This window comes from Bubalus bubalis, chromosome 16, assembly GCF_019923935.1.
Source record: "Bubalus bubalis isolate 160015118507 breed Murrah chromosome 16, NDDB_SH_1, whole genome shotgun sequence".
Taxonomy (NCBI): domain Eukaryota; kingdom Metazoa; phylum Chordata; class Mammalia; order Artiodactyla; family Bovidae; genus Bubalus; species Bubalus bubalis.
The window spans coordinates 5557659-5609368 of NC_059172.1; the positions used below are offsets into that span (position 1 = coordinate 5557659).

The 51710-nt window shown below is 37.3% G+C and overlaps 3 pseudogenes; all 3 read left to right on the top strand.

Annotated features, from left to right (window-relative positions):
• Window positions 1-12997: 12997 nt before the first annotated feature.
• Window positions 12998-13886, top strand: LOC102395117 (annotated as a pseudogene).
• Window positions 13887-28069: 14183 nt separating this feature from the next.
• Window positions 28070-29005, top strand: LOC112579420 (annotated as a pseudogene).
• Window positions 29006-37546: 8541 nt separating this feature from the next.
• On the top strand, window positions 37547-38489 carry LOC102395752 (annotated as a pseudogene).
• Window positions 38490-51710: the final 13221 nt, after the last annotated feature.

Here is a 51710-nt window from a genome sequence, read left to right on the forward strand (position 1 = left end):
CAGCAACAAAGGAATACAGCCCTGAGCTTCAAGATACAGGCTGCCCAAAGTCACCCCAAAACCACAGACATCTCATAACTCATTACTGGACATTTCATTACACTCCAGAGAGAAGAAATACAGCTCCATCCACCAGAACATCGACACAAGCTTCCCTAACCAGGAAACCTTGACAAGCCACCTGTACAAACCCACACACAGCAAGGAAACGCCACAATAAAGAGAACTCCACAAACTGCCAGAATACAGAAAGGACACCCCAAACTCAGCAATTGAAACAAGATGAAGAGACAGAGGAATACCCAGCAGATAAAGGAACAGGATAAATGCCCACCAAACCAAACAAAAGAGGAAGAGATAGGGAATCTACCTGATAAAGAATTCCGAATAATGATAGAGAAATTGATCCAAAATCTTGAAATTAAAATGGAATCACAGATAAATAGCCAGGAGCCAAGAATTGAGAAGATGCAAGAAAGGTTTAAAAAGGACTTAGAAGAAATAAAAAAGAGTCAATATATAATGAATAATGCAATGAGTGAAATTAAAAACACTCTGGAGGCAACAAATAGTAGAATAACAGAGGCAGAAGATAGGGTTAGTGAAATAGAAGATAGAATGGTAGAAATAAATGAATCAGAGAGGACAAAAGAAAAACGAATTAAAAGAAATGAGGACAATCTCAGAGACCTCCAGGACAATATTAAACCCTACAACATTCGAATCATAGGGGTCCCAGAAGAAGAAGACAAAAAGAAAGACCATGAGAAAATATTTGAGGAGATAATTGTTGAAAACTTCCCTAAAATGGGGAAGGAAATAATCACCCAAGTCCAAGAAACCCAGAGAGTCCCAAACAGGATAAATCCAAGGCGAAACACCCCAAGACACATATTAATCAAATTAACAAAGATCAAACACAAAGAACAAATATTAAAAGCAGCAAGAGGAAAAACAACAAATAACACACAAGGGAATACCCATAAGGATAACAGCTGATCTTTCAATACAAACTCTTCAGGCCAGGAGGGAATGGCAGACATACTTAAAATGATGAAAGAAAATAACCTACAGCCCAGATTACTGTACCCAGCAAGGATCTCATTCAAGTATGAAGGAGAAATCAAAAGCTTTTCAGACAAGCAAAAGCTGAAAGAATTCTGCACCACCAAACCAGCTCTCCAACAAATACTAAAGGATATTCTCTAGACAGGAAACACAAAAACGGTGTATAAATTCAAACCCAAAACAATAAAGTAAATAGCAATGGGATCATACTTATCAGTAATTACCTTAAACGTAGATGGGTTGAATGCCCCAACCAAAAGACAAAGACTGGCTGAATGGATACAAAAACAAGACCCCTACATATGTTGTCTACAAGAGACCCACCTCAAAACAGGGGACACATACAGACTGAAAGTGAAGGGCTGGAAAAAGATTTTCCATGCAAATAGGGACCAAAAGAAAGCAGGAGTAGCAATACTCATATCAGATAAAATAGACTTTAAAACAAAGGCTGTGAAAAGAGACAAAGATGGTCACTACATAATGATCAAAGGATCAATCCAAGAAGAAGATATAACAATTATAAATATATATGCACCCAACATGGGAGCACCGCAGTATGTAAGACAAATGCTAACAAGTATGAAAGGAGAAATTAACAATAACACAATAATAGTGGGAGACTTTAATACCCTACTCATACCTATGGCTAGATCAACTAAACAGAAAATTAACAAGGAAACACAAACTTTAAATGATACAATAGACCAGTTAGACCTAATTGATATCTATAGGACATTTCATCCCAAAACAATGAATTTCACCTTTTTCTCAAGCACACATGGAACCTTCTCCAGGATAGATCACATCCTGGGCCATAAAGCTAGCCTTGGTAAATTCAAAAAAATAGAAATCATTCCAAGCATCTTTTCTGACCACAATGCAGTAAGATTAGATCTCAATTACAGGAGAAAAACTAGTAAAAATTCCAACATATGGAGGCTGAACAACACGCTGCTGAATAACCAACAAATCACAGAAGAAATCAAAAAAGAAATCAAACTTTGCATAGAAACGAATGAAAATGAAAACACAACAACCCAAAACCTGTGGGACACTGTAAAAGCAGTCCTAAGGGGAAAGTTCATAGCAATACAGGAATACCTCAAGAAACAAGAAAAAAGTCAAATAAATAACCTAACTCTACACCTAAAGCAACTAGAAAAGGAAGAAATGAAGAACCCCAGGGTTAGTAGAAGGAAAGAAATCTTAAAACTTAGAGCAGAAATAAATGCAAAAGAAACAAAAGAGATTACAGCAAAAATCAACAAAACCAAAAGCTGGTTTTTTGAAAGGATAAATAAAATTGACAAACCATTAGCCAGACTCATCAAGAAACAAAGGGAGAAAAATCAAATCAATAAAATTAGAAATGAAAATGGAGAGATCACAACAGACAACACAGAAATACAAAGGATCATAAGAGAGTACTATCAACAATTTTATGCCAATAAAATGGACAACGTGGAAGAAATGGACGAATTCTTAGAAAAGTACAACTTTCCAAAACTCGACCAGGAAGAAATAGAACATCTTAACAGACCCACCACAAGCACGGAAATTGAAACTGTAATCAAAAAACTTCCAGCAAACAAAAGCCCAGGTCCAGACAGCTTCACAGCTGAATTCTACCAAAAATTTAGAGAAGAGCTAACACCTATCCTGCTCAAACTCTTCCAGAAAATTGCAGAGGATGGTAAACTTCCAAACTCATTCTATGAGGCCACCATCACCCTAATCCCAAAACCTGACAAAGATCCCACAAAAAAAGAAAACTACAGGCCAATATCACTAATGAACATAGACGCAAAAATCCTTAACAAAATTCTAGCAATCAGAATCCAACAACACATTAAAAAGATCATACACCATGACCAAGTGGGCTTTATCCCAGGGATGCAAGGTTTCTTCAATATCCGCAAATCAATCAATGTAATACACCACATTAACAAATTGAAAAATAAAAACCATATGATTATCTCAATAGATGCAGAGAAAGCCTTTGACAAAATTCAACATCCATTTATGATCAAAACTCTCCAGAAAGCAGGAATAGAAGGAACATACCTCAACATAATAAAAGCTATATATGACAAACCCACAGCAAACATTATCCTCTATGGTGAAAAATTGAAAGCATTTCCTCTAAAGTCAGGAACAAGACAAGGGTGCCCACTTTCACCATTACTATTCAACATAGTTTTGGAAGTTTTGGCCACAGCAATCAGAGCAGAAAAAGAAATAAAAGGAATCCAAATTGGAAAAGAAGAAGTAAAACTCTCACTGTTTGCAGATGACATGATCCTCTACATAGAATATCCTAAAGACTCCATCAGAAAATTACTAGAACTAATCAATGACTATAGTAAAGTTGCAGGATATAAAATCAACACACAGAAATCCCTTGCATTCCTATACACTAATAGTGAGAAAACAGAAAGAGAAATTAAGGAAACAATTCCATTCACCATTGCAACGGAAAGAATAAAATACATACTACCTAAAGAAACTAAAGACCTATATATGGAAAACTATAAAACACTGGTGAAAGAAATCAAAGAGGACACTAACAGAAGGAGAAATATACCATGTTCATGGATTGGAAGAATCAATATAGTGAAAATGAGTATACTACCCAAAGCAATCTATAGATTCAATGCAATCCCTATCAAGCTACCAACAGCATTCTTCACAGAGCTAGAACAAATAATTTCACAATTTGTATGGAAATACAAAAAACCTCAAATAGCCAAAGCGATCTTGAGAAAGAAGAATGGAACTGGAGGAATCAACCTACCTGACTTCAGGCTCTACTACAAAGCCACAGTTATCAAGACAGTATGGTACTGGCACAAAGACAGAAATATAGATCAATGGAACAAAATAGAAAGCCCAGAGATAAATCCACGTACATATGGACACCTTATCTTTGACAAAGGAGGCAAGAATATACAATGGATTAAAGACAATATCTTTAACAAGTGGTGCTGGGAAATCTGGTCAACCACTTGTAAAAGGATGAAACTAGAACACTGTCTAACACCATACACAAAAATAAACTCAAAATGGATTAAAGATCTAAACGTAAGACCAGAAACTATAAAACTCCTAGAGGAGAACATAGGCAAAACACTCTCTGACATACATCACAGCAAGATCCTCTATGACCCACCTCCCAGAATATTGGAAATAAAAGCAAAAATAAACAAATGGGACCTAATTAACCTTAAAAGCTTCTGCACATCAAAGGAAACTATTAGCAAGTTGAAAAGATAGCCTTCAGAATGGGAGAAGATAATAGCAAATGAAGCAACTGACAAATAACTAATCTCGAGAATATACAAGCAACTCCTACAGCTCAAGTCCAGAAAAATAAATGACCCAATCAAAAAATGGGCCAAAGAACTAAATAGACATTTCTCCAAAGAAGACATACAGATGGCTAACAAACACATGAAAGATGCTCAACATCACTCATTATCAGAGAAATGCAAATGAAAACCACTATGAGGTACCATTTCACACCAGTCAGAATGGCTGCGATCCAAAAGTCTACAAGTAATAAATGCTGGAGAGGGTGTGGAGAAAAGGGAACCCTCTTACACTGTTGGTGGGAATGCAAACTAGTACAGCCACTATGGAGAACAGTGTGGAGATTCCTTAAAAAACTGGAAATAGACCTGCCTGATGATCCAGCAATCCCACTGCTGGGCATACACACTGAGGAAACCAGAAGGGAAAGAGACACGTGTACCCCAATGTTCATCAGCAGCACTGTTTATAATAGCCAGGACATGGAAGCAACCTAGATGTCCATCAGCAGATGAATGGATAAGAAAGCTATGGTACATATACACAATGGAGTATTACTCAGCCATTAAAATGAATACATTTGAATCAGTTCTAATGAGGTGGATGAAACTGGAGCCTATTATACAGAGTGAAGTAAGCCAGAAAGAAAAACACCAATACAGTATACTAACACATATATATGGAATTTAGAAAGATGGTAACAATAACCCTGTATACGAGACAGCAAAAGAGACACTGATGTATAGAACAGTCTTATGGACTCTGTGGGAGAGGGAGAGGGTGGGAAGATTTGGGAGAATGGCATTGAAACTTGTGTAATATCATGTATGAAACGAGTTGCCAGTCCAGGTTCGATGCACAATACTGGATGCGTGGGGCTGGTGCACTGGGACGACCCAGAGGGATGGAATGGGGAGGGAGGAGGGAGGAGGGTTCAGGATGGGGAACACATGTATACCTGTGGCGGATTCATTTTGATATTTGGCAAAGCTAATACAATTATGTAAAGTTTAAAAATAAAATAAAATTAAAAAAAAAAATAATTTTCCACAGTTTGTTGTGATCCACAGTCAAAGGCTTTGGCACAGTCAATGAAGCAGAAGTAGATGTTCTTCTGTAATTCTCTTGCTTTTCCTATGATCCAATGGATGTTGGCAATTTGATCTCTGGTTCCTCTGCCTTTTCTAAATTCAGTTTGAACATCTGGAAGTTCTTGGTTCATGTAATGTTGAATCCTAGCTTGGAGAATTTTGAGCATTTCTTTGCTTGCATGTGAGATGAGTGCAATTGTGTGGTAGTTTGAACATTCTTTGGCACTGCCTTTCTTTGGTACTGGAATCAAAACTGACCTTTTCCAGTCCTGTGGCCACTGCTGAGTTTTGCAAATTTGCTGGCATATTGAGTGATCACACCATTTTGGTTATCTGGGTCATTAAGTGTTGGTTTTTTTTTTTTAATTTTTTAAACTTTTTTGGTTCTTCTGTGTATTCTTGCTAGCTCTTCTTAATATTTTCTGCTTCTGTTTGGTCCATAATATTTCTGTCCTTTATTGTGCCCATATTTGCATGAAATATTCCCTTGGTATCTGTAATTTTCTTGAAGAGATCTCTACTCTTTCCCATTCTATTGTTTTCCTCTATTTCTTTGCATTGATCACTTAGGAAGGCTCTCTTATCTGTCCTTACTATTCTCTGGAACTCTGCATTCAGACGCTATATCTTTCCTTTTCTCCTCTGTCTTTAGCTTCTCGTCTATTCTCAGCTATTTGTAAGGCCTCTTCAGACAACCATTTTGCCTTTTTGCATTTCTTTTTCTTGGGGATGGTTTTGATTACCACATACTGTACAGTGTTGAAAACCTTGGTCAATTCTTTTACATTAAAAAATCTACATTCTAGTCTGGTATCATTCTGTTTTCTAAGTAATATTCATGATAAGAATGATGTTTTTTTAGGAATATTCATATATATCTTTAATTCACTGTACTTATACCTCTGCATTTAATGTTGTATGGATGCTATTTTCAGTCTTAATGTGAAAGCAGACAAAGTAACATTCTGGAAATATATGACACATATAAATATATATAGATAGATATAGATGTATGCTTGTATATCTTTTTTAACTTTTTTTCAGTATGTGACATGGAAGTGAATTTGAGTGAACTCCGGGAGTTGGTGATGGACAGGGAGGCCTGGCATGCTGCGATTCATGGGGTCGCAAAGAGTCGGACATGACTGATCAACTGAACTGACTGTGTAATATATAATAATTTAAAAACTTTTATTTTTCTATAGAGAACCCTTTTATCCGAAGGAATAAATATTTATTTATTTATTTCATAAATATTTATGAAACTTCATTATGTAAAACCAATTTTAGTTACATCACAGTCCCTCGAGTTGCTCAGTTTCCTCATTGTGACTTCTGTTTCTCCTTGGCTAAATATACTGTCCATGTTACAAATAATTCAGTATATGTCAGTTTTAATGAAAATACAGTTGGGGAGGAAGAAAAATGTTACATTTTAAGTAAATATATATTACATATTTTAAGTTATATGGAAGAATAAAATACCTAGAGCAAAAGCTCACCGATGGTCCCAGTTGCAGTCATGGGGAGGGGTTATGGAGGGAGTAGGGGCACTGAAGGCTGTTTCCTGGGTAACACAGCCCTCAGTCTATTTACCATCATACACCCAAGAAGGAAGTCACACAAAAGTAATTTATATATGCATATGTAAGGAGAATCCAATTCAGGTAGCGTGCTTTTTCCACTAAGAAATTAAAAGCAAATGCACACAAAACTTCTATGTATTAGACATTTGAAGGGTATTTTCAGATAACATAAATGCAATTAAATGCTTAAATCTCATATATCTTCCCAACAACCTGGCAAGAAAGAGATTGAAATAACCTACCCTATTTGCCAGGGTACTTGTTTGCATTTACAAAAAGTATAGCTGTAACAGAGATTACATCAACCCATGTATGTTATATGGAATGTTTCCCTGTAAGAAAATTAAAAAAAAAAAAAAAAACAGCATGATATGGTACGTTAGAACTCCCTTATTTTTAAACCTCTGTTCAATATTGGTCAAATGTATTAATTTTATCATCTTGCACCCCCTGTAGACATAAGGGCTTTCAGAGAAATTTATTTTAACATAAAGGTTTCTAAATCTTTCCACACATAATTGCAATTTGGGTTTCATTTTTTATGAGGTAAAGTTTAGCATGTGTAGTATGTAATATTATGTGACTTTAATTTTGTAAATATAATGGTGTGATGGTCATTATACAAAAAGATGACAGAAAAGTTTACCTTCACCTATGAAACAGAACCTACAATTTATAAAATTTTTTAGACATATTTCCCTCATCTATATTTATATCAATCCATATCTATAGCCACACATCTACTAACTCTGGTCAGTCTTTGCCCTTTGGCATTTTGGGCTGTATAATTCCTTGTTGCTACGTCAAACACTTTGTGACCCGCAGATTATATCCACTGAATTTTCTTGGCAAGAATACTGGAGTGGGTTGCCATTTACTCCCCCAGGGTATCTTCCAACCCAGGGATTGAACGCATGTCTTCTGAGTCTCCTGCATTGCAAGCAGATTCTTTACTCACTAAGCCATTGGAGAAGCCCCCTTGTTGTTTTGGGGGCAGCCCTAATATATTAGGATAAATACCAGTCTCACTGGTTTCTAACTACCTCCAGTGCTGACAACCAAAATGCCTCAAAATATTGTTACATGTTCTTTTGGGGTTTAATCTTCACCAGTGAAAAACTACAGGTCTCTCTCTTTCTCCAGATGTATATTTACCTCTCTCTTTTTTTATTATTATTATTCTTTTTATCTTTTTTTTAAATTTTATTTTTAAACTTTACATAATTGTATTAGTTTTGCCAAATATCAAAATGAATCCGCCACAGGTATACATGTGTTCCCCATCCTGAACCCTCCTCCCTCCTCCCTCCCCATACCATCCCTCTGGGTCGTCCCAGTGCACCAGCCCCAAGCATCCAGTATCGTGCATCGAACCTGGACTTGCGACATGTTTCATACATGATTTTATACATGTTTCAATGCCATTCCCCCAAATCTTCCCACCCTCTCCCTCACCCACAGAGTCCATAAGATTGTTCTATACATCAGTGTCTCTTTTGCTGTCTCATACACAGGGTTATTGTTACCATCTTTCTAAATTCCATATATATGCATTAGTATACTGTATTGGTGTTTTTCTTTCTGGCTTCCTTCACTCTGTATAATAGGCTCCAGTTTCATCCACCTCATTAGAACTGATTCAAATGTATTCTTTTTAATGGCTGAGTAATATTCCATTGTGTATATGTACCACAGCTTTCTTATCCATTCATCCGCTGATGGACATCTAGGTTGCTTCCATGTCCTGGCTATTTAAACAGTGCTGCGATGAACATTGGGGTATATGTGTCTCTTTCCCTTCTGGTTTCCTCAGTGTGTATGCCCAGCAGTGGGATTGCTGGATCATAAGGCAGTTCTATTTCCAGTTTTTTTTTAAGGAATCTCCACACTGTTCTCCATAGTTGCTGTACTAGTTTGCATTCCCACCAACAGTGTAAGAGGGTTCCCTTTTCCCCACACCCTCCCCAGCATTTATTGCTTGTAGACCTATATATAGAAAACTATAATACACTGGTGAAAGAAATCAAAGAGGACACTAATAAATGGAGAAATATACCATGTTCATGGATTGGAAGAATCAATATAGTGAAAATGAGTATACTACCCAAAGCAATTTATAGATTCAATGCAATCCCTATCAAGCTACCAACGGTATTCTTCACAGAGCTAGAACAAATAATTTCACAATTTGTATAGAAATACAAAAAACTTCGAATAGCCAAAGCTATCTTGAGAAAGAAGAATGGAACTGGAGGAGTCAACCTACCTGATTTCAGGCTCTGCTACAAAGCCACAGTCATCAAGACAGTATGGTACTGGCACAAAGACAAATATAGATTAATGGAACAAAATAGAAAGCCCAGAGATAAATCCACGCACCTATGGACACCTTATCTTTGACAAAAGAGGCAAGAATATACAATGGATTAAAAACAATCTCTTTAACAAGTGGTGCTGGGAAAACTGGGCAACCACTTGTAAAAGAATGAAACTAGAACACTTTCTAACACCATACACAAAAATAAACTCAAAATGGATTAATGATCTAAATGTAAGGCCAGAAGCTATAAAACCCCTAGAGGAGAACATAGGCAAAACACTCTCCGACATACATCACAGCAGGATCCTCTATGACCCACCTCCCAGAATATTGGAAATAAAAGCAAAAATAAACAAATGGGACCTAATTAAACTTAAAAGCTTCTGCACAACAAAGGAAACTATTAGCAAGGTGAAAAGGCAGCCTTCAGAATGGGAGAAAATAATAGCAAATGAAGCAACTGACAAACAACTAATCTCAAGAATATACAAGCAACTCCTACAGCTCAAGTCCAGAAAAATAAATGACCCAATCAAAAAATGGACCAAAGAACTAAATAGACATTTCTCCAAAGAAGATATACAGATGGCTAACAAACACATGAAAAGATGCTCAACATCACTCATTATCAGAGAAATGCAAATGAAAACCACTATGAGGTACCATTTCACACCAGTCAGAATGGCTGTGATCCAAAAGTCTACAAGCAATAAATGCTGGAGAGGGTGTGGAGAAAAGGGAACCCTCTTTATGTATTTTTTACTGTAATGAATAAAGAAGAAGAAAAAATTCATATCATGGTATATGACAAATAATCATCAAATTATATTCAACAGTGCAATTTGCTGCTCAATAATAATGTGTAGATATAGTAAAACATGTGCACAAAATATGGCAATACTGCAAAATATATTGATCATGCAAGGCTTACATGAAGCACAGTAGTATCTGTGAATTGAGACAGAAAAATGAGAATGGGTGTTGCATGTGGTAGTGAAAATGTTGAATTCAACATTTCATTACATTGAAATGTAATGAAAACAAAGCAAATGAAAGAGAGTTCTGTAATTAAATGATGCTGATGCTGTATGGAATGAGAATGTAAAATAGAATTTTTTACATTCTCATTCCTATTTCCTCTGTGAGTGTTCCTGTGTAGACAGAGATAGAGACAGGACTCTTGAGTTTTTATGCCAGGCTGATTTGAGAGTCCATACCACAGATCATGGGAGAAGTGCTTGCTTTTCTCAAATGCCAAATTTTTAACAAAATATCACAGGGCATCACAGAACTCTAATTCCTCTCCCTAGAGTTTTAAAAAGAAAAAAACAAAAGGGAAACATGATCTTATCTAGACACATCATATTATTACGTTTAGTGCATTTAAACATTTTAAATAAGACAATGACTCAATACATCTCCATTATTCTATCCACTTAAGGAGATCACTGCGGAGCTACAGGAACACTGAAGGGCTTGTACTATGGATAAAATATATCTTAATCCAAATCCTTATGAGGTTGTATTAGGGTGAACCATAGGAACAGAATTAATACAAACCTAAGTATGGGCTGCTGCCTATGGGGTCTCACAGGGTTGGACTTGAATGAAGCAACTTAGCAGTAGCAGCAGCAAGTATGAGGAAAAGGAAAATGAAACGCACACAAATAAGTCTGACTAGGCTACTGGGAAACACAAATTGCTCAAGACTACTAATAGCCACATCTCCTCCCTTGTTTCTGCTAAGATTTCAAATGCTTCAGGGATGATCAAAAAATTGCTTGGCATCTCCTTAGGGAGAGTCTCAAAGGGCAGAAAAGAATCCATAAATTGTTCATAATATGTATTTTATGAAGCACACAAGAAAGCCAAGACAGAGTTTTCATTACAGGTAAACAGTATATTTTGTGTGGTGCCATATTTTACCAATATCTAGATTGTCTTATGATTTGCAATATAGCACTGATTCTTCACCCCTTGTAGGCATCAAGTTGGTCATGGTGGGGGCACTGAGGACTCTTACCTGGAAACACAATATCTATTCATCATCATACTCCTGAAAAAAATTTTAGTCACACAAACAGAATTTGTATGTACATGTGTAAAGGCAATCTGTTTTAGGTAACTTGCTGTCTCTATTAAATGAAAAATAACTATCAGGAAAATCCTATTTAGCTGACATACAAAGTATTTCCAGGTTCCATGAATATACTGAAAGATTTCATTCTTAATTATCTTCCCAGCAAACTTGCAAGAAATGGTTGATTTTGCTGATGGATATAAAGATATTAGGGGCTTCCCCTATGGCTCAGAGGTAAAAAAATCCACCCGGATTGCAGGAGACAAGGGTTCAGTCCCCTGGAGGAAGGCATGGAAACCCACTCCAGGATTCTTGCTTGGATAACCCTGTGGACAGAGAAGGCAGGTGGGCTAAGGTGCATGGGGTTGGGAAGAGTCAGACACAAACTCAAGTGACTGAGCAGGCATGCATACATAAAGAGATTAGGATAGCTTGTATTTGCCAAAGTACTACTTTGTATGTACCAAAAATGTACATATAACGGATTTACTGCCTATGCACACTTCTCAAAATGTTTCCTGATAAAAGAGCCAATTATGTTTAACATAATCTGACAGAATTTCTTTAACTTCAGATCTCTTTCCAATATTAGGCAAGTGTGTTCATCATTTCATCCTGTGCATTCAGTAGACATAAAGTCTTTCACATAAATATGTTTTAAAGTGAGGGCTTCTAAACATTCCCACCCATAAAGAAATTAAAGTGTATATCGTTTCTTTTTCTTTCTGTTTTTTATTTACCTTTGTATGGATCTACGGGTGTGTGTGCTAAGTTACTTCAGTTGTGTCTGACTCTTGGCTACCCTATGGACTGTAGCTATATGCACACACATGATCAGGGTTTGCCAATCTTGGTTCTCTGATATTTTGGGCTGTATAATCCTTATTCGGAGAAGGCAATGGCACCCCACTCCAGTACTCTTGCCTGGAAAATCCCATGGATGGAGGAGCCTGGTAGGCTGCAGTCCATGGGGTCACTAAGAGTTGGACACGACTGAGTGACTTCACTTTCACTTTTCACTTTCATGCATTGGAGAAGGAAATGGCAACCCACTCCAGTGTTATTGCCTGGAGAATCCAGGGACGGCGGAGCCTGGTGGGCTGCCGTCTATGGGGTCGCACAGAGTCGGACACAACTGAAGCAACTTAGCAGCAGCAGCAGCAATCCTTATTTATTGGGTGTACCCTAATCTTATAGGATGTTCAGAAGCCTCACTAAATCTTAACTATTAGAAGCCAGTAGTATCCATCCTGCAGTGATGAAAACCAAGATTGCTCAAAGCATTATCAAATATTCTTTGGAGGACAAATTTTCCCCTTTGGGAAGCTACACATCTCTCCCTATCTCCACATGTAGTTCTATCTTCATTTCTGTTAATATTTCTATACATCTAGGCTTTATTTCCAGGCAGAGGGCATAGAGTATTAATAAAGCTTAAAATGTAAATGTAGATATATAAAATAAATACCAAAAATTTACCTAAATGTACTACATGACTGTGCTGATATCTCTGTCAAGAATAGATTTTCCAAAAGTCCAGATGGGAAAACACAACAGAACAGTGCTGAGTGAATTCATCCTCATGGGAATCACAGACCACCCTGAACTGCAGGCTCCACTGCTTGGGCTCTTCCTCATCATCTACATGATCTCAGTGATGGGCAACTTGGGCATGGTCATCCTCACCAAGAGGGACTCCAGGCTACAGACACCCATGTACTTCTTTCTCAGACACCCAGCTCTTACTGATCTTGGTTATTCAACAACCACGGTACCCAAAATATTAGCAAATTTTGTGGCGGATCAAAATAAAATCTCCTATTATTTTTGTACAGTACAACTAGCTTTCTTTCTTCTGTTGATTATTCATGAACTTGTTATTCTGGAAGCAATGCCCTATGACTGTCACCCTCTGCTCCACCCAGTCACCATGTCACAAAGGGTGTGCTGGGTGTTGGTAGCAACTCCTTATTTCTATTGCACATTTGTGTCTCTTCTAGTCACTGTAAAGATTTTTAATTTATCTTCTGTAGCTACCACGTCATCAAACATTTCTATTGTTACTGTCTCCCCTTGATATCATTGCTCTGTTCAAATACACGTGAAATTCAATAGATTATTCTTATCTTAGCAAGTTTTAATTTGATAGTCTCCATTTTGATAGTTCTTGTGTCTTACCTTCTTATTCTTGCATCCATTCTCAGGATGAACTCTGCTGAAAACAGGCACAAGGCTTTTGCTACCTGTGGGTCCCACCTGACAGTGGTCACCATGTTCTATGGAACTTTACTATTTATGTATGTGCAACCAGAGTCCAGACACTCCTTTGACACTGATAAAGTGGCATCTATATTTTATACCCTTGTTATCCCCATGTTAAATCCCTGATCTATAGTTTGAGGAACAAAGATGTAAAATATGTCCTATAAAGGATTTGGATGAAATTATGAAATATTGTTTTTTTTTTTAAGATCACTATCAATGTGATTCCTGTAAATTAGTTTCAGGACTTTATATTTTGCTGTCTGTGCTTTCAGAAGAAAAAGCAAATATAAATGAGTTCTTCACGTATTTTAGAGAATGGCTTTTGCATGTCACTCACACTTCCAAGGGATATAAATCCATTTGTGTAAGAAAAACATTAAAAAAAATAAAAACAACTTTGCCATTTCTGAGAAAAAGAAATGAAACATAAGCAAAGTAGTTAAATCAATTTTTAGAGTGTAGTAGAATGAATTAGGAGCTGTAGACCACGGAATAGTCAAGGAGATTGGGCATGCTATGAGGGAGAGAGAGAGAGAGAATGGTAGGTACAAAAGGGGAATTTAAATGATTCATTGTATTCTCAAACTTTTAGAATAAACATTGAAGTTATCTTTTTTTTTTTTTAATTTTATTCCATTCCTAAACTCTACATAACTGTATTAGTTTTGCCAAATATCAAAATGAATCCGCCACAGGTATACATGTGTTCTCCATCCCGAACCCTCCTCCCTCCTCCCTCCCCATTCCATCCCTCTGGGTCGTCCCAGTGCACCAGCCCCAAGCATCCAGTATCGTGCATCGAACCTGGATTGGCAACTCGTTTCATACATGATATTTTACATGTTTCAATGCCATTCTCCCAAATCTTCCCACCCTCTCCCTCTCCCACAGAGTCCATAAGACTGTTCTATACATCAGTGTCTCTTTTGCTGTCTCGTACACAGGGTTATTATTATCATCTTTCTAAATTCCATATATATGTGTTAGTATACTGTATTGGTGTTTTTCTTTCTGGCTTACTTCACTCTGTATAATAGGCTCCAGTTTCATCCACCTCATTAGAACTGATTCAAATGTATTCTTTTTAATGGCTGAATAATACTCCATTGTGTATATGTACCACTGCTTTCTTATCCATTCATCTGCTGATGGACATCTAGGTTGCTTCCTTGTCCTGGCTATTATAAACAGTGCTGCGATGAACATTGGGGTACACGTGTCTCTTTCCCTTCTGGTTTCCTCAGTGTGTATGCCCAGCAGTGGGATTGCTGGATCATAAGGCAGGTCTATTTCCAGTTTTTTAAGGAATCTCCACACTGTTCTCCATAGTGGCTGTACTAGTTTGCATTCCCACCAACAGTGTAAGAGGGTTCCCTTTTCTCCACACCCTCTCCAGCATTTATTACTTGTAGACTTTTGGATCGCAGCCATTCTGACTGGTGTGAAATGGTACCTCATAGTGGTTTTGATTTGCATTTCTCTGATAATGAGTGATGTTGAGCATCTTTTCATGTGTTTGTTAGCCATCTGGATGTCTTCTTTGGAGAAATGTCTGTTTAGTTCTTTGGCCCATTTTTTAATTGGGTCATTTATTTTTGTGTGCTTGTGTACAGGTGTGGGTTTTTGTTTATTAACATTTATTTTGATTTATTGTTCATACTCTTTCACGGTCCATGTTAAGAGCAAACTTATTTGTGGTTTCAAGCAAGCTCCTTGGAGTGGGATGACTTAAACTCAACAGTCATATGAATTTGCTCAAACACCCTCCTTCCACATGGGGAACTTAGGGCCCTGTTTTTTTCTCCTCAGTTTTATTATTGCCACATATGAGTTCTACAGAACCTATTCACTCAACATCATGGCATTTCAGCAACTCAGATCAGCACAACATCTGTTTTTTCTTATTCAGTATTTTTGTCTACACTTGTGAATATATCAATTAAGACCATTTCTTAGAGACAAAAATTATTTTAAATAATTCTTGTCTAAGTGTCATTTTGCAAATTGACCATATGAGGGTCATATGCAAACTATATTTGTATAAGAGGTCCACTATATGATAAATTATATTTGTTACCTCTCTTTCATGTTTCTTTTTTCCCTCAAATTTGATTGATTGAGTGTGCATTATATGTTGATAAGGATACATTATCTCACTGCATTGATTTGATAGTTCCTCTTCTAAGAAATATAATGTGTCAGTTCCATAACTTGGTCTATGCTGTATTTCAAGTGAAAGTATAGCGTGACATGTAACAATTGATGTAAAAGTTATGATGTCTGTACTAACTTACTCCAGACTGCCATTCAGGTTCAGTTCAGTTGCTCAGTCATGTCCAACTCTTTGTGACCCCATGAACTGTAGCACGCCAGGCTTCCCTGTCCATCACCAACTCCAGGAGTTTACTCAAACTCGTGTCAATGGAGACAGTGATGCCATCCAACCATCTCATCCTCTGTCATCCCCTTCTTCTCCCGCCTTCAATCTTTCCCAGCATCAGGGTCTTTTCAAATGAGTTGGCACTTTGCATCAGGTGGCCAAAGTATTGGAGTTTTAGCTTTCAGCATCAGTCCTTCCATTGAATATTCAGGACTGATTTCCTGACTGGTTGGATCTTCTTGCAGTCCAGGGGACTCTCAAGAGTCTTCTCCAACAACACAGTTCAAAAGCATCAATTCTTTGGTACTCAGCTTTCTTCATAGTTCAACTCTCATATCCATGCATGCCTACTGGGAAAAGCATAGCTTTGACTAGATGGATGTTTGTTGGAAAAGTAATGCCTCTGCTTTTTAATATGCTGTCTAGAGAGGTCATAGCTTTTCCTCCAAGGAGCAAGCATATTTTATTTTCATGGCTACAATCACCATATGCAGTTATTTTGGTGCCCCCCCCCACCCCTGAAAAAAATAAAACTGTTTCCTCATCTATTTGCCATGAAGTGATGGGACAGGATACCATGATCTTAGTTTTCTGAATGTTGAGTTTTAAGCCGACTTTTTTTTACTGTTCTCTTTCTCTTTCATCAAGAGACTCTTAAATCTCTCCACATTTCTGTTTACTTTTCATATTTTTTAACATTCATGGTTTTTATTTATTTCATAGAGGGCTGGATTCTTTCCTTCAGCCACTGTCAGGGACTAAAATTTTGCATGTGATCAGTACTTCTCTGATGGTCCAGTGCTTAAGAATTTGCCTGCCGTTGTCAGGGACACAGGTTTTATCCCTGGTCGTGTAAGATTCCTCATACTCTGGATAAGATAAGCCCTTGGGCCAAAATCACTGAAGCCAGAATACCTAGAGCCTGTGCTTCACAAAAACAGCAGCTCCCACCTGCTGCAACTACAGAAAGCCTGCATGCAGCAATGAATACCAAGAACAGCTAAAAATAAATAAATATTTTTAGAGGAATGGTACAAGGAGGGAGGAGGGAGGAGGGTTCAGGATGGGGAACACGTGTATACCTGTGGTGGATCGTGTTGATATATGGCAAAACCAATACAATATTGTAAAGTTAAAAAATAAAATTAAAAAATGGAAAAAAATAAAGATAAAAAATTTAAAAATTAATAACATTTTTCCTGCAGTCAAATATATTTGAATAAACAAAATTCATTTGGATTAAGATTATATTATATTATCTTGTAAAAATAAATGTTACTAATAAGTTTCTTATAGTTGATTTTTAATTATGAAAAATAATATAGCTAAGAAATATTTACTTATAAACATAAACTATCTCCCTAGAGCATTATATTGGACAGTGATACTGTGAAATGTTAATTGAAATTATCAGTATGCCTAATTTAATAAATTTGCTTATATGTTCTTCCCAAAACATCTTTAGTAAATAATTGCAACTTTTATGATAAAGAAAAGTGTCTAATAGCTGGAATTGAAAAAAATCTTGAGTAAGCATAATGCAATATACCTTTTCTAAAATCAGTCAGTGCACTTCATATGAAAGTCCCCTTAAAATGATGTAAAAAAGGGGAAAAATTCAGATTCACATATGTTTCCAATACATTTCATTCATTCTATAAGTTACTCTCTATTTCAAAATTATGTGAATCCATACTTTATTTGGGCTTCCCAAATAGCATTAGTGGTAAAGAACCCACGGGTTAAAGCAGGTATACTTAAGAGACACAGGTTCAATGCCTGAATCCGGTAGATCCCCTGGAGGAGGGCACAGCAACCCACTCTAGTATCCTTGCCTGGAAAACTCCATGGACAGAGGAGCCTGGCAGGCTGCAGTCCATAGGTTGCAGAGTCTGACATGACTAAAGAAACTTAGCACACACACAAATTTTATTTAAGGAAGTTTTCCAATTTTTAATAGAATATGAATACTTGAAAAAATAGGAGTTGGTAAATGAATGACTTACCAACATAAATGAATAATTTGATAGAGTATTTTGAATGTCAACTATATTTATTACATAATACAGAAACAATTTTAAAAGATCACTAGAATATTAGAAAACAAATACAAAAGAAACTTGAACAACCCTACTATTGTATTTGAAACAGTAATCTGAGTTTTAAGTCAGAAATATGAGGTGTAATTTAAACATATATATATATATATATAAATGTATGTATGAATTCATGTATGTACACTAAGAAACACTTTACAACAAATTGTAGAATAAGGATTATCTCAGATAGAAATGTATATTAAAAATAACTCCCTCAAATCAGGTTCTTGTGCATCGACTACTTGATATTGAGGAAAAAGAAGTAACTGATTTTCTTCTTTTCTTTCAGTTCAGTTCAGTTTGTGATCCCGTGAACCTCAGCACCCCAGGCATCCCTGGCCATCACCAACTCCCAGAGTTCACCCAAACCCATGTCCATCAAGTCAGTGATGCCATCCAGCCATCTCATCCTCTGTCGTCCCCTTCTCCTCCTGCCCCCAATCCCTCCCAGCATCAGAGTCTTTTCCAATGAGTCAACTCTTCGCATGAGGTGGCCAAAGTATTGGAGTTTCAGCTTCAACATCAGTCCTTTCAATGAACACCCAGGACTGATCTCCTTTAGGACGGACTGTTTGGATCTCCTTGAAGTCCAAGGGACTCTCAAGAGTCTTCTCTAACACCACAGTTCAAAAGCATCAATTCTTCGGTGCTCAGCTTTCTTCACAGTCCAACTCTCATATCCATACATGACTACTGGGAAAACCATAGCCTTGACTAAATGGACCTTTGTTGACAAAATAATGTCTCTGCTTTTTAATATGCTGTCTAGGTTGGTCATAACTTTCCTTTCAAGGAGTATGCATCTTTTAATTTCATGGCTGCAGTCACCATTTGCAGTGATTTTGGAGCCAAACAGAAAAAAACTCTATTGCAGTTTCCAACTTTTAAATCAATGCTTTCCAATAGTATAAAAAACAAGAAAAGATATTAAGAAAAAATACAAGTCTTAATAGATATTCAAAATTTTTAAATAAAAATTGAACAGATTTAATCTAGCAATATGTATAAATAATAATGCATTCAGTTCAGTTCAGTTCAGTCGCCCAGTCGTGTCCGACTCTTTGCGACCCCATCATCAGCCCTGGGATTTTTTTGGAAGGAATGATACTACAGCTGAAACTCCAGTACTTTGGCCACATTATGCAAAGAGTTGACTCATTGGAAAAAACTCTGATGTTGGGAGGGATTGGGGGCAGGAGGAGAAGGGGACGACAGAGGATGAGATGGCTAGATGGCATCACTGACTCGATGGACATGAGTTTGGATGGACTCTGGGAGTTGGTGATGGACAAGGAGGCCTGGCTTCCTGCAATTTGTGATTAGCTAATCCCTGAAAAGTATCATAAGTTTAATATTAAAAAATAAATTTACATACATACCATTTAATTCACCTCAAGTAAAATGAAATACTTAGGCAAAAACTAAGCAAACATGGAAATCACCCAAGTGTAGTGAAATACTTTTGTGGGCCGAAGAAAAAAATCAAGAAGATCTGTATACTGAAAAGTACAAAATACTGATTAACAAAATCAAAGATGTTTGGAATGAGATGTTAAACATACTCAGTTTACAGCTGAAAGACTAAATGTGGTAAAGACCCTAGTTTTCTCTAAAGTGATCTATAGATTTAATTCAAAGTCTGTGAAGTTTCAGCAGATATTCTGTAGACACAGATGAGTTTATACTACAATATGTATGACAGGAGGACCTAGAATAACTAAATCTGAAGAGTGACCTTGCGACCTCATGCACTGTAGCCCACCAGGCTCCTCTGTCAATTGAATTTTCCAGGCAAGAATACGGGAGTGGGTTGTCATTCCCTTCTCCAGGGGATCTTCCTGACCTAGGGATTGAACCCTGGTCTCCTGCATTGCAGGCAGATTCTTTACCATCTGAGCTGCCAGGGAAGCCCAACACATGTTAAAATGTAGAATAATAGAGAATGACCACTCCTCATTGTGCTAAGACTTACTATCTTACTATGTAGCTACAGTAATAAAAACTGTTAGTACTGGTGGAGAGATGGCCATATAAATCAACAGAACAGAATAAAAACTCACAAGAAGCCCTTGAAATCTGATTAATTCTTTATGAATGTGCAAAGGTAATTCAATAAAAGAAAGACAGTCTATTTTAAAATGGGGCTCGATGAATTAGACATTCAAAAGGGAAACAACCTGATATGAAGAGCTGACTCAGTTGAAAAGACCCTGATGCTGGGAAAGATTGAGGGCAGGAGGAGAAGGGGATGACAGAGGATGAGATGGTTGGATGGCATCACCGACTTGATGGACATGGGTTTGGGTGGTCTTCGGGAGTTTGTGATGGACAGGGAGGCCTGGTGTGCTGCAGTCCATGGGGTTGCAAAGAGTCAGACATGACTGAGCAACTGAACTGAACTGAAGGCAAACAAACTACAAATAATGTTTACCTAAACCTTTTGTAAATCAAATTAACGAAATGTAGAAAAATGCAAAACGTAAGACAGAAAATCTTTAGAGAACAATATAGGGCAAAATCTCTGTCTGGGACCCAGAATTGTTACCCAGCCTAAGCTTGTACTGCAGAATAGGACAATACATCGAGAGAGGAGTTGCTGGTACAAGGAATAGTGAGTTTATTAGGAAAGCCAGCAAATGGAGAAGATGATAGACTAATGTTCTAAAGAATCATCTTAACAGAGGTAGACTTCAGGCTTCTTTAATAATAAAAGGGAAAGGGTTGTGGCTGGTTGTTGCAAACTTTTCAGTGCAGGAATCCTGTGTTCTTGCAGAAGTCCACACAGATCTAGTCACAATGTTCATGGCAACCTCCAGCAAGAGAGTTGTTACACTCTTTGTACATTTAAACACCAGAGTTTTAAAAAGGAGCTCTTAGGTATATTTCAGACTATATTCAAATTCATTTTTTCCGGGGTCCAGCCCCGGCAGATCCAGGGTATTCGAAGCGGGGACGGTGTCGGCGAGGGTAAGGCTACAATAGCTTCAATTAGATATTAATTAAAGATATAAAGAGTAATAGAATGAGGATAGCTCAGTAGGAAAATTCAGTGGAGAAAAGAGGCTGAGTAGCTTGGTTTACGCGGGAGACCAATAAAACTTCAAGACAAGAAGTTTGCACCACTTGCATAGGCCGCAGGCGTCCTTCCGTTATCCCGAAGGAGAGGAGACACTGAGGCCTCCCCGGTCGGATCTTAGAAGCCCAGGCATAATTAGCAAGCATGGCGGGTTCCGCGCTCCAGATGGAGACTCAGCCAGAATTTGAGAGAGAGAGCGACATGGGGAGACCAAGTTTCAGTGAACAAGGCCCACACTTTATTTTCCAAAGTAGTTTTTATACCTAAAGTTGTGCATAGAGGATAATGGGGGAAGGGGTGGAGTCATGCAAGGATAGCAGTTCCTGGTCCTAATCGAAGCCAGGCTTTCAAACTTATCATATGCAAAAGTTCAGGTGATTGACATCATCTTCTGGCCAGGAGGCCTGTTAACATTTTAAGAAACGTATCTTTCTCTAAAGGTGATTATTCCAAAGTCAGGCACCAGCCTCCAAAAAAGCATTGGACAAAGCTGCATTTTACATTTCTATACACCCATTATATCAATCAATACACTGCCAAGGACACAGTAGGTAAGGAGTATGGAGACTTAGCAGCAAACATTGGCCCAACAAGTGAAAAACCCTTCACCAATACAATTTCTAATCAATCTTTTAACTAATCAAAGGAATCTGTGTTTAGACAGTTTAGAACATCTCCTGCCTCTCACAGTTGGGAGGCTCTGAACAATCACATGTGGCCGGAAAAACCTATTCAGGCAGGCTAGAGGATTTCCAAAGGAGTTTGTAGGTTAAACACTGTCACACCCAGGAATTATTAACTGGAGCTGTAAGCTAACTCTTTTTTCAGAGAGAGGTAGTGGGGGACAGCCCCCGTAAAGTCAGAGGTGTAGGTGAAAGCACAAAGCAGAAAGTAGGCAGACTCTGGTTTTGGGGGTAGATGCTCGAGAATTTCCAGGGGGACTCCTGAGGCTCGATCCCGCCTTTGCGTATGCCGAGCCTCCTTTCTCATGACCTTTGTCATGGGCGGAGTTCCTCACGCTGGCTCCAGGCAGTGATAGAATTCCAGTTGAGCTATTCCAGATCCTGAAAGATGATGCTGTGGAAAGTGCTGCACTCAATATGCAATATGCACTCAATATGCAATATGCCGTCTCCCAGCACATTTTCAAAAAGGGGCAAGTCCAACAAGCACAGGCAACAGAATATATAATTCAGATTTAAAGGAATACGTGATATGGAGGCAGGTTTGTTCTCTGTTGTACAACTAGTGAAGAGTTTATAGATCATGATATCACAATTAGTAGCTATCATAGTAAACTTTATAAATTGAACTGCATCCGAATTAAAAGGATATATTTAATACCAATCACTCTTGAGCACTCAGCTGATTTGGGGGAATACATATCATTGTGGACTAGTAATAAACACACCTACTCCCTAGGTTCCATTAAGGTTTCCAATGCCTCAGGGACAATCACAAAATTGCTTATCATCTCCTCAGGGAGAGACACAGAGACTGAAAAAGTTTTCATAAATTTCTCTCACTATGAATATTCTGAAACACATGGACAAGCCAAGACACACCTTTTGTGACAGGTAGGCAGGTAGTATATTTCATGTGGTATCATATTTTACCAATATACAAGTAGTTTTGTAATTTGCAATACAGCACTTATTCTACAACCAAGCATATCAAAATATCAAGATTTCTGATTGACTTCTGCGTGCATCCTGTTATTGATAACAGGTTGTTATCTGATGCACAATCAGAATAGGACTGCTCCCTTTTTTCTTTAGATTAATATACAAATATTTTCACCACTGCTGATGACCACCTTTGAAACATCAGTGCCACAATGCTTATGTACTATTTATGTTCTATATCAAGACTTCAATATATGAATTTGTTGTTCAGTTGCTAAGTTGTATCCAACTCTTTGCTATCCCATGGACTACAGCCTGCCAGGCTTCCCTGTCCTTAACTATCTCCTGGAGTTTGCTCAAATTCATGTCCATTGAGATGGTGAAGCTTCACCACCCTCTGCCACCCTCTTCTTTTTTTGCCTTCAATCTTTCCCAGCATCAGCATCTTTTCCAATGAGTCAGCTCTTCTCATCATGTGTCCAAGGTGTTGAAGTTTCAGATTCAACATCAGTCCTTCCATTGAATATTCAGGGTTGGTTTCCTTTAGGATTGATTGGTTTGATTTCCATGCAGTCCAAGGGACTCTTAAGAGTCTTTCAGCATGACAATTCGTATAAGAAAGGACAAAACTGAGAGATAAGACAGCCTAAAGAGTAAGATGCATCATCACTGCAGATGGTGATTGCAGCCATGAAATTAAAAGACACTTACTCCTTGGAAGGAAAATTATGACCAACTTAGATAGCATATTAAAAAGCAGAGACATTACTTTGCCAACCAAGGTCCATCTAGTCAAGGCTATGGTCATGTATGGAAGTGAGAGTTGGACTGTGAAGAAAGCTGAGCACCAAAGAATTGATGCTTTTGAACTGTGGTGTTGGAGAAGACTCTTGAGAGTCCCTTGGACTTCAAGGAGATCCAAACAGTCCATGCTGAAGGAGATCAGCCCTGGGATTTCTTTGGAGGGAAAGATACTGAAGCTGGAACTCCAGTACTTTGGCCACCTCATGTGAAGAGTTGACTCATTGGAAAAGACCCTGATGCTGGGAGGGATTGGGGGCAGGAGGAGAAGGGGAGGACAGAGGATGAGATGGCTGGATGGCATCACTGACTCGATGGACATGGGTTTGAGTAAACTCTGGGAGTTGGTGATGGACAGGGAGGCCTGGTGTGCTGTGGTTCACAGGGTCGCAAAGAGTTGGACATGACTGAGCGACTGAACTGAAAGAGTAAGAAAATATATATATGTGTGTATATATATATATGTAAATTATGGCAGAATTATGAAGTGGCAAGTAGTCAACTTCCAGGTTATTGTCTTTCCAAATCCTTAGTTATAGATTCTGAGATTTTCTTAGTCTCCTCTCAAAAATTGTATATTTAATGAACATTTAAATTAATGCATAATTTTTTTCTTGATCTTTTGATGAGAAACATGGGGATTTCCCCCTTGCATTGAGATGTGAAAAGTAATTTTTGGAGCCTAGAGGACTTTGCCTAATGTTATGGTGATGATATAATATACTGCATGTTTCCAGTGGAATCAGACAGAAAACACATGTAGTTTTCTCAAGGACTATGATTTTAAAACGAATCATCAAATAATCAACACAGATAGCAAATAGGAAAAAGTAATTTGATGCTTTCCATACAATTCTGATGTTGTTAAGAATAAGCTTTTCAGTCCTTAATTATCTTACAGGAAAATCATCACTTGCCAGTGCAATTATTTATTCCTTAGCCTTTCAAAACCCTGTGTACGAGACAGCAAAAGAGACACTGATGTATAGAACAGTCTTATGGACTCTGTGGGAGAGGGAGAGGGTGGGAAGATTTGGGAGAATGGCATTGAAACATGTAAAATATCATGTATGAAATGAGTTGCCAGTCCAGGTTCGATGCACGATACTGGATGCTTGGGGCTGGTGCACTGGGACGACCCAGAGGGATGGTATGGGGAGGTAGGGGGGAGGAGGGTTCAGGATGGGGAACACATGTATACCTGTGGCAGATTCATTTTGATGTTTGGCAAAACTCATACAATTATGTAAAGTTTAAAAAACAACAACAACAACAACAAAAATTGCACCTAAACAAGACTTATATGCCTCCTTTCATTAATTAAAAAAAATTAATTGTAGCTCAGTATTTCTGATGTAAAAAATTAATGTATGCAAAGACATGATATCAGAAGCTCACAGCCTTGTACACAGGATTTATTTGAGGTGTGTTTATTTCCTACAAACATATTTATAATTTAACATTATAAAATATTTTCAATTTTTAATAAAATATTTTTTGAATTATTAAACTTCAGAAACTCCTGACACTACTATTTTGTTTGTAATTAGGAAATTACATGATAAAGGAGCCTGGTGGGCTACAGTTCATGGGGCAGCAAAGAGTATATATATAAGGGTAGATCCTGGTTGCTTAGATGGTAAAGAATCTACCAGCAAAGTGGGAGGCCTGGGTTTGTCCCTGGGTCTGGAAGATCCCCTAGAGAAGGGCATGGTAAACCACTCCAATCTTCTTGCTGTGAGAATCCCATGGACAGAAGAGCCTGGTGGGCTACAGTCCATGGAGTCATAGAGTCAGACATGGCTGAGCAACTAACACATACATGTAATTTATTTTGCCAGTATCCTATTGTGTAATATAGTGATTTAAAACTTATTTTTATATAAGGTGGACGATGTCTTTATCCAAAAGTAATGTTTATAAAATTTCATTATATAAAACAAATTCCAGTGACATCACTTTCTCTCGATTTGCTCAATTTCCTTACAATATCTTTGGTTCCTCCTTGACAAAATATATATTACATGTTACAAACAACTTGGAATATGTCAGTTATTCTGAAAATAATCTTGGGGGAAGAAATGTGCAAAATTCTATGTTAATATACATTACATATATGAGGTAAGGTAGTCCATAAATTATTCAAAGGAAGTGACAGTCCCCTTGTAATCACGGATGTGTAAGCATAATCTAGTTTAGGTAACCTGCTGTCTGTACTTAGAAGTTGAAAACAAACAACAAAAAATTCCTTTGTAATTGATTTTGAGGGTGTTTCAGGTACCATGAATATCTTGAAATATTTTATTTTTGATTATTTTCACAGCAACCCTGCAAGAAACAGTTGGTTTTACTGATGTATATAAAGATACTCACAAAATTTACACTTGCCAAATTATTCCTTTGTATATACCAAAATATAGGAATAACAGATTATATCAACCTATGTATATTTCTTAGAATTTCCTTATATGAAGACAAATGTCTAACATGTTCTGATAGAATTTCCTTACTTTTACACCTCTGTCCAATATTAGTCAAGAATATTAATCATTTCATCTTGTACTATCAGTAGACATAAGGTCTTTCACATAAATATATTTGAATACAGGGGCTACTAAATGTGTCTACACACAATTGCAAATAGGATTTTAAAAATTTATGCAATTAGAACATGAATATGTTATACTATATGATTGTAATTATGTAAGTATAATTATAATTACAGTAAGTCCTCTACATAATAACGGGTTTCCTTCTGAGAGCATGTTCACAAGTTTGATTTGTCTATAGGATTCCTTGTGTCTCAGATGGTAAAGAATCTGCCTGTAATGCAGGAGATGGGGTTTTGATCCCTGGGTCTGGAAGATCCCTTGGAGAAGGGAATGGCAATTCATTCCAGTATTATTGCCTGGAGAATCCCATGAACAGAGGAGACTGTGGGCCACAGTCCATGGGCTCACAAAGAGTCAGACAAGACTAAGGAGCTAACACTTACTTTTTTCATCAGCAAAGTTACCCTAGGTCCCCAACTAATGCAATTGACTATATAGTATTGAGCTTTAATAGGTTTATAGCACCCATCACCATTGTTTGTACACTTGCTTCCAGATATCCTGGGATAGAAATAAAGATGCTGTATTACAGTACAAGCTACTGTACAGTAAGTACAAGAAATCGCAGCTACATGAATGCAGGTGCATTATAATGTATGCCAGACACCTGAACTAACTTACATAATTGTACACATGAAAACACACTTGCATCTTAGAGAGCTTACAAATTAAAGATTTGTAGTTACAGAATTGATAGCATAGAATATATAATTAAAAAGTTGTTAAGTAATAAGGGTTATGTCAATACTTTCCCTTTCTGCTTCCTTTATCTACTTTTATATCAATCTATATATCTACACATGTGTCAGTGTTTGCCAAAAATAGTCATTTGGCATTTGAGTGAAGAGAAAGTTGCTCAGTTGTGTCCAACTCTTTGCAGTCCCATGGACTGTAGCTTGCCAGGTTCCTCTGTTCATGGAATTCTCCAGGCCAAAATACTGGAATGGGTAGCTGTTCCCTTCTCCAAGGAATCTTCCCAACCCAGGGATCAAACCCAGGTCTCCTGAATTGCAAGTGGATTCTTTACCATTTGAGGCACCAGGGAAGCCCAAGAAAAGTGGGGTGGTTCACCTCTACCTTCTCCAGGGATCTTTCCAATCCAGGAATTGCACCAGGGTCTCCTGCATTGCAGGCAGATTGTTTATCATCTGAGCTACCAAGAAAGCCTGTAAAAGTGAAAATATTTGTGTCCCCATGGACTCTAGTCACCAGGTGCCTCCATTTATGGAATTCTCCAGGCAAGAATACTGGAGTGGATAGCCATTCCCTTCTCCAGGAGATCTTTCCGACTCCTGGAGATCGAACCCAGGTCTGTTGCATTGCTGGCAGATTCTTTACCATCTGAGCCACAAGAGAAGCATAATAATTCTCTCTGGTTGGGGGATACCATAATACAGTATCATATTTAGGAGTGTCACTGGACTATAAGCATTTGAAGCCAGCAGGACGCTTCCTCCATTGGTGACAATCAAAGCCTCAAGATATTATTGAATGCTCTTTGGGGAACTATTTTTTCTCATTGGAAAATGAAAAACCTAGCCCTCTCTCCAACTGTATTGCTATCTCTGTAATCGTTTCTATGTCTATAAACGTATGCTTTACTTCCAGGAGGCAGTCATTTCAATAGAATCTAAGCTTTAAAATTCAATTTATTATATTTATATTAAGTTTGAAAGCTAAAAAATAACCAGGATTTAAAACATAACACTATTTACTACTCTGAGGTCTCTATCCAGCATATGTTTTCTGATAAAATGGAAGAACACAACAGAACAGTGCTGAGTGAATTCATCCTCATGGGAATCATGGACTGCCCTGAACTGCAGGCTCCATTGTTTGGGCTCTTCCTCATCATCTACGTGATCTCAGTGGTGGGCAACTTGGGCATGGTCATCCTCACTAAGGTGGACTCCAGGCTACAGACACCTATGTACTTCTTTCTCGGGCACCTGGCTCTTACTGATCTGGGTTATTCAACAGCTGTGGGCCCCAAAATGTTGTAAATTTTGTTGTGGATCAGAATAAAATCTCTTATTATTTGTGTGCTACACAGATGGGTTTTTTCATCATGTTCATTATTAATGAACTTTTTATTCTGGCGACAATGTCTTATGATCGTTATGTGGCCATTTGTAACCCTCTACTCTGCACAGTCATCATGTCACAAAGGGTGTGTAAAGTGCTGGTGGCAATCCCCTATGTCTATAGCACATTTGTGTCTCTGTTGATCACCATAAAGCTTTTTAATTCATTCTTCTGTGGCTATAATGTCATCAATCATTTCTACTGTGACAATTTCCCTTTGTTATCTTTGCTTTGCTTAAACACACATGAAATTGAACTTATAATAATGGTTTTCTCAGCTTTTAATTTGACTTTCACCCTTGCGATAGTTCTTGTGTCTTATCTGCTCATCCTTGCAGCTATTCTCAGGATGAAATCTGCTGAAGGTAGGCGGAAGGCTTTTTCTACCTGTGGATCCCACAGTGGTCACAGTGTTCTATGGCACTTTGACATTTATGTATGTGAAACCCAAGTCCAGTCATTCCTTTGACACTGATAAAGTGGCATCTATATTTTATGCTCTTGTTATTCCCATGTTGAATCCTTTTATTTATAGCTTAGGAAACAAAGATGTAAAATATGCACTACAGAAGATGTGGCGAAAACTAGGTAGCATCTTTTCCTAATGATCAGTGTCAATGTGATTTCTACAAATTAGGTTAAGGACTTCATATCTCATGTTTTGTGTTTTCAGAGGGGAAAATGGACACAACAGTTTAGATATTTAGAGAATAACTTCTATGTGCCATTCACACTTCTATGTGATATAAATTTATTAGTGTAAGAAAAAACAGGAAAAATATTTGCTATCTTTGACAAGAGATGAATTATAATCAAAATATGAAATCAATTTTAGAGTACAATGGAATGAGTTAGGACACAATAGTCCATAAGAGCAGTCAAGGAGAGTAAACTATGTAGGAATGATGAAAAACAGTAGGTACAGAAGGAAAATGAAATTACTTTTAGGATAGTCAGTCTTTGGAATAAACTTTAAAGTATCTATTTGTGTTTGTGTACATGTGTGTGTTTTGTGTTAGCACATTCACTCCATTTAATCTTCATGTTCTACCACAAGGTGTGTTAAAAGCAAACTCAATTTCTCTTTTAAGAAGTAAAAAGGAGGCAGTCTCATGATTTTGTCTATGCTGTATTTATAGCGAATGTGTAAAGTGAAATGTAACAATTGATATATATCATATGATATCTGGACTACCTTCCTCCAAACCCTCACTAAAGTCCCCCATTTTTTGCTTACTTTTAGTATTTTTAACATTCAAGACATTTTCTTTACATCAAGGAGGGACTGGACTCACTTCTTTGTCCACCAACAAAGAAGTAGAATTTTCTATGTAGTCAATTAAATTTCAATAAATAACATTCATTGAAATAAAATAATTATGTGTATGTTGTTTTTGCTGTTCAGTTGCTAAATCATGTCCAACTCTTTGCAACCCCATGCACTGCAGCATACCAGGCTCGTATGTCCTCTGCTATCTCCCAGATTTTGCTCAAATTCATGTCCATTGAGTCAGAGATGCTACCTAATCATCTCATCTACTACTTTCTCATCCTCTTTTCTTTTTCCCTTCAATCGTACCCAGAATCAAGGAAATATGTATAATATCATATAAAAATATGGAGAAGGAAGTGGCAGCCCACTCCAGTAATCTTGCCTGGAAAATTCCACGGATAGAGGAGCCTGGTAGGCTATAGTTCATGGAGTCACAAAGAGTCAGATATGACTGAGCGACTTCACTTTCTTTCTTTCTATAGTTCCTTTTGGAGAAGGAAATGGCAACCTATTCCAGTGTTCTTGCCTGGAGAATCCCATGGATGGAGAGGTCTTGTAGCCTATAGTCTATGGGGTTGCAAAGAGTCAGACATGACTAAGCAACTAACATATACACACACACATATAAAATAAATATTACTAAAAATTTTTACACTTGATTTTTAATTAGGAAAAAAGTATGAACAATACACATATAAGTAAAATAAAAATATTTGTTTCTAGGAAATTATGTTGACAGAAATACAGTAAAATAACATTAGATAGTAATGGCTATTGATATTATTAAAATGCTTAATTTTATATTTTTGTTTATATATTCTTCCCCAAACATCTTAAATGAATAGTTAAAACTCTCATGATCTTTCCTGTAGCTCAGATGGTAAAGAATCTGCCTGCAGTACAGGAGACCTGGGTTAAATCCCTGGGTCAGGAAGATCCTCTGAAGAAGGGAACATCAATCCATTCCAGTTTTCTTGCCTGGAGAATCCCATGGTTTAGAGGAGCCTGATGCATTACGGTTCATGGGGTCACAAAGAATCAGACAGGACTGAGCAACTAACACTATAACTTTCATAATGAAGAAAGATATAGTCTCTAATATCTGAATTTTAAAATTAGCTGTGACTAAGTATATATAATATCCCATATATTTCATTTATTTTATGCTACTTTGTTATATTCAGTAGACATATCAGTTATTTAAGGAAGTTGGCTAATTTTTCATAGAATGCAAACATTGAAAAATAGCAGTTTATACACAACTGAATAATTTGAATGGACATTGTTGATGTAAATATAATTTAATGCATAATATAATAATATTTTTAAATGAATAAAATTAGATAAAAAGGAAAGTACAAGGAAACTTTACCAACACCAATATTTCTTTGAAATAGAAATTTGTGCTTAGGCCAGAACCATATGAAAGGATATAATTTAAAAATATATATACTGATCTGTTTGGACACTAAGACACACTATTAAAAAATCAAGAATTAAGATGATCTCAAGCATAAATTTGTGTTAAAATAACTCCACTCCAAAATCTGATTCAGGTGCCTTGATTGCAAACTCTACATAATGTTTAGGGCTAAAGAACTAAACAAATAGCTTCTAATGCTTTCAGAAAACTAAAGAGAAGGTATATTTCCTAACTCTACTTGGAAAGTTTTCCTGTTATAAAAGTGCAAGAGAAGTTATTTTAAGAAAAAAATAACAGTATCAGTCTTAACATATATTCAAAAATTCTAAATAAAATTGTATCAAATTGAATCTAGCAAAATATGGAAATAGTAATGCATAATGAGAAAAGAATATATTTCACATTAAAAAAGTAATTTACACACATACCATTTAAATCTCGCCAATATCAATATAGTAAAATAATTGAGTAGAAACTAAGAAGGCATGTAAATTACCCGAGCAAAATGAAATGTTTTGGTGAAACAAAAAAATAAATAAATACATAGACAAGATCAGTATACTGAAAAGTACAAAGTGCTGAGTAACAAAACCAAAGACGAATGAGTTGGTAAATTTACTCATTTCACATAGTTTAATACTGGAAACAACCCATATGTCTTTCAATGAGTGAATAAGGTGTATCGTCATGTAATAATATTCAGCTGCAATAAAGTAACAGGCTGCTGCTGCTGCTGCTAAGTCACTTCAGTCGTGTCTGACTCTGTGCAACCCCATAGACACAGGCATTAATATACAAAAAGTCTGAATGCAGGTTCAAGAGAATTATGCTTAATGAACACAACCTATTGGGAAAGATTAAACGTGGTATTTTCTTTATAAAATATTCTTCAATGGTTAAAGTTATAGTGATGAAAAGCTGCTTAGTATTTAGGTTAAAGATAAGAATTAGAGGAGAAAATGGGTGTGACTATGAAGAAACGACATGAATGATATTCCTGGTGATGAAGTAAGTCTGTGTGCTGACTATGGTGTGGTTATGCAACTGTGCACATATGATAACATTGAGGAGGGTATGTGATTATATAAATGAAGATACACAAATTAGTGCATGCAAGTCTGGTGAAATATGAACAAATTCAGTGGATTGTACCAAAGATAATTTCATGGTTATGATATTGTACTGTTTTATGCAAGTTGTTACTGCTAGGAGAACTAAAATGGACAGAATTCTCTGTGTTCTCTTTTTGAAACCTTCTTGTGACCCTACAATTACTTCAACATATTTTTTTTTTAAATCAAGTTTAAGGCTGCCTAGGACAATGTGGGATAAGAAAGAGCAGTCTATATTTCCATAACTCTAGGAGATGGATGCTGTGGTTTATATCAAAGAGTGCTCTGCCTGTATTTTCTTCTAACGTTTTATAGTATCTGCTCTTACATTTCAACCTTTAATCTACTGTGTATAGTGATAGAGAATGTTTTAATTTCATTCTTTTACACATAGTTGTCCATTTTCCCCACCAGCATTTATTGAAGAAACCATCTTTTCCTCATTGCAGTGTTATTTTCTACTTGGTCATAGATTAATTGGGCATAAAAAAGAATCAATAAAGAAAAAAATCCATGAATTTTTAGTTTAATGAATAGTGAAAAGTTACAGCATAGATAAACCACAAATAGCTACTGAATTATATTCAACAATGCACATTTACAGCTCAATAACAAATTATACTGTAGTAGAATGCATGGATTATATGAGACACATGAAAATATATGTCAAGGTAGACAAGAAGAACTGGAGAGGGTATTGGACATGATGGAAAAGCAAGAAATATTGAAATGTGTTAAAGGCAAATCCACTCCAGTATCCTTGCCTGGAGAATCCCGTGGACAGAGGAAAGCTGGCTAAGGTCCATAGGGTCGCAAAGAGTCGGACATGATTGCTGCATAGAGTTAAAAAAAGGAAATAATATATATACAAAATTCTTCATATATATATATATATACACACACACAATTTATTATTTGTATTTCATTTAAACATTTTAAATAATGCCATAGAACAGTAATTTAGCACAACATTTTGTCATCCATTAGAGAGATTATTGGAGAGCTGGAGGAATACTGACAGGCTTGTCTTACGGATGAGATATATTAATCCAGATTCCTATATGGTTGTATTAGGGTATTCAGGGAATATAATATAGATATATGATAGACAGATAGAGAAATAGATTTATTTAAGAAAGTGTACAATGTTATAATGGGGGCTGGTAAGGCAGCAATTTGTGGGCCAGGCTGGCAGACAGCACTAGATGATGCTGAGCACAAATGCAGGAAACCGAGGCAGACTTTTTGTGGCAATCTGGAAAAATAATTCCTTTTTCTTTGGGGTTCCTCACTCTTAATTGAAAAAATCTCACCATATTCTGGAAGGAAATAAGCTGTACTCAAAGTCTACTGCTTTGAAAGTTTATCACATCTAAAAATGTATCTCTGCAGAGACACCTTGACTGTTTTTTTTATTAAACATATAGGTAGCATAGTCTAGCCACACAGACACAGAAAATAAACTTTAATGTCATGTGAAGAAGAAAATTATTCAAGAGTAAAAGGTAAAATGGAACACAAAAATACCTGTAAATATTCTGTCTCATTGGTGTATATAAATTGTCCTGGACCACTAATGAAAATACCCCCTCCCTTGTTTCTGTTGAGCTTTCAAATGCTTTAGGGGCAAGCAAGAAATTGCTTGTCCTCTCCTCAGGGAGACTCCCAGAGGATGGAAAAGAATCCATAAGTTGTTCTTACTATGCATGTCATGAAGCACACGAGGAAGCCAAGACAGAGGTTTCATGACAGGTAAGCAGTATAGCTCATGTAGTGTCATATTTTATCAATATCCAGATAGTTCTGAAGATACTAACAAGGTAATATTTTTATTCTATAATAAACCACAGCAAAATAAGAGGATTTCTGATTTAATTCTGTGTACACCTTGCTATTGTTAATATATAAGCAGAATAGAACGTCAATACTTTTTCTTCAGACTAATTATACAAGTATTTTCACAAACACTAATGAGCATCTTTGAAACATCAGTGCCATGTTATGTAATATTTATATTTTTATAAATGCCTAATTATACAAATAAGAAAGGAAAAGTATAACACAAGAAGCCTAACTAAAGGGTCAAGAATAAAAATGAAAATCATGGCAGAATCATGAAGCAGCAAGTGATTAGTTTCTAGCTAAATTTTATTCAGTCATTGTCTCTGTGCTCTTCTTATTTTCTTCTCAGAAATATTAACTGTGAAAGTCGCTCAGTCATGTCTGACTCTTTGGGACGCCATGGACTACACAGTCCATGGAATTCTCCAGACCAGAGTACTGGAGTGTGTAGCCTTTCCCTTCTCCAGGGGATCTTCCTAACCCAGGGATTGAACACAAGTCTCCTGTATTTCAGTCAGATTCTTTACCAGCTGAGCCACAAGGAAGCCCAAGAATACAGGAGTGGGTAGCCTACTCCTTCTCCAGCAGATTTTCCTGACCCAGGATTCAAACCAGGGACTCCTACATTGCAGGCGGATTATTTACCAGCTGAGCTACCAGGGAATTATTACAAATTTTTAAAAATCTGTAAATTTTATTTTTTTCTGATATTTTAATAAGCAAAGATGGGCATTTATACTTTACATTGACATGAAAAAACATTCTTGGTAGTTTGGAATCTCTTAAGTATTCAGGTTTATGGTGGTATTATGATATATAACATGTTGTTACCAGGAGAATCTGAAACAAATACATATATTTTTCTCAAAATGGATAGTCTTAAAAATAATAATCAGATAATCAACCCCCAAACACACTAGAAACACAATAAATACATGATATTTGAGGCATATTTCCAAATACTACTGACACACTGAAACATTTAATTCTCGTCTATCTTCCCAGAAACTCTGCAAAAAAGGAAGAGTTGATTTTTCCAGTATGGAAAAATAGAGTAAGATTAGTTACATCATTTTTTTCAAAGTATTCCTTTACATATACCACAATTGTATGTATAGCTGACTCTATCTACCCATGTCTATTTCCTGGAGTATTTCCCAGGATATATACAAGTAGTTTCTACTACAATCTGTTAGAGTTTCCTTTTGAAAGCTTATGTCCTGTATCAACAGTGTTAATTGCTTCATCCTGCACCATCTGCATTCACAAAGGGTCTCACATTACTTTTACTATAAACTGATTTAATGTTTCCATAGAGTATTAAAATTTGGGTTCAGTTTTTATTATGTAGAGTTCATCATGAGAAATGCTGGAATCAAGATTGCTGGGAGAAGTATCAATAACCTCAGATATGCACATGACACCACCCTTATGGCAGAAAGTGAAGAGGAACTAAAAAGCCTCTTGATGAAAGTGAAAGTGGAGAGTGAAAAAGTTGGCTTAGAGCTCAACATTCAGAAAACGAAGATCATGGCATCTGGTCCCATCACTCCATGGGAAATAGATGGGGAAACAGTGTCAGACTTTGTTTTTCTGGGCTCCAAAATCACTTCAGATGGTGACTGCAGCCATGAAATTAAAAGACACTTACTCCTTGGAAGGAAAATTATGACTAACCTAGATAGCATATTCAAAAGCAGAGACATTACTTTGCCAACAAAGGTCCGTTTAGTCAAGGCTAGTTTTTCCTGTGGTCATGCATGGACGTGAGAGTTGGACTGTGAAGAAGGCTGAGCGCCAAAGAATTGATGCTTTTGAACTGTGGTGTTGGAGGAGACTCTTGAGAGTCCCTTGGACTGCAAGGAGAGCCAACCAGTCCATTCTGAAGGAGATCAGCCCTGGGATTTCTTTGGAAGGAATGATGCTAAAGCTTGAACTCCAGTACTTTGGCCACCTCATGCGAAGAGTTGATTCATTGGAAAAGACTCTGATGATAGGAGGGATTGGGGGCAGGAGGAGAAGGGACGACAAAGGATGACATGGCTGGATGGCATCACTGACTCGATGGACGTGAGTCTGAGTGAACTCCAGGAGTTGGTGATGGACAGGGAGGCCTGGCGTGCTGTGATTCATGGGGTCGCAAAGAGTAGGACATGACTGAGTGACTGAACTGAACTGAAATGAACATATATTAGTTAGTTAGTGTTAGTCGTTCACTTGTGTTTGACTCTGCTGCTGCATAGACTGTAGGTTCTGTCCATGGAATTCTCCAGGCAAGAACACTAGAGTGAGTAACCATTCCCTTCTCCATGGAATCCTCCTGACCCAGGGATTGAACCCAGGTCTTCCACATTGCAGGCAGATTCTTTACTATATGCGCCATCAGGGACTGTTATGTGATAATGTAATTATGTTATTATTGATTTTTAGTCACTGTCATGTCTGAATCTTTTGCAATCCCATGGACTGTAGCCCAAGAAGGCTCCTCTGTCCTCAGGATTTACCAGGCAAAAGTACTAGAGGGGGTTGCCATTTTCTTCTCCAGGGGTTCTTCTCAACCCAAGGATCGAACTATGTCTCTTGCATTAGCAGAAAGATTCTTTACAACTGAGCCACCTGGAATGCCCCAGTTATGTTATCATTATATAAATGACATACTAAAAGTTTAATGCTGCTGCTGCTGCTAAGTTGCTTCAGTCATGTCCGACTCTGTGTGACCCCATAGACGGAAGCCCACCTGGCTCCCCCGTCCCTGGGATTCTCTAGGCAAGAACACTGGAGTGAGCCGCCGTTTCCTTCTCCAATGCGTGAAAGGGAAAAGTGAAAGTGAAATCACTCAGTCGTGTCCGACTCTTAGCGACTCCATGGACTGCAGCCTACCAGGCTCCTCCGTCCATGGGATTTTCCAGGCAAGAGTACTGGAGTGGGGTGCCATTGCCTTCTCCAAAGTTCAATAATCATCTGTAAAATTAATATATAAAGTGTTAACTATTTTTTCTTCATCCTCCTATATCTTTGTATCTATTTATATCTGTCTTTAAAAGTCTTTGTGAATCTTGGCCCTATTGATATTTTGGGTTTGGTAAATTTTTGTTTTTTATGCTGATGGGGGAGTGGTTTGTTCCAGCAGCATCACTAGACTCTAACCATTACATGCCAGCAGTAGCCTCCCTCCAATATCTGCAATTCCGGCATTCAAATCTCTCAAAAGATTATCAAGGTTATTTGGAGGACAGCTTTTCACCAGTTGAAAAACCACTGATTTATTTCTATTGCCACCCCTATCTCTATCATCACTGATTGTCTATAATCTATCTATCATTGTTATGTGTATTTAGTGTGGCAGTTAAGATTATTTTAAAATATCATGAATTAGAAATTCAAATTTGTCATATTTGTACTAGCTTTGGGTACTAAACCCTACCAGATGGTACTATATGACAACTACTGACTATGCTGATATCTTTATCTGGAATAGGTCTTCTGATAAACCTTGATGGAAAAGCTCAATTGAACAGCGCTGAGTGAATTCATCCTCATGGGAATCACAGACTGCCCTGAGCTGCAGGCTCCATTGTTTGGACTCTTCCTCATCATCTACGTGACCTCAGTGGTGGGCAACTTGGGCATGGTCATCCTCACTAAGGTGGACTCCAGGCTACAGACACCCATGTACTTCTTTTTCAGGCACCTGGCTCTTACTGATCTCGGTTATTCAACAACTGTGGGACCCAAAATGTTGGTAAATTTTCTTGTGGATCAAAATAAAGTCGTTTACAATTTTTGTGCCATTCAGGGAGCTTTCTACATTATGTTCATTATTAGTGAGTTTTTTATTCTGGCAGCAATGTCCTATGACCGCTCTTCTCTACATAGTCATCATGTCAAAAAGGGCATGCTCAATGCTGGTGGCAATCTCCTATGTCTATAGCACATTTGTCTCTCTTCTAATCACTATAAAAATGTTTAATTTATTCTTCTGTGGCTACAATGTCATCAGACATTTCTACTGTGACTGTCTCCCTTTGATATCTTTGGATTGTTCAAATACATGTGAAATTGAACTGATTATTCTGATCTTTGCAGGTTTTAATTTAATTTCATCTCTGCTAATAGTTCTTGTGTCTTACCTGCTTATTCTTACAGCTATTCTCAGGATGAACTCTGATGAAGGAAGGCACAGGGCTTTCTCTACATGTGGATCCCACTTGACCGTGGTTACAGTGTTCTATGGGACTTCGATATTTATGTATGTTCAACCAGAGTCCAGCCATTCCTTTGATGCTGATAAAGTAGCATCTATATTTTACACACTAATTACCCCCATGTTAAATCCCTTGATCTACAGCTTGAGGAACAAAGATGTAAAATATGCTGTTCATAGACTATGGAAAAAACTATATAATATCTTAAGTTCATTTTGCTATGTGGTTCCTTGAATGAGGCTATGAACATTGAAATTTGTTATAAGTTTTCTCAGAGGGAAATGCAAGGATAAATGATTTCAACATATATTTAGAGATTGACTTCTGTGCACCAGTTAAACTGAGTGCTCTGAACACATTAATAAATGAACATATTCTAGTTGTTTTTGTCTCCTTACATATGAAGTCTACTCTATGACAAATAAGGGTCTTGCCTCTCTTTCATTTGGCTCACTTTCCACAAATTGGTTAAAATGTGTATCATGTTTTGATTAAGAGACATTGTATGACATATGCATTTGATGATCTTACTTGGAAAAAGCAGCATGAGATGATTCTATGATTTGAATGGTGAAAGTGTAGTGCAAAATTCTGTAATCTATAAGTCTGTCATGTCCTTTGAATATACTTCTTACATAACTCTCTTTAACTTTCCTAATTTCTTTTTTGCTTACTTCAATTACTTTTTAACATTCAATAGATTTATTTGCATCATAGAGATACTGGATTGCCTTCTATGTACATCATCAGGAAATAAAATAATCAATGAACAAATCTAATTTGCATAAAAATAATTTATAAGAATAGTTAAGGGAGGATAATTATTACTTATATTTCATATGTCATTTTGAATTATTAATAAATGTGTATTTATATGTCTCATCTATTCATATATAAACATAAAAATGAGTTTATGTATAATGAGCAGAAATACACAGGAATGCTAACAGCACATGAATTTGAGAAGGTAAACTGTGAATAAACATAACCTAATATCCCACTCCTAGAATACATGTTAGAATACATTTGATTATCCCTCAGATTGTAAAACAAAACAAAACAAAAATACTGAGTTACAGATTTGGATATTTTACATTCATTTAAAACTTAATCACATTATTAAGTTGATACATAATATATCAGAAAATATTCTATTTTCCATAGAACATAAAAATGTAAAAATCGGGAAATGCTACATACCATAAAAAGTAGCTCAGTGTCATTACATATCGAATACTTTCAATTTAGATTTTAAGTAGATAACACTATATATCAGCTAGAATATCTAGTAGTTTGTGAGTATTTGGATGAACCTAAACTTATACATTGTTAGTAGCAAATAAAATGGTATAAATATTTTAAATACATTTAAGATTCATTTTTTTTTCTGAAGCAGCATATAGTAGCTTTATTTTCAGTTTTGTGAGGAACTGCCATACTGTTATTTGTATTGACCATACCAATTTCATTTCTATCAACAATGTGGAAGGGTTCTCTTTTCTCCACACCCTCTTCAGCATTTATTGTTTGTAGATATTTTAATGATGACTGTGTGTGAGATGGTATCTCATTCTAGTTTTGATTTGCTTTTTTTCTAATAATTAGCAAAGTTGAGCATGATTTTATTGCCCATTGGCCATCTGTATATCTTTTTTGAGAAATGCCTAATCAGATCTTCTGCCCATTTATATTGGGATATATATATAGAGAGAGAGTCCATGGAATTCTCTAGGCCAAAATACTGGACTGGGTAGCCTTTCTCTTCTCCAGGGGATCTTCCCAACACAGGGATCAAACACAGGTCTCTTGAAATGCAGGCAGATTCTTTATCAGGTGAGCCACAGGGAAGCCCAGGCCGGTTTCCTTGGGAAGCCCTAGAAAATCAGTCCTGAATATTCATTGGAAGGACTGATGCTGAAACTGAACCTCCAATACTTTGGCCATCTGATGCAAAGAATTGACTCTTTGGAAAAGACCCTGATGCTGGGAAAGATTGAACGCGGGAGGAGAAGGGGACGACAGAGGATGAGATGGTTGGATGGCATCACCGACTCGATGAACATGAGTTTGAGCAAGCTCTGGGAGTTGGTGATGGACAGGGAAGCCTGGCATGCTGCAGTCCATGGGTCACAAACAGTCGGATATGACTGAGTGACAGAACTGACTCCAGGATTCTTATCTGGAGATCTTATGGACAAAGGAACCTGGTGGACTATAGTTCATAGCGTTGCAGAGAGTTGGACACAGCTAAAGCAACTTCACACACACACACACACACACACACAACTTATAAGCTGTTTGTGTGGTTTGGAGATTAATCCTTTGTTGGTTGCATTGTTTGCAAATATTTTCTCCTCATTCTGTATGTTGTCTTTCTGTTTGGCTATGGTTTCATTTTTTGGGCAAAAGTTTTTAAAAGTTTTAGGTCCCATTTGTTAACGTTCACTTTATTTTCGTTATTTTTATTTCTGTTATCTAGATGAATCCAAAAAGATATCACTGTACTTATTTGTCAATGAGTGTTCTGCCTATGTTTTCCATTAATGGTTGTATAGTATCCAGCCTTATATTTAGGTGTTTAACCCTATTTGAGTTTATTTTTGTGTATTGTGTTAAAAAATGCTCTAATTTTATTTAAATGTTTTTACATGCACCTGTCGAATTTTCACAGCAGCATTTAATGAAGAAACCATTTTCTCCCCATTCTATGTAGGTTTACTTCTGTGTTTTCTATCCTTTTCCTTTGATCTATATTTCTGGTTTTGTGTCTGTACCATACTGTTTTATTACTGTAGTTTTTGTAGTATGTTCTGAAGACTGATACTATGATTCCTTCAGTTCCCTTTTTTCTTTCTCAGGGTTACTTTGTTTATCCAGGGTCTTTCCCCCCCCCCCTTTATTTATTTTCTTAAATTAATTAATTAATTTATTTGACTTTACAATATTGTATTGGCTTTGCCATACATTGACTTGAATCTGCCATGAGTGTACATGTGCTCCCCATCCTGAACACCCCTCAAAACTCCCTCCCCATCCCATCCCTCTGGGTCATCCCAGTGCACCAGCCCCAAGCACCCCGTATCATGCAATAAACCTCGACTGGTGATTCGTTTCACATATGATATTTTACATGTTTCAATGCCATTCCCCCAAATCATCCCACCCTCGCCCTCTCCACAGAGTCCAAAAAAGTGTCTCTTTTGCTGTCTCACATACAGGGTTATCATTACCTTCTTTCTAAATTCCATATATATGCATTAGTATACTGCATTAGTGTTTTTATTTCTGGCTCTGTATAATAGGCTCCACTTTCATCCACCTCATTAGAACTGATTCAAATGTATTCTTTTTAATGGCTAAGTAATATTCCATTGTGTATATGTACCACATGTTTCTTATCCATTCTTGTGCTGATGGACATCTAGGTTGCTTCCATGTCCTGGCTATTATAAACAGTGCTGAGATGAACATTGGGGTACACATGTCTCTTTTGATTCTGGTTTCCTCAGTGTGTATGCCCAGCAGTGGGATTGCTGGGTCATATGGCAGTTCTATTTCCAATTGTTAAAGGAATCACCACACTGTTCTCCATAGTGGCTGTACTAGTTTGCATTCCCACCAACAGTGTAAGAGGGTTCCCTTTTCTCCACACCCTCTCTAGCATTTATTGCTTGTAGACTTTTGGATAGCAGCTATTCTGACTGGTGTGAAATGGTACTTCATTGTGGTTTTAATTTGCATTTCTCTGATAATGAGTGATGTTGAGCATCTTTTCATGTGTTTGTTAGCCATCTGTATGTCTTCTTTGGAGAAATGTCTGTTTAGTTCTTTGGCCCACTTTTTGATTGGTCTTTTATTTTTCTGAAATTGAGCTGCAGGAGTTGCTTGTATATTTTTGAGATGAATTCTTTATCCATTGCTTGGTTTGCTATTATTTTCTCCCATTCTGAAGGCTGTCTTTTCACCTTGCTTATAGTTTCCTTTATTGTGCAGAAGCTTTTAATTTTAATAAGGTCCCATTTGTTTAGTTTTGCTTTTATTTCCAATACTCTGGGAGGTGGGTCATAGAGGATCCTGCTGTGGTTTATGTCAGAGAGTGTTTGCCTATGTTTTCCTCTAGGAGTTTAATAGTTTCTGGTCTTACATTTAGATCTTTCATCCATTTTGAGTTTATTTTTTTGTATGGTGATAGAAACTGTTCTAGTTTCATTCTTTTACAAGTGGTTGACCAATTTTCCCAGCACCACTTGTTAAAAAGATTGTCTTTTCTCAATTGTATGTTCTTGCCTCCTTTGTCAAAGATAAGGTGTCCATAGGTGCATGGGTTTATCTCTGGGCTTTTTATTTTGTTCCATTGATCTATATTTCTGTCTTTGTGCCAGTACCATACTGTCTTGATGACTGTGGCTTTGTAGTAAAGCCTGAAGTCAGGCAGGTTGATTCCTCCAGTTCCACTCTTCTTTCACAAGATTACTTTGGCTATTTGAGGGGTTTTGTATTTTCATAAAAATTGTGAAATTATTTGTTCTAGTTCTGTGAAAAATACCGTTGGTAGCTTGATAGGGATTGCATTGAATCTATAGATTGCTTTGAGTAGTATACTCATTTTCTCTATATTGATTCTTCCCATCCATGAACACGGTATATTTCCCCATCTATTTGTGTCCTGTTTGATTTCTTTCACCAGTGTTTTATAGTTTTCTATATATAGGTCTTTAGTTTCTTTAGGTAGATATATTCCTAAATATTTTATTCTTTTTGTTGCAATGATGAATGAAATTGTTTCCTTAATTTCTCTTTCTGTTTTCTCATTGTTAGTGTATAGGAATGCAAGGGGTTTCTGTGTATTGATTTTATATCCTGCAACTTTACTATATTCATTGATTAGCTCTAGTAATTTTCTGGTGGAGTCTTTAGGGTTTTCTATGTAGAGGATCATGTCATCTGCAAACAGTGAGAGTTTTACCTCTTCTTTTCCAATCTGGATTCCTTTTATTTCTTTTTCTGCTCTGATTGCTGTGGCCAAAACTTCCAAAACCATGTTGAATAGTAGTGGTGAAAGTGGGCACCCTTGTCTTGTTCCTGACTTTAGGGGAAATGCTTTCAATTTTTCACCATTGAGGATATTGTTTGCTGTGGGTTTGTCATATACAGTTTTTATTATGTTGAGGTATGTTCCTTCTATTCCTGCTTTCTGAAGAGTTTTTATCATAAATGGATGTTGAATTTTGTCAAAGGCTTTTTCTGCATCTATTGAGATAATCATATGGCTTTTATTTTTAAATATTTTAATGTGATGTATTACATTGATTGATTTGTGGATATTGAAGAATCCTTGCATCCCTGGGATAAAGCCCACTTGGTCATGGTGTATGATCTTTTTAATGCATTGTTGGATTCTGATTGCTAGAATTTTGTTAAGAATTTTTGCATCTATGTTCATCAGTGATATTGGCTTGTAGTTTTCTTTTTTTGTGGCATCTTTGTTAGGTTTTGGTATTAGGCCTCATAGAATGAGAGAATGAGAATGGCCTCATAGAATGAGTTTGGAAGTTTACCTTCCTCTGCAATTTTCTGGAAGAGTTTGAGTAGGATAGGTGTTAGCTCTTCTCTAACTTTTTGGTAGAATTCAGCTGTGAAGCCGTCTGGACCTGGGCTATTGTTTGCTGGAATATTTCTGATTACAGTTTCAATTTCCATGCTTGTGATGCATCTGTTAAGATTTTCTATTTCTTCCTGGTTCAGTTTTGGAAAGTTGTACTTTTCTAAGAATTTGTCCATTTCTTCCAAGTTGTCCATTTGATTGGCATATAATTGCTGATAGTAGTCTCTTATGATCCTTTGTATTTCTGTGTTGTCCGTTGTGATCTCTCCATTTTAATTTCTAATTTTGTTGATTTGTTTTTTCTCCCTTTGTTTCTTGATGAGTCTGGCTAATGGTTTATCAATTTTATTTATCTTCTCATAGAACCAACTTTTGGCTTTGTTGATTTTTGCTATGGTCTCTTTTGTTTCTTTTGCATTTATGTCTGCCCTAATTTTTAAGATTTCTTTCTTTCTACTAGCCCTGTGGTTCTTCATTTCTTCTTTTTCAAGTTGCTTTAGGTGTTGAGTTCGGCTATTTATTTGACATTTTTCTTGTTTCTTGAGGTAAGCCTGTATTGCTACAAACCTTCCCCTTAGTACTGCTTTTACAGTGTCCCATAGGTTTTGGGTTGTTGTGTTTTCATTTTCATTCATTTCTATGCATAATTTCAATTTTTTTTATTTTTTTAATTTACCAAGGCTAGATTTATGGCCCAGGAGGTGATCTATCCTGGAGAAGGTTCCATGTATGCTTGAGAAAAAGGTGAAATTCATTGTTTTGGGGTGAAATGTCCTATAGATATCAATTAGGTCTAACTGGTCTATTGTATCGCTTAAAGTTTGTGTTTCCTTGTTAATTTTCTGTTTAGTTGATCTATCCATAGGTGTGAGTGGGGTATTAAAGTCTCCCACTATTATTGTGCTATGTTAATTTCCCCTTTCATACTCCCTAGCATTTGTCTTACACATTGTGATGCTTCCCTGGTGGCTCAGAGGTTAAAACGTCTGCCTGCAATGTGGGAGACCTGGGTTCGATCCCTGAGTCAGGAAGATCCCCTGGAGAAGGAAATGGCAACCCACACCAGTATTCTTTCCTGGAGAATCCCATGGGCGGAGGATCCTGGTGGGCAACAGTCCACGGGGTCACAAATGTCGGACACGACTGAGCAACTTCACCCACTCACTATGTTGGGTGCATAAATATTTATAATTGTTATATCTTCTTCTTGAATTGATCCTTTGATCATTGTGTAGTGTCCATCTTTGTCTCTTTTCACAGCCTTTGTTTTAAAGGCTATTTTATCTGATATAAGTATTGCTACTCCTGCTTTCTTTTGGTCTCTATTTGCATGGAATATCTTTCCAGCCCTTCACTTTCAGTCTGTATGTGTCCCTTGTTTCAAGGTGGGTCTCTTGTAGACAACATATATAGGGGTTTTGTTTTTGTATCCATTCAGCCAGTCTTTGTCTTTTGGTTGGGGTATTCAAGCGTCTGTCTACAATGTGGGAGACCCGGGTTCAGTCCCTGAGTTGGGAAGATCCCCTGGAGAAGGAAATGGCAATCCATTCCAGTACTATTGCCTGGAAAATCCCATGGAAGGCTACAGTCCATGGGGTAGCAAAGAGTTGTACACGATTGAGCGACTTCACTTTCACTTTGGGGCATTCAACCCATTTACGTTTAAGGTAATTATTGATAAGTATGATCTTGTTGCCATTTACTTTATTGTTTTGGGTTTGATTTTATACACCCTTTCTGTGTTTCCTGTCTAGAGACAATTCTTTAGCATTTGTTTGAGAGCTGGTTTGGTGGTGCTGAATTTTCTGATCTTTTGCTTGTCTGTAAAGCTTTTGATTTCTCCTTCATATTTGAATGAGATCCTTTCTGGGTACAGTAATCTGGGCTGTAGGTTATTTTCTTTCATCACTTTAAGTATGTTCTGCCATTTCCTTCTGGTCTGAAGAGTTTCTTTTGAAAGATCAGCTGTTATCATTTTGGAATTCCCTTGTGTGCTATTTTTTGTTTATCCCTTGCTGCTTTTAATATTTTTTCTTTGTGTTTGATCTTTGTTTATTTGATTAACACATGTCTTAGGGTGTTTTGTCTTGGGTTTATCCTGTTTGGGACTCTCTGGACTTGGGTGGCTATTTCCTACCCCATTTTAGGGAAGTTTTCAACTATTATCTCCTCAAGTATTTTCTCATGGTCTTTCTTTTTGTCTTCTTCTTTTGGGACTCCTATGATTTGAATGTTGAGGCATTTAACATTGTCCCCAGAGATCTCTGAGGTTGTCCTTGTTTCTTTTAATTCTTTTTTCTTTTTTTCCTCTCTGTTTCATTTATTTCTACCATTCTATCTTCTACCTCACTTATCCTATCTTCTGCCTCCGTTATTCTACTGTTGGTTCCCTCCAGAGTGCTTTTGATCTAAATTATTGCATTATTCATTATATATTGACTCTTTTTTGTTTCTTCTAGGTCCTTGCTAAACCTTTCTTGCATCTTCTCAATCCTTGTCTCCAGGCTATGTATCTGTGATTCCATTTTGTTTTCAAGATTTTGGATCATTTTCACTATCATTATTCGGAATTCTTTATCAGGTAGATTCCCTATCTCTACCTCTTTTGTTTGGTTTAGTGGGCATTTGTCCTGTTCCTTTACCTGCTAGGTATTTCTCTGCCTTTTCATCTTGTTTATATTGCTGTGTTTGGGGTGGCCTTTCTGTATTCTGGCAGCTAGTGGTTCCTTTTATTATGGAGGTTCCTGGCTGTGGGTGGGGTTGGATGTGTGGCTTGTCAAGGTTTTCTGGTTAGGGAAGCTTGTGTCGGTGTTATGGTGGGTGGTGCTGGATTTCTTCTTTCTGGGGTGCAAGGAAGTGTTCAGTAATAAGTTTTGAGATGTCAGTGGGTTTGGTGTGACTTTGGGCAGCCTGTATATTGAGGCTCAGGGTTATGTTCCTACGTTTCTGGAGAATTTGCATGGTATGTCTTGCTCTGGAGCTTGTTGGCCCTTGGGTAGTGCTTGGTTTCAGTGTAGGTATGGAGGCATTTGATGAGCTCCTATTGATTAACTTTCCCTAGATTCAGGAGTTCTCTGATGTTCTCAGGATTTGGACTTAAGCCTCCTGCCTCTGGTTACAGTCTTATTCTTACAGTAGCCTCAAGACTTCTCCATCTATACAGCACCAATGATCAAACATCTAGGTTAATGATGAAAAGTTTCTCCACAGTGAGGGACATCCAGAGAGGTACACAAAGTTTCATGGAGAAGAGAAGAGGGTGGATGGAAATAGAGGTTACCAGGTGGAGAAGAGGGGGAATCAAAAGGGGAGACAGAAAGCTAGCCAGTAATCACTTCCTTATGTGCTCTCACAGTCTGGATCCCTCAGAGTTGTTCACGGAGTCACACAGAGAAGAAAAGAGGGAGGAAGGAGACAGAGGTGGCCAGGAGGATAAAGGGGGGAATCAAAAGGAGAGCGACAGATCCAGCCAGTCATCAGTTCCCTAAGTGTTCTCCACAGCCCAGAACACACAAAGAGATTCACAGACTTGGGTAGAGAAGAAAAGGGGGAGGGGGGAGATAGAGGCTACCTGGTGGAGAAAAAGGAGAGTCAAAAGGGGGAGAAAGCAATCAGGCCAGTGATCTCACTCCCAAGTAAAAAATCAGTACTGAAGATTTATACCCTTAAAGGTACAAAGTTTAAAACAAATACCAAAAAGCAAAGATTAAAAATCTTGAGTAGAGGTTAGATTCTCAAAAATACAATATTAAAAACAGAAACAAAAACAAAACAAACCCCAAAAAACAAACAAACAAAAAAAAAAAGTGACAGAAATTATATATATAGTTTGTTTTAAAAATAGGGTCTTTCTTTTCTTTTTTATTTTTGCAAGGTAATAGAAGGTTACAAAAATGAAAATTAAAGGAGTAATGGGGACAAAAAATAACAAATAAAATAAATTTTAATTAAGAAAATGATAATAGTAAAAATATATCTAAGACTTTCTCTGGAGCTGTTGCAGACAGTGTGGGGTCAGTTCATTTTCAGATAGTTCCTTGGTCTGGCTTGTACTTCTCACAGTCTTTGGCCCCTTCCTATGTAGTTGGTGCTAACTACAGGGTTTTAATCTACTGCACCTGTCACTTCCAAAGTGGTTCCCTCTGTTTATCTTAGTTTCTTCTGTTTGCTGGTCTCTTCAATGCTGATTTCTGCCCTGACACAAGGGGCACAGTGGTGGTCACTCTTTTTTAGGCTCGCTTGTTCAGTCGTGCATAGTGGAGGGAGGAACACTGCAAACAAATATCACTGGTGTGTGTTCACAGTGATTCAGCCACACTGGGTTTGCCCCTGCTCATGGCGTGTGTGCTTTCCCAGTCTACACTGCTGAGACTTTAGGTTGCTCTCCTGGGAACTGTCTGATGCAGGCCCTGGTTTGCATGCACTTCCCAGGTGTAAGCCACTCAGGTTCAGGTTCTCGGTTAGTCCACAAAGGTGCAGACTTGGTTGGGCCTGCGTTTTGCGCCCATGCCAGGTCCAAGCAGCTCAGGTGACCAGGTCCTTGGCACACATAGTCTCCCCCAGTTGAAGGTTGTGACTTCCCCCTCCCTGGTCCCAGCTGCTTGGTTTTCTGAGTGTACAATGGGCGTGCCTTCTCTCTTCTGGAAAGCTGATCTCTGGCTACAACCCTCCCGGCGGATGTTGACCGTCCAAAATCCCAAGAAACCTTGGTTAGCAACGAGGTCTGCTTGCAGTTGGTATAGGATGCCTTTCCGGAGCCACGATTGCCCCCTTCTGGCTCTGGCTGCCCTCGCCTGTCTGTCTCCAGTGGGGGATGGACCAGTCTGCAGCTGGCTAGCTCTGCTCAGTCCTTTGTTCTGTGAGCCTGACTGGTGGTGGTTAGGGCTTTTTGTGGGATCGTGGGATAGCTATCCCACAGTCTGGTTTGTTATCTCAAGCTGGTTCCCTCAGATTGCCTTCAGGGCATTCAGGCTTGGTCCTTATCCTAAGCACTGCCCCTGGCTCCTCCCTGTCCCTCCCCCACTTGCTAGTGGGGGATGCAAGCATCAAGGATGTTGCACCACTGAGAATTGCTGTTGGGCATGTAATCTGTGGGGTTTGATTATTTATTTATTTTTCCTCCCAGTTATTTTGCCCTCTGAGATCCCAATGCTCAACACAGACCCGTTGGAGAGAGTGTTTTCTGGTATTTGTAAACTTCTCTCTCTCTTTTTAAAATATAAATTTATTTATTTTAATTGGAGGCTAATTACTTTACAATATTGTATCGCTTTTGCCATATATCAACATGAATCCACTATGGGTGTACACGTATTCCCCCTCCTGAACCCCCCCTTCCACCTCCCTCTCCATACCATTGAAACATGTATAATATCATATGTGAAATGAATCAACAGTCTAGGTTCGATGCATGATACAGGATGCTCGGGGCTGGTGCATTGGGATGACTTCTCTCTTTTTTAAGACTCCCTTCCCGGGATGGATCTCCATCCCTACCTCTTTTGTCTTTCTTTTTATCTTTTATATATTGTCCTACCTCCTTTTGAAGACAATGGGTTGCTTTTCTGGGTGCCTGATGTCTTCTGCCAGCATTCAGAAGTTGTTCTGTGGAATTTGCTCAGCACTCAAATGTTCTTTTGATGAATTTGTGGCGGAGAAAGTAGTCTCCCCGTCCTATTCCTCCACCATCTTAGGACCGCCTCAGAGTCTTTTTTATTATACAAAGTTAAAAATTTCTTGTTCTAGTTCTGTGAAAATTTTCACATGATCCTGTTATCCCACTCCTGGTCATGTAACCAGAGAAAACAATAATTCAAAAAGATACACCGCAGTGTTCACTGCAGCTCTATCTACAATAGTGAAAACATGGAGGCAACCTATTTGTCCTCTAACAGATAAAAAATGTGATATGTTTATAGAATGTGATAATGCTCAGCCATAAAAATGAGTAACAGTGGATGAAATAATGGCATTTGCAGCAACATAGATGGATCTAGAGACAATCATATTCATACTCAGCCAGGCTGAGAAAGACAAATGTTGTTTGATATCACTTATATGTGGAACATGAAAGAAAGTGTTGCAACTGAAACTCTATATAGAATAGAGATAGACCCTCAGACATAGAAGTGAAACTAATGGTTACCTGAGTGGGGAAAAAGGGAGCAGTTTAGGAGTCTGGGATTGACATAAACACACACTATATATAAAATAAATTGCCATAAGTACCTATTGTATAGTACAGAAAACTATATTCAATGTTTTGTAATAGCCTTTAAGGGAAAAAAAGATGAAAAAAAATGTTTACATATGATTGAATCACTTTGCTATACACCCAAAACTAACACAGCATTGTAAGTAAATTATGCTTCAATAAAAATACAAAAAAAAATTGTCTTAAAAATTTAAACATATCTAAACTCTAACATAATATTTATCCATTTCACTGCCTTGTACTTACCCAAGAGAAAGAGCAGCTGATTTTTTTCTATGCAAATGTTAATAGAAGCTTTATTTATATTAGTCTGACCTTGGGAACAATCTAAATGTTCCTGCACCGAGGATGAATAAGTAAATCATGACAAGTGAATTCCATGCTTCTGTAAAGAGTAATAAATTATTGGTACACACAAAAATATGACAAGTCTCAAAGTTATTAAGCAGAGTAAAGGACGCCAGACTTAAAAGATAAGATAATCTAAAATTTAGTTGCAAAAACATTCTAAAATGAAGATTCATTTATAGTTGTACAAAGCAGATCAAACAAGAAATGTCAGAAATTAATAAAACATGTCATACAAGGCATACAATGTGGAAAAAGAAAGAAATTAGATTCTCTCATAACTGCAAAGGACCTGTTTTCTAACAGAAAACTTCAAGGAACCCTGTCATAAACGTGAGTTCAGGAATCCCCTCACAATTGTGAGTTCAGCAAGATAAAAGGAAATAAACTGAACAAGCAAATATCTTGTCAATGCATATATATATATATATATATATATATATATATATATATACATGAATATATTGATATAATACATAACATGCAGGAACCAAAATATGCATATTTTTGACTTTCCAGGTGGCACAGTGGTAAAGAATCTGCCTGCAATGCAGGAGACACAGGAAACGTGGGTTTGATCACTGGGTTGGGAAGATCCCCTGGAGGAGGAAATGGCAACCCACTCCAGTATTCTCGCCAGGAAAACCCCATGGACAGAGGTGGGCTACAATCCATACAGTCAAAAATTGTCAGATACAATTGATTATGTAAACACACATGTATATATATACATATACATGTGCCATTTACAATACAAAGGGTAATGAAATAATAAACTCAGAAAATGTGCAGGATATATATGTTGAAAAGTATGCTGGTTAAATAAATCAAAGATCTGAACACATTATAAGACATATTGAGCTCATAGTATAAAATATTCATAGATGGGAAAGAAAATTGAAGTAGGAATTGGAGTTGGACAGAATGAAATAAATGAAGATGGCAACTAACTATGAAATGAGAAAAATGAGCAACTAATGTCTGCCTCAGAAGTGAAGAAAAACAGCAAAACCAACTAAATCAAGGAAATAACATGTCACATTTACCTAATGTGTAATTTTAAATCCTTTTAATTAAAAAAATAATATATTAAAAATGAGTTTTGACATTTCTCTACCCTTGAATTTGACAGTTCACCCCTTTGAGCAGACCATTGTAGAAATGAGCCTTTACTAAATGTATTAATACATCATTTGAATCAAAAGCCCCACGTGCTAAAAGTGGGAAGTTAACTAAGAGTGAAAAATAAGAGTTAAGTAAGTATTAAAGTTACTCACTGGTGAATATA